This window comes from Gymnodraco acuticeps, unplaced genomic scaffold, assembly GCF_902827175.1.
Source record: "Gymnodraco acuticeps unplaced genomic scaffold, fGymAcu1.1, whole genome shotgun sequence".
Classification (NCBI taxonomy): Eukaryota; Metazoa; Chordata; class Actinopteri; order Perciformes; family Bathydraconidae; genus Gymnodraco; species Gymnodraco acuticeps.
This window is the reverse complement of record NW_022991045.1, coordinates 105,321-170,552: the sequence shown is the minus strand read 5'-3', so window position 1 is coordinate 170,552 and position 65,232 is coordinate 105,321. Positions and strand designations below refer to the sequence as shown.

The 65,232-nt window shown below is 41.3% G+C and overlaps 2 protein-coding genes across 5 annotated transcripts in view; one reads left to right on the top strand and one right to left on the bottom strand.

Moving 5' to 3' along the window:
* Window positions 1-4,535: 4,535 nt before the first annotated feature.
* Window positions 4,536-9,079, top strand: LOC117559829 (methionine synthase reductase-like). Of its 2 annotated transcripts, XM_034236522.1 has the most exons (3): window positions 4,536-4,558; window positions 4,786-4,992; window positions 8,178-9,079. In XM_034236522.1, the coding sequence occupies exons 1-3, from the start codon at window positions 4,551-4,553 to the stop codon at window positions 8,320-8,322; spliced, it is 360 nt and encodes a 119-aa protein (XP_034092413.1). In that variant the 5' UTR covers window positions 4,536-4,550; the 3' UTR covers window positions 8,323-9,079. The 2 variants fall into 2 exon arrangements, with proteins under 2 accessions (XP_034092413.1, XP_034092412.1); XM_034236521.1 differs by lacking the exon at window positions 4,536-4,558 and having other exon boundaries at window positions 4,590-4,992.
* A 44,400-nt stretch (window positions 9,080-53,479) lies between these two features.
* Window positions 53,480-65,232, bottom strand: part of sema5a (sema domain, seven thrombospondin repeats (type 1 and type 1-like), transmembrane domain (TM) and short cytoplasmic domain, (semaphorin) 5A) — a gene marked incomplete at its 5' end in the record, with an annotated part of 116,376 nt that continues 104,623 nt past the window's right edge. The window contains 3 exon segments of one of the 3 annotated variants that reach the window (XM_034236539.1): window positions 53,480-54,740; window positions 55,755-55,971; window positions 64,646-64,857. In XM_034236539.1, coding sequence (XP_034092430.1) covers window positions 55,870-55,971; window positions 64,646-64,857 — 314 coding nt within the window. 3 annotated transcript variants of the gene reach the window in all.

Genomic DNA, 65,232 nt, shown 5'->3' with positions numbered 1-65,232 from the left:
TTAAACATCAGCATATCTGCTCATAGTCCGGTAATTTCCTGCTAACGGAAACTCTGCTACACAACTCTTTTTATTATTATTGAAATATGACCGGTAAGTTTCAAATTTGTCCGATAAAATAAATTCTGCCCGGACATTTGACCGGCGAGAAAAAATCCTAGCGGAAACCCTGTTAAAGATATGGAGACAGGATTGTGACCAGAGGTGGAAGAAGTACTTTAACAAAAGGTAACAGTATTAATTCCACAGTGTAGAAATACTCCGTTACAAGTAAAAGTCTGGCATTTTTTCTTCAGTAAAAGTACGAGAGTATCAGCATCAAAATACATGTGAGTACTATAAAGTACTCACATGTATTTTTTGAAATAACATGCATTATATCACTGTATTTTAGTAAGTGATATATTAATAGGTTTAATTTGCAACTTTTAAAGGTGAAAGCCAATTAATTGTTTTTACTTTCAGGTATATATTAATCAATAAAAGAACATCATAATGTATTAGATCTTTTTAGATTAATAACCCATGGTATTGGAGTAGGAGTATAAAGTAGCATAACATTGCATTTCTAATTAAACTACAAGTATTGTAGCATTGAGTTACTCTGTTGATGACCTGGGACAGGGTGGGTAAGTATTATAAGTAGTTTTTGCTTATGAAGAACTTTGTGTTACCTGAAGTACCTCAAAAAAGTATAAATGGATGTGACCAGCTCTTTTATCGTGTTCCTAATATCCATCCAAAAAGAAACGAGGCTTCTCAATCAGCAGCACTTACTGCCTGCGTGTCACATCAAACTGCTTCCCCCTTTCCCTCCCTCCCAATCTGCCTGCGTGTCACACCAAACTGCTTCCCCCTCTCCCTCCCTCCCAATCTGCCTGCGTGTCACACCAAACTGCTTCCCCCTCTCCCTCCCTCCCAATCTGCCTGGGTGTCACATCAAACTGCTTCCCCCTTTCCCTCCCTCCCAATCTGCCTGCGTGTCACACCAAACTGCTTCCCCCTCTCCCTCCCTCCCAATCTGCCTGGGTGTCACATCAAACTGCTTCCCCCTCTCCCTCCCAATCTGCCTGGGTGTCACATCAAACTGCTTCCCCCTCTCCCTCCCAATCTGCCTGGGTGTCACATCAAACTGCTTCCCCCTCTCCCTTTCTCTCTATTCCTCCCTCCCTCCCAATCTGCCTGGGTGTCACACCAAACTGCTTCCCCCTCTCCCTCCCTCCCAATCTGCCTGGGTGTCACATCAAACTGCTTCCCCCTCTCCCTCCCTCCCAATCTGCCTGGGTGTCACACCAAACTTCTCCCTTTCTCCCCCTCTCCCTCCCGTTCCTCTGCCTCTTCACGGCCAGTGTTTTCTTGCTGTGGAAACATCACTGAAGACCTGCTGGGTTCAAGATAAGGTCTGGGATGTTGCCCCAGGCTGTGTGTGTGTGTGTGTGTGTGTGTGTGTGTGTGTGTGTGTGTGTGTGTGTGTGTGTGTGTGTGTGTGTGTGTGTGTGTGTGTGTGTGTGTGTGTGTGTGTGTGTGTGTGTGTGTGTGTGTGTGTGTGTGTGTGTGTGTGTGTGTGTGTGTGTGTGTGTGTGTGTGTGTGTGTGTGTGTGTGTGTGTGTGTGTGTGTGGACTCACACAGAAGTCAGCAGGTATACACTCTCTGAAACACTGCTGTTTTTATAACGAGTCAACCGTCCTCTCTTCCTCCAGTTTCTCCTCACACCATTATCTATCTGATGGTTATAATGAAACCAAACTGAACCATCTTTCTCTTTTTGTTATTCATGCGACTTCTCTCCAGTTCACACAGACGTTGTAATCACACAGTTGACTACATCATCAGCCAAAGGTTAGACTGCAGTGCGTATATTTGAGATACTGTTAGCATAAAATCGACTGTTAATATGCAATATCCTTCAATTTCCCACAAGTTATTTGCAGAAACAACTCATAGTATATGAACAGACCAGCGTATGTGTAACATCTAAAGAAAAAAGTATATGTTGGTCAAAATAATGATATTTTACACCAACAATCAAAAGTTACACAGTAGCGCTCTGGATTGATTATATTCTGAAACTGTAAGAAAAGTGATATTTGGCCAGTTTTTCCATTTTATTTCAGGAAAACTGTCCGAGTATACAGAACTCACTACCTGCATACAAATATGAGTAAAGAAAGTTGACTTTTCAATACAATCAGAAGAGTGGGATCTACTTTTGTTTCTTTTGGGTCAAAATAATGACTTTTGAAACACCTGTGTGTAAAAAGAGGGAGACACACATATGATGTAAGAGACGCTATTTTCACCTGATATCCATATTTCATTTTCTTTACATCACGGTGATCCTTAAACCTGGTATAAAGCACCATCCTAGTATTCATTTAAAAAACCAGACAGTGTTTTTGAGATCCATGCAGTATCACAAAACATAATATCGTGATATTAAGGTCTATACATTTTTATTACACATTTATAAAATGGAACTTTAGTGCGGAAAGGCGGAGAGAGAAACCTTGACTGTACATGAAAGAAGAAACAGGACTTATTTAAGAGACGCTGGATTAATTGCTAGATGTATATATTTTATATCCGTTAATTAAAAACCAATTCAGTGTTTTTGAGAATCGATATACAGTAACTTAATACCTAATATATGTTTGCTGCCGTTAGATGGTACGCATTTGTGGAGAAGCAACATTTTCTGTCTGCTTCACACAGAACAAAGACAGCAGTACTCATCCCTCCCTTTAGTATTTACTCTGCAGACTGTGTGTGTGTGTGTGTGTGTGTGTGTGTGTGTGTGTGTGTGTGTGTGTGTGTGTGTGTGTGTGTGTGTGTGTGTGTGTGTGTGTGTGTGTGTGTGTGTGTGTGTGTGTGTGTGTGTGTGTGTGTGTGTGTGTGTGTGTGTGCTCTTGTGTGAAAATACCTTATTTCAGACTAGGGGTTGCTGCAAAACACAGACCCCTTAGGCGAGGACCTTCACCCATGATCCTGGAGTTGCCGCTTGTTATGTGTGTGTGTGTGTGTGTGTGTGTGTGTGTGTGTGTGTGTCTGTGTGTGTGTGTGTGTGTGTGTGTGTGTGTTCCTGCCTATTCGGACTGCTTAACTTAAAACAAGCTGCTGTGAGCACACTAAACCTCCTCCCCTCACCTCCTCCGCCTCCTCCTCCTTCCTTTCCTCCCTCGGCTCTGTAGAGACGGCGAAACAGAAGAAGGCGTATTTGGCAGGCGAAACTCCGACAGAGAGCGAGGTTATCCCCGACTGAAGGCTGCACGATTGATTTAAAAAATATGCTTAAAACAGAGGCTCGACCTTGCTGATGAAATCCCTATTTTTGGGGGGATTTGTCTCATTAAACACAACAAATTGGTTCAGACCTTTCGCCCATCTGCTTCATCAAGCGTGACAGTTTAGGAAATGTTCTGGGGTTATGTACGTCTCGTCTTAAACATGTAGCTAAATATAAGCGAGTGTTAGATGTGAAAGGGTGCATATGCTAACTGTTTTGAATACTTGGCTTTAAGGCTGGCGTTTTCTATATTCCTAGGTTACAATACACATTTACATATATGTTTCCAGTAAAAGAAAAGGTCCTGCATTCACAACTTTACTCCAAAAGAAAAAGTTCTAGAAAAAATAAAAGTAGTCAATATGCAGTAAGGCCCATTTCTGTATCAAATACATTCAACTATTGTACTATAAATATTAAGGCATTATTGTTTTAATCGTTCAATGGTGCGCTTTAATTGAGCTTTTCTGCTTGTACATACAGAGATATATCATAATCTATTAGATGATTGATATTTTGTATTCATAATCTAAATCTGTAAGAAGAATATTAAAGCTACTAACTAAAGCTGCAAGTTAATGTAATGAAGTAAACAACAATTGCCTACAAAATGCAATGTATAAAGTGAAGGAATGAGTCCTTACCCCAAGTGAAGGAGTTCAAGTATCTCGGGGTCTTGTTCTCGAGTGAGGGAACAATGGAGCGTGAGATGGGCCGGAGAATCGGAGCAGCGGGAGCGGTACTGCAGTCGCTTTACCGCACCGTTGTGACGAAAAGGGAGCTGAGCCAGAAGGCAAAGCTCTCTGTCTACCGGGCCATTTCCCTTCCTACCCTCACCTATGGTCATGAAGGATGGGTCATGACCCAAAGAACGAGATCGCGGATACAAGCGGCCGAGATGGGTTTTCTCCGCAGGGTGGCTGGCGTCTCCCTTAGGGATAAGGTGAGAAGTTCGGTCATCAGGGAGGGACTCGGAGTTGAGCCGCTCCTCCTTCGCGTCGAAAGGAGCCAGTTGAGGTGGTTCGGGCACCTAGTTAGGATGCCACCTGGGCGCCTCCCTAGGGAGGTGTTCCAGGCACGTCCAGCTGGGAGGAGACCGAGGGGTAGACCTAGGACCAGGTGGAGGGATTATATCTCTTCGCTGGCCTGGGAGCGCCTTGGGATCCTCCAGTCAGAGCTGGTTGATGAGGGAAAGGAACGTTTGGGGCTCTCTGCTGGAACTGATACCCTGAGACCCGACCACGGATAAGCGGAGAAGATGGATGGATGGACAAGTACCTGAAGTTTTACTTAACTATAATACTTGAGTAAATGTACTTATTGGCATTGCACTACTGTATATTCTCCATTAAATCCTCTATCTATCCCTCAAAGCTCTTTTCTCTTCTAGCTTTGGAGAGAAACCTTTCCTCAAATCAGGAAGAAGATTTCCGGAATAACTTGGAATTAAATTGGACTAACAATGAGCTAAAATAATGTGTCTCTGTCATCCTTGTCTCAGAGAGGAGTTGGAGGGCTTTGTTTCCAGCGGAGCACTGAGCCATCTGAAGGTGTGTTTCTCCAGAGATGATCCGGAGGAAGAGGAAGAGGAGGAAGAGGGCTTCACCTCCACAGCACCGCCCAGATACGTGCAGCACAACCTGCTGAGAAACAGAAAACACGTCACTGACATCCTGCTCAAACAGAAGGGCTTCCTCTATGTCTGCGGGTAAGACTGAACATTCACATTTCAATATATTTTATTCTCGATTCATTTGCGGTAAATAAATAAATGGGTCATCACAGTTTGATCTGACGGATTCATATGATAAAGTTTGTTGGTTTTATTGAATTAAATCCACTTTATTTGTTAAGTTTAACTCGCGAATAAGCAAACTTTTAAGCGCAGTAAAAATATTTTAAGGTTAACCGCCAACAACTATGGATCGAAGCCGGATGTTTACTTGGATAAAAACACGTTTTAAAAATGAAAGCAATTTTACTTTTTTAAATAAATGTTGACTTTTGGACTTTACAACACTTGTGTTTGGATCACATGAGCCTGAGACAATCCTACGCATCCACCGCTGGAATATAACTCTCCTTATAATATTAGTGTAGCTACATTTAAATGCAACTGAGCACAAATCCACGCAGAAGTCTTCAAACACAATGAAAAGACAGCTTTCGAATGTCACTCCAATGTCAACAATGTGAATATTAATGAGCTTCAAACAGCCTTACTTTAACAGAGTGTCACAAACTAAAGTAAACACTGCCACTTTGTGAACTCTGAGCTGTATCCGGTGCTAAATAACGACTATATTAATGACTCGTTTTGCTTGGGAGGAAGGCACAACAAATAAGGAAGTGATGTTGTGAATTGTCTGCTCACATCACCTCTCTAACTCCTCAAACTGATGCAACATGTTGGACAGTGTTTTGTATGCGCTGCTATACATACATATTGTTCCTGTCAATACAAGCTAAACAAAAGTCGCGTCATGTCAACACTTGTTTATCTCAGTCTGAGACTTTCTCATCACGCTCGCCTTGCTTTGAGTAAACGATCTTTGAAGCTTCAGTCCTGTGTGAATTCCTCAGAGTAGTAAAAATCACTTGAGGTGCTCTGGATGATGAATCTCTTCAATATGCTGCAGCAGCAAGACTCAGACACAGCAGGAGGATCTCCTGGAAGCTGCTTTTACTAAATATAGGTTTTCACTGTGCACAGAGCAGGGTTTTAACAGATTAGGATTGTGTAAGAGAGACAGTTTCACTAGTTGTTCTGTTTTAGTCTTGATTTCTTGAGTTTATTCTCGTGTTAGCCGGATGTGTTTAGAGTGCGTTTTAGTTTAGCTTCAGTTTTTACAGAAAGGTTCATTGTTCTTAGGACCAGGTATAATATCTCCCAAGTGTCCCAAGTGTAATACTGCTATATATACATATGAACTACAAGGCTGGAAAGCGGAAGTTAAAAGTGTGTTGTGGTTATAAACTTGGATGATCTCCCTCATTTCTGTTTCAATGTCAAAAGATTGGACTGAAATTCACTTTTTTCTGTACCGATATACATTATAGTTTATATGTATTCCATCCATCCATCTTCTCCCGCTTACCCGTGGTCGGGTCTCGGGGTATCAGTTCCAGCAGAGAGCCTCAAACGTTCCTTTCCCCTCATCAACCAGCTCTGACTGGGGGGTCCCAAGGCGCTCCCAGGCCAGCGAAGAGATATAATCCCTCCACCTGGTCCTAGGTCTACCCCTTGGTCTCTTCCCAGCTGGACGTGCCTGGAACACCTCCCTAGGGAGGCGCCCAGGTGGCATCCTTACTAGGTGCCCGAACCACCTCAACTGGCTCCTTTCGATGCGAAGGAGGAGCGGCTCAACTCCGAGTCCCTCCCTGATGACCGAACTTCTCACCTTATCCCTAAGGGAGACGCCAGCCACCCTGCGGAGAAAACCCATCTCGGCCGCTTGTATCCGCGATCTCGTTCTTTGGGTCATGACCCATCCTTCAGGACCATAGGTGAGGGTAGGAAGGGAAATGGCCCGGTAGACAGAGAGCTTTGCCTTCTGGCTCAGCTCCCTTTTCGTCACAACGGTGCGGTAAAGCGACTGCAGTACCGCTCCCGCTGCTCCGATTCTCCGGCCCATCTCACGCTCCATTGTTCCCTCACTCGAGAACAAGACCCCGAGATACTTGAACTCCTTCACTTGGGGTAAGGCCTCATTTCCTACTTGGAGTGGACAGTCCAGTCCAATTATATGTATTGTATACCTAATTATATTGTTGTTATATTGTCTTGATTTTATTCTGCTGGATGTTTTTAGAGTGCATTTTAGTTTAGCTTCAGTTTTTACAGAAAGTTTAATTATTGTTAGGGCCAGGTATAATATCTCCCAAGTGTTTACTTCTATATACACGTGAAACACAAGGTTGGAAAGCGGTGTATGAATGGCCATGAAGTTAAACGTGTGTTGTGGTTATAAACTTGGCTTGTCTCCCTCAGTCCAGCAGCACTTTTTAGCGTTTAATGTCCGTGTTTTGAGGTCAAAGATTTGCCTGAAATTCACTTTGTTCTGTAGCTAAATACAATATAGTTTAGATCAGGGGTTCTCGAAGTTTTGATGAGTGAGGGCCAATTTAGGTACCCAATATTGGATTGAGGGCCGCCCAAGAAAAAACTGAACACCAAATAATTCCAAAACAAATCCTTTCTTTATTGTACTAACCAATTATACATACAGTATACATTAAGAACTTGCAGAGGACACAAAGTTGGATTATCTACAGACAGTGACTAGCTAAAATCGCTAGCTAACTCCCGTTTCTGATTCTGATAACAACAGATTTTCCGCTTAACCGCAACTCGCGAGATGCCTAGTTGCCATGCAACCAGTAGTCTAGCAAACTTTCCACAAGCTGTCATTCATAATTTAGGAATGACAACCCAGGGGGCGCAGTTTTACCATTCTTAAATTCCATTCTAATTCTTACTAGATACGAACCATGGAGGATTAAAATATAACGCATGCATTTCAGCGTGTCACATTAACTATCGCGGGCCGCCAGAAACATTTCCGAGGGCCGCCATTGTCCCGCGGGCCGCACTTTGAGAACCCCTGGTTTAGATGTATTGTTGTACTTAATTATATTGTTGTTATATTGTATTTCTATTATCCATGTGTGAACTATTACCTGTTCTTTCTTATCTTATAGCTAAAAAACTGAATAGATTTTTTGTTGATTTTATTTTATGTTTAGGATATCATTTTGTTGAGTTTATTTTCAGTAAAATGTCATTATTACTTCCAATAACACCGTCTTAGTCACATGTAGGACTGCCCTAAAACCATTTCTATGGATTACACCGCCTTTCCTCTGACTTACTCTCCCTTTCTTCTCCCCCAGAGATGCTAAGAACATGGCTAAAGACGTGAACGACGCGCTGCTGGAGGCGATCAGAGCGGAGCTGCAGGTGGATCAGCTGGACGCCATGAAGACTGTGGCCCTTCTGAGGGAGGAGAAACGCTACCTGCAGGACATCTGGGGCTGAGCACAGATAAGCACATTTAGCTGCAGCCACTGGTCCTTTTAACACCTTTTGGAAGAGAAAAAAAGAAGCATGCTCAGCTGTAACCTTTATAACCGTAAAATCGTGGATGCTGGAGGTAGTTTACACCCCCACGGCCGAGCCTGGGGTTTTGGTTCACTGCATCATCGGGGGCTTTGCTGTTTGAACAGAAAGGATTCTGGGTCACAGCAATACTGCAGCAGATTGGTCCTGCAGTGTGAAAATGCTTTTAGTGCAGACGCCTCTGTTCATCGTGTCTGGGGAAAACATTTCACTTTGTGATGAGACTGGCAGCGCTCCGACCTCGATAAAAAAAAAACACAATACCCTGAAGTCATCCAGCAACACACAGGAAAGCCTTGATAGTCCATCAGGAAGTGGTTTTATTTTTCTGCAACACACTTCCACAGGTTACCTCTGAAGTGATTCATTTTAAAGAACACATAAATCATAATTTGAAAATTGTATCTCAATCCCAAAGTTGGTTGGATTGGTTTTTGAGGTAATTAAGACAGATTTTAATCCTACAAAAAGTCATTTATCATTATACTGTAAATCTCAATGACGCTGCGCTGCTCGGACCAGAGGGATCTATAACACAGACTCTTTCGTCCCCCACTCACCCGGGAGTTTTTCCAACTCCTGCGAAACCCAATTTGCATCCAGAGAACTGTCATCACAACAAACACAGCTGTGCCTTGTGTGATCGGGAATTAAAAAGATTAAATGATTGCGTCTACAGTTTTTCTTCTGTGCACTCAGGTGTGTTTGTACATGACCTTACAATGAGCATGAAGCAGGGGATGTTTTTGTTGTGTATTAATGATGCAAAGGGGAATACTTTAGAAGTTAATACACTCTGATTGATTGGAAGTGATGTTTGGTATTCATTTAGGGAGGATATGAAGGTGACTTTGGTGCTAAGATGAAGCCGTGCTAATTGAAGGGTTTTTGCTTCTTAGTGCAGAAGAGCCCCAGAGAGAAGCTTCTCAGAATGAAATCTTCTAACAGCAGCCTTTTTATTTATCCTCCAGGAGGGGAAACATGTTTACACTCCCAGCTGCTGCTCCGTAGATGACACCCCCATTCGCAAAACAATGTTTGAGCCGTGTAAACAAAACATTCGCAGTGGCAGAAAACAACGTCTGAAAGTGAATAATTGGTTTAATACAGAGCTGTCGGAGGTAGAGCTGCACCTCCGACGCCTCATCTCTCAAGTGTCCTGCTGCCCAGCCACAGGAGGACAAATCAAAATAATGATACACACGTGCGCGCACACATCATGATACATGGAACAATTACAACATCGTGCATGAATGCTGCAACAACAAGGAGTTGTATCACAGTGTCGAGAGAGGGGTCATTGTCAGTGAACAAGATTAAAACCGTGAAATGAATTATTGATATACTTGAGTTTTGCAATACTATATATAAGGATCCTTCACGCAGCATCCACACGGCGGCGTGCGTTGAAGCTTGCCGGTGGGCGTGTCTGAAGCTCGACCAACAACCAATCACATGAATCTCCCGCCCCGGACACACAAGCACGCGGTTCGATTGGCTAGAGCTTGTACTGGCATATGATTTGATTGGCTGATGCTTCCGTCTAAACTTCAAGGCACGCCGCCGTGTGGACGGACCGTTAAAGATGTGTAGGTTTAAAAATATTTGAGGGGGTGTTGCTATTTATTGGTATTTAACATAACTGTAATTTTTAACAAATGAACTATTGTTGACACTTTTAATAATACACATATCATATATTTTAAATAATCCAGAGCCTCCCAATTCATTCGCCAAAAAAGACACTGAAAGCACAATTATATATATTTTTTCCTGTAGATTCTGCGTTAAAGCGGTTATCGTTAAATCTCTATATTTCGCTCAGTTCCCATTTTTATTTTACGCTATTCTTTTACATCAACAATCCTGCAATAACTTTCTTTTTCCCTTTCTGTTCATTCCTTTGATTATTGCCCCAAAATGCCTTCATGGTGGAGGTGATAAATGCAACTGCAGATCCCACATACAAAAGACAACTTGTTTCATTAAACTATGACAATATTAGTCAAGTCTGAGTCCAAAAAGCTACAAGACCTTGCTTACAATGCATTTAATCATAATGCCTGTGCCATTACACCCAGTCCTACACTGAAGTTCACTTTGAGCCGTTCTGCCCTTATTTACTAATAACATGCCCTCATCTCATATTAAAAAATGACCCGGCTGTAAGACGGAGAGGCTGCCGGTGTTACCCTGTCCAGAGACCACGACTGATGAAGGTTTAAATAATGTCCTCATAATTAAAAAAGGGTGACATTGTCGTCCCGCTGCGACGGCGAAAGACAAAGAGATGGTCCAGAATAACTCTGGGGGTCGGTGCGACCGCAGAACAGCCGCACCTAAAAGTTAAAAGGGACTCGCCTTTTTAAGAAAAGAGGCAGAGAGATGTGATCTGCAGATAATGACCGTTATTATGAGAGGAGAGAAGTGTCAATGAGCTCAGAGCTTTTTAGAAAGGCCTGCTTGACACTCGGCTTCTTGGTGCAGAAAGTACAAGCAGTGAAGATGAGGAGAGTAAAGGGAGGTGCTTTAATTGGGAGAGCATGTTCAGCTTCTCAGGATGTGACCAGGGTCGGCTCTAGAACAAATCGAATGGGGGGGCAATTATTTACCAAGGGGGGGCACACACTGCTGTCAACAACCAACACACAAACACCATTGCAGGGGTGTATGTGCTATTTTATAGCGCACCTATGACTTGTGCATACATGCACGGTTGTGGCACAACCACCAAAACAGAAACATATGGACATAGGCCACCATATAAAAAGTGTGCAAATGTATTTAGTATCCTATCCATGTGAACATGTTTTAGGTGGGGGTGGACCTAACCTCCTCTAGGAGGGTCGGGGGGCATGCTCCTCCGGGAAGATTATTTTTAAAATATTGAAGTTAAAAGCATCAATCTGGTGCACTTTGAGAGCAACATGAAGAGATCTATGGATAGCCTACATCTCTCAGCATCCATGTGAAACAGAACTGTAAACAGATTTACTTTTTCTTTATGGATATTTTACTAATCACTTTTAAACTGTATTCTTGTGTTACTGTCCTATAGTATTTCATACCCGTTTTTCATGTATTCTCTTATTCTTTAATAACTATAATGATCATATAAAGGTGTTCCTCGCAAATACTTGTTTACATAAATGGTGACCAAACCGTTTGAGACCCACTGAGATAACTTACACTAAAGTGAACTATCTAAACACTGAGAGAGTCCTTACCTCACTGAGCTGACGTTATACGATCCTCTCTGATGTCTGACAGGAGAGGACTCTCCTCCACCTTGGTGTAGAAACAGCTCTTTATTTCCGTTAGCATAGCTAGCTAACCAGATGCTAACATCAACATTCCACGTTACCGCTCGCGCACTCACAAAATGCGCTCGTGCCACACACACACACACACACACACACACACACACACACACACACACACACACACACACACACACACACACACACACACACACACAGAGCCGAGCTTGAATGAAACACAGAGACCCAGAAGTAGGCTACTTGTACTGTACTGTATATCATATTATTTTCGATGGCTTTACTGTATAATCAGTTTAACAGATGAACAGATCGCCACTGGCTTTCATCTGAACACACAGCCACGTAATGATAACAAAAAAAAAGTCGGGGGTCATAGGTCAAGCAACACACCAATCAGAGAGCAGCAGTGAGCACACCTCAGGCTGTGTTTTATATTTGTATTCTTTATTTCTGACGTATTTCACACAAAAAACATTTAGTGGAAACGTTTTCACTTATATGATTACAACAACAAAAAACGGCAAAGTGGCAAGGCTTGCCCACCCTGCGTTGGGGGGGGGGCACAGTGACTCGTTTGGGGGGGCATGGCCCGTGAATGACCCCCCATGACGCCGACCCTGGATGTGACTGCAGCTCAAAGGTATTTCAGGAGTAAACAGTAGAAACTCCTTTATGGCAAAAGTTGTGAATTCAACAATATATTTACCAGTTAATCTACAAAACTAGTTGTTAGTAAATTAGTAAATACTTTCTGGCGAGTTAGACAGAGCTTGACTATATATGGGACATTCAATTGGGACTATGCATGGTATCTAACGATTACTTGTTCATTGAGAAATCAGCCAATTAATATCAACATTCATCTTTTGTTCGATAAAATGTCAGAAGAGATTGAATAATGTCCACCCCAGTCCCTCAAAGTCCACGGTGATGTCTTAAAATGTCTCGTTTTATCGGTCCAAAATACAAATATATTCACTTTATTATGATTTTAAAAAGAGAAAAGCAGGAAATCTCAATATTTAAGTCAGAAAACAACTTTTTTTCCTGTGATTTTTGCATGAAAAACAGGTATTATTCATTTATAATGAGAGAAGGACCTTCGACACGAGGCTTTAAGGATTCAAATTCGAGGACATTTGATGAAAGTGGAAATCTTCGCCTAAAACAACTCTTTATAATTTCTTCTAAATCTCAAATCTCATTAACAACCCATCTTCTATATCCAAAAATCTAAAAAGATGGATCATACTTCAAACGATCTAGATGGCAAGACGACAACAGGTTTGCACTTGTCTTGCATTTGATGTATTTGTAGCCTACTGCTATGTTTGTAATTTTAATTTTCTTAATGTTGTATGTGAGGGACTGTGGATGGAAAGTAGCTCAAAGCTAAATCCGGCATATTTACACTTGGCATATGTCATGTTTTAAGTGTTCATTAATGTCCAATGTCCCTGCCAAATAAACAAATGCATAAGTTAGATAAAACAACAGACAGTGTCCAAAGAGAGGGGCGTCTCAGTTTCCCCGCTCTCTGACCAATCAACATATTTTCTCCGTCTCCGGCACCATCACTGCTGAGGACTGATTCCCGACTTCACAGTTTGGAAAGATGAAGTTTTGCTTCCTGTGGAGAAGTCCTCTCACATTAGAGCAGTCAGCAGAAAGCTCCATCTTCACCTGTGTTTGATCATTAAAGAGGACGCTAACGCTCCGTCTCCGTCTGCAGGCAACGACCCGGGGATCAACTCAGCTCTTAAGATGTGTGGCTACACCGCACACACGCACACACACACACACACACACACACACACACACACACACATGCACACGCACGCACGCACACACACGCACACACAGACACACAGACAGACAGACATGCACACAAAGACACACACACACACACACACACACGCATACACACACACACACACACACACACACACACACACACACACACACACACACACACACACACACACACACAGAGACAGACAGACAGACATACATGCACACAAAGACACACACACACACAGACACACAGACAGACATACATGCACACAAAGACACACACACACAGACACACAGCCAGACAGACATGCACACAAAGACACACACACACACACACACACACACACACACACAAAGACACACAACACACTCACTCACACACACACACACACACAACACACACACACACACACACACACACACACATACATGCACACAAAGACACACACACACACACACACAAAGACACACACACACACCCACACACCCACACACACAACACACACACACACACACACACACACACACTCACACACAGAACATGCACACAAACACCACCACACCACACACACCACACACACACACCACACAGACATGCACACAATAGACACACACACACACACACACACACACACACACACACACAGACATGCACACAAAGACACACACACAGACAGACATGCACACAAAGACACACACACACACACACACACACACACACACACAGACATGCACACAAAGACACACACACACACACACACACAGACATGCACATGAATGTTAAAAGAAACAATGTTACCAAAGCATCAAAATACAAAATAATTACACAATAATATGATATACAAACAACATTCACATACATTTATAATAGTTACATATTAATGATATATATACAGTAATACAATTACACTTCAACACACACCATCTCTCTCTCACACACACACACACACACACACACACACACACACACACACACACACACACACACACACACACACACACACACACACACACACACACACACACACACAGCCACACACAGCCACAGTCGACCAGAGTCCCAGCTGTGCACAAACACTTTAACTTCAGCATCTGTCAGGAGTGCTGGGGAAAATCTATGTTTTTCTAAAAGAGGCTGCAGCCCTTCCACGGAGCTTCCTGTGTTCAGCGTGAGATAGTGTTGTTCTGCTCTCTGTTTATCGAAGGCACGGAGATATCGCCCTGCTTCCTGTCCCGCAGAACAAACATTTGCTGTAATTGATGCCGGCAGAAGGAGAAAGCATTCAATAAGACAGGATTGTACCCCCTGAGGTGTGGATGAAACACTGGAACTCTTAGATATGATCAAAATAAATATATAATCCCAGATTCTTCAAACCGGTCAGGTACTGTTTGTCTAAATTAAGTACAAACTGCTTGCCTCATCAAATGTATTAATGATGTTTCAGCGATGGATGCTCTCTCTGTCTCCATTTGTCAAATAAATGTTAAAATTGCTCTGGGTTTTTTTAAAACGATGGATGAACACTTAGCAGAATTTATAGCCTCCTCAGTCCTCACTGCCGTAATGACTTATGCAGATTGGAGGTTAAGTGCTGAGTGTGTGTGAGCATGTACAAACTTCAGGATGGATGAAGAATACACTGTGATTCCTCTGTGATGAGTGAGATCTGCTCCAGCTGAGGTACCAGGGTCTCACTGTCTCACTGTGGAGGTGCTTCAACATGCATGTGAAGGTTAATGTGGATCTATTATTCAGATATGCGTCATAGTGCACAAAACTGTGGCGGTTCATTTAGAAAAGATGTGGGTGTGAACGATCACTTGATATTTAGTTTGAACTAAAGAAAAGACTATTTAACCCTTAGATGCCCTTAGAGTGGCTGGACCCTACACTCTCCCACAAGTGGGTCAAAAAGGACCCGTATTAGAATAATATGTGTTTTTATGCCATTTTTGTCATTTTGGTTAAGAACAATCACTTGTATAATATTTAGTATTATATGGTTCATATTTATATTTAATTTTTCACAAAAAAAACGTTTTCCCGTAGGATCCCATAGGAAATGCATGCGGGTCATTTTTGACCCACTTGTGGAAGCTTGGGGTAGAAATACAAAAACTGATTTTAAATGTGAACGGCCTGATATCCAAAACATGTTTTTTGAGGAATAGCTGGAATATGAAATGATCTTCTCGTTCTTCTCCTTACACCATGGAGGTTATTATCTTATTTTTTTCCTCGGCTTGTTTGTTTGTCTGCAGGATTACAGAAAAAACGACTTCTTGATTTGCCTGAAACTCGTTGAAGGTGTCTCCTGGTCCCTGATGGAGGTATGCATTGTGATTGGACAGCTAGTCTCCTCAGTCCTGTGAAAGGTAATGAAATAGTTTTTTTACTCAAAGTATGTTCCTCTTCCTCTTTCTGAAACCTCACATGTCACCAGGGTCTTTTCTAATTCCACCAAAACCCCCGATGCGCATGCCTCAGCGTCAGAGTATGTATTTTATTTAACTGTGCTCCTTCGCCTTCAAATGGAGGCAGGAAGTAGAGAGACTTTGTAAAAAAGAGGCGAAGATGGACAGTCAGTGCCGGGAAATTGGGTAAAATAGGAACAGAGATTGAGAGAGGTATACGAAAACAATTTTCATCAGAGGAGAGCGGGATGAGCAGATAAGAGATTGTGAGGATAACATAGAGACTGACAACAGGTGGGAACGACAGATCGAAAGAGGTCCCTGACTCTGAATTTATTATCGTGCTTTCTGTGCCGTGGGAGGTGACTTACAGCATCGCTCGACCTTATTTCAGGTGGGCCTCACACTCACCCTACAACACACACACACTTTGAAATTAATAACACACACACACACACACATACCATGTATACATCACTTCAGGGGACATTACATTGACTTACATGCATTTCCTGGAGACTTATCCTAACCTTAACCATAACCAACACATGCCTAACCCTAAACCTAACCAAGTCTTCACCCTAAAATGAATGATTCCCCTTATGGGGACCTCCATTTTGTCCCCATAAGGGAGGCGAGTCCCTACACGTGACTGTGTAAACAGATTTAGGTCCCCACAAGTATTGTAATGCTAGACCACACACACACACACACACACACACACACACACACACACACACACACACACACACCACACACACACACACACACACACACACACACCACACCACACACCACACCACAATCTATCCTCTTGCGTGACAAAGGGTCCACGAGCACAGAGTTTGTATACTTTTATCGAACGTGGAAAAGAGGTGAAATACTGTGAAGCGCCTGAGGCAAGGGGGAAACGTTAAGGAAGTATTTAAAAAGCGTCGTGTGATTAATCATCTTCCCTTAACGTGACAACTCGTGTGCACGTAATGGGACGGCTGGGATTTCACTGTGTAATTACTGTTTTATTGAAAAATCTATGTGAACACAGAACAGTTACAGGTTACAGGATAAATGGTGAGCACTGCAGTGCGTCAGGGTTATCGATGCATCAACGCGGGAATGATGTTTTCTGTTCTTCTGAAAGATTGGGTGTTGAATGCGTTTCATATGGAGAGGATGTGATGAAAGTGGAGATTAAAAACTGCACTGGGAAACAAACCAAAAAGAGACTTTAGGTTCACCTCTAATATCAAGTTTTAAACAGCTTGCTAGGTCTCCTGTTCTCGTACAGATACAATACAAAAGTTGTATTAAAGGTGGGGTATGTAATTTATTTCAGAAACGCTTTTTGTTATATTCCATGGAATGCTCTTAACATCCCGATAGCAATGAATATATTAAATGCTTTGACAATAAATACATTAAAAAAATGTCATCAGTGGAAGCCGTGGCGCTGTAAAAAGCACGACCAATCATCTGAGCCGGCTAAAGTAACTGGATGGCCTACCTGCCTGTCAGCCTTCCATCTGGGCACACACTTACCTCGTGCCCTCATTGGTCATGTGCGCGTGTTGGAGGAGGGGCTCTGTGAGGAAGTGGCAGATTTTTCCCGGCTGTGTATTTTCAAATTCTAGCGCACTCAAGCTGGTTTCTCCAAAATGACCTACCCCACCTTTAAGTGAGTTTTAGAGGCGGATTTGCAAAGAGTTTCCCCTGCTTTCAGTCTGTAAGATAAATGTCTCTTAACTCCAGCTATAAACATATGTATCAGTCCTCTCATTGAAATCTTAGCAAGAAAGCAAACATTTGCCATGATATTGAACTTTAAAGGTTATATATTATGCTAGTTTTCATCTTTTTACTTGTATTTTGGCTACTAAAAGTGCTTTTCTATACTGTATCCTGAATGCACACTCGCTCCACTTTAGCACCTGTCTCTTAAGGACTCCTTCCTGGAAAATGCTCTGATTTGCTTCAAAAGAAAAGTGCTTTAGTTTACAAGCTGAGAGTGCAGATACTCAGAGAGCTTTTCTTTCTAATGGTAGCATAACGTGGGTTTATTACAACTGACTACACACAATATTAAGTAATGAACCAAAACACTACATAGTGCACTTAAAGACGCCAACATGGTGTAACAAAAGGGGAACGGCAGAGATTGGTGGGGATTCTCTGTGAGTTCATCCTTCCTATTTTTACAACATACAGTCAGTTGATCACATGATACATATTAATTACATTTAGTCAAAATGCAAGTCAATTGTTAAAATAAACATTAAGAGAAGGACTTTATTTGTAACATGCACAAGAGCTACAGTGTTATTGTTTGCATTACAAATCTGAAATTGGGATCTTTCAACACTTCAGCATATCTAACACCTCACACAACAAGAACAATACATACAATAGTGCAAGTATGTTGCAGGACACAAAAGTGCATTAGAAAGATTAGGACAGTGAAATGACATCCTGTAGAGTAAGAATAAATACTGTTTACTGTAGTAATATATAAATATGTGGATATTAGAATATAAAATTAGACATTTTCTAAACTCACGGTCCAGATTGAGCGCTCTCTCTGTATGGGAAACCATTTGAGCGTCATATCAACTCAAAATCAGATGTTTTGACTCAACAAGATGATGCATTGTCAAAAAACAAGACCCGATATCTCACTGCAGTGTCCCTTCTGAAGTTATTATGTCTTATATCAGATGTGGAGACACATTCTGACTAGATATTAGACAAATATACTTTGCAAGATTTCTAGTTTTTGTAGTGTGCAGATCCCAGTTACAGAGAACTCCTCCGATTGAAAAACATTTCTTCCGCAGACATGTTTTCCACCACGCAGCGCCACGGCTGTTGCTAAGAAACTGCAGCGGTGTTTATATACAGTTTTTAACACTTTTAGATCTTGGTGTGAGGCTATTTCCCGAAATATAACACTTTAAAGTCACATATTGTACATTTTCAGATTTATACTTGTATTTTTGCTTCCTTTTTTATACGGTTACTGTCTTTAAATACCTGTACTCACACTCACTCTGTCTCCCCCTTCTTTCAAAACTCCAGCTCTCTGCACATAAACATCTCAAGAAAAGTAAGTAAGTCAGGCAATTTTATTAATACAGCACCATTCATATCTATCTATTTATCTATCTATCTATCTATCTATCTATCTATCTATCTATCTATCTATCTATCTATCTATCTATCTATCTATCTATCTATCTATCTATCTATCTATCTATCTATCTATCTATCTATCTATCTATCTATCTATCTATCTATCTATCTGTCTGTCTGTCTGTCTGTCCGTCCGTCTGTCTGTCTATTCATCCATCCATCCATCCATCCATCCATCCATCCATCCATCCATCCATCCATCCATCCATCCATCCATCCATCCATCCATCCATCCATCCATCCATCCATCCATCCATCCATCCATCCATCCATCCATCCATCCATCCATCCATCCATCCATCCATCCATCCATCCATCCATCTATCTATCTATCTATCCATCTATCCATCTATCTATCCATCCATCCATCCATCCATCCATCCATCCATCCATCCATCCATCCATCCATCCATCCATCCATCCATCCATCCATCCATCCATCCATCCATCTATCTATCCATCTATCTATCTATCTATCTATCTATCTATCTATCTATCCATCCATCTATCCATCTATCTATCCATCTATCTATCCATCTATCTATCTATCCATCCATCTATCTATCTAGCTATCTATCCATCCATCTATCCATCTATCTATCTATCCATCCATCTATCTATCCATCCATCCATTAGGCATATAATTAAGATGTTAAAACACATTACAATTGCATTTAAAAGATGAAATGTTAAACAAGACCCCATTTGGGGGCAACAGCTCTGCTGATTTTCTTTCCAACCAGCTACTTAATTGCGATCACCTGTGTCTGAAGGTGTAAATCATCCCTTCACTTTATGTAAAACTAATCGAAGGCCTAACATCCTTCTAAAAACAAAGTCCCAACTCAAAAGTCCCAATAATGGAAAGTCGTGTACGATATATTTCCCTTAAGAGATGAAACTGTGCACACACACCTCGAGACCTACATTCAGCCGTTTATCTGCAGACTGGCGCTGGCTCTGTGATAAATCACCGTCTCCACAGATATCTGGAGGTTTCATGCACGCTCATGAACCTCGCCCTGAGAGAAGAGCTCCACGAGACGTTTGAGTGCTGGGAATAATATCCGTAAAAGGATGGTTCAGATAACGTGTCGCTCAAAGATGTGTTTTATGTGATGTTCACTTGTATTGCCTTTTCCTTTTGAACAGGTGTAATTTGACTTTATTGACATGTTTTCTTTAATCCATTGTACTGTTTAATCTTCGAAGATAATTTCTCTTCTTTAGGATCTTTTTGTCCTTTGTCTTCTTGCTTTGTTTGGTTTCTGAAGCTTCATTGTTCTCGTGTTTCCTACTTTCTTTTCTCTTCGTCAGTCAAAGCCTTTTGTAAACTCACTTTCTAAAGCTGCTATAGAAATAATGTTATTATTACATCGTTTAAACGGTTGCTATTTGATGTTTTCTTTATTCTGATTAGATAAGAATCAGAAGCAGTATTGTGCAAATATGCGCGTATTCATTCTGGAGGTAAAGTAGGAATTCAGAGCAGTGCACTTTATATACGAGACAAAAACAAAGAACATCTTCCAGCTCCTGACGTCCCTCAGGTTGTTTGTGTTTCATTATGTCTTTGAGTGGCCGCAACATATCAGTATTTATATCATCGATTAATCTGCACATCATTTTCTAGATATACTTATTGCTAGTTTGATATTTAGAATGTCAGAAAATTGTGAAAATGTGCTTAAATACCTTGCTCTGTTGTTCCAAAACCCAGAGATAATCAATTGAATTCGATATTAAAAGGAAATATCCACATTTGATTGGCTGATTTGTGCATTTTGGCATTTAAAGCGACTTAATTGGCAATTATTCTTCTGTCTATCGCCCATCGATTCGTCTTTGGCAAGCAGACAAGTATACGTTTGTTTCCTCTACAAAATCTCTTCCAGTCACAGTCTTCTTGAGGATTTGACGACTTCTACAGTTCTCCACACACGTATTGGCTCGTTACAGTCTACCTATGTAATATCTACCTACATAAAGCACAGTCATTGATCTTTGAACCACATGCAGTCCAGATTTGTACCATATTTCCATGCTGTGCAAATGATAGCAGCAGCTTGTGAAAGTGTTTTCTTCTCCAACACCAACTTCTCTTAAATAGCAGTTTTGGATCAGGATTATTTTGTCTCATCAAACAAGTCTTTGTAAAAGCCAGCGGGGGGAAATTGCTCCACCTGACTCTGCGTGCATCGAGTCAGCACGACATGTCGTTCTTGATTTGATCACATGCGAACACCTGGATCTGCAAACAAACGGCATGTTTATCAAGAGAGGTTTTCTCGACGAATATCTCGAGTGTCAATAGTGAAGCGATTAAGTTGCAAGCGAACAGATAAGGAGTTTAGGAAGATATGAGGAGAAGCTTCACCAGAACTTAACACGATTAGTGAAGCAGCATCAGGAAGAAGTAACAGCAGATATATGTATCGGTGTTTCTTACCTTGGGCTCAGACCCGTCCAGATAATCTAACCCTGAGTGAGTCTCTGCTGTTAAACCGTGAAGAAGAGGCTCATTACGTATTCCTCCGAGTGTAGACTGAGCGATGGGGAGGCTGATATGCATACATTGCTCCAAAACCCCAAATAATATGCCACTCAAATACCTGAAACTCGAAACACCCCGGTGGCTCGTTTAAAAGTCGAGTTTAAAATTCAGTTTGACTTTTGGTCACGGGAGAAAAGAGGCCAACAGACGGCTGAGGGTAAAATATTCTGCCTTTTTCTTCCAAAGTGACGGTGAAAAGTGTCTTTAATGACACATCACAGATTCAGGAACCACAGGAGAGGGAATCATAAAAAGTCCTATTAATAAGGGGTTTCAATTAGTTTGCAGCGACCCTTTGAGAAATGCTGCTAAATGTGGAATAATATTCTTGTCATGTTCCAGTGTGTGCTATGTATTTTCCTTTAGTAGCATAGATAAACCCTTGTCAACATGCAACATCTGTGAGTTAATTGAGAATATTCTTTATCATTAGCTGAAGATATGCATGTTTCAAAATCCCAGCCTTATTTGTAGAGATGACTTTGAACATGATTTGAAACGCTGAATAAACTGGTGTTGGTGTGTTGCACAGCGCTGACTGTGGCATAGTGCTCGTTTGGATAACACTGGGAATTGATGTGGGTCACTCTTCAGGTTAATGGAGCTCGCTGCCTTTACCCCCACAGGACCTCATCTTAAAATGGTATCACTATTTATAAATGGATTTCTTTCTGTTTCTCTGGCAGGTCCTGGGAGGGAGATACAAAGAAGAGTGTGCCGGTGGGAGTTACCTCAGTCTGTGGAGGGTGGAGAAGCAAAAAGGAGGAGGTCAATTAGGCTGTTATGTGTTTGTTTGTCTGTCAATAGTCATGATAGACCTATAGTGACTCCAAATACATAATGTGTGAAACCTAAAATGAAGATACACACACTTTAAAAAAAGATTATAGTAGTATATTTGCAGCTAAACAAATATTCCGTTGAAAGCAAATGAGAAAGATCTACATGTATCGTAACCTTGACATCCTACCTCCACACACACACACACACACGCACGCACGCACGCACGCACGCACGCACGCACACACACACACACACACACGCACATTCCTGTCGTCACTGTGTGTGAGGTGTGTGTGTGTGCAGAGATGAAGACAGGGGGCTAACCTTGCTGCGGTCCTGAGAGAGATAATTGCCGGGGCCAGAGATGGAGACTCGGCGGCTAATGAGGCGAGTCACTAATTAGCCGCCGGTGTCACTGGCCTTTTACATTCACATGTCATAGCATGTGTGTGTGTGTGTGTGTGTGGCCAACATCCTTTCAGCACGTAGGCATTTTTTACCATCCTTTTGATAAAGAGAAAGTCTAATTTGTGCAACCAAGCATCTCATAATGCAAAAAATGCTGCTTTTAGAGGTAGCATACTGACAAATATACATGTCTTTTTTTCCCTCCATGACACACCATAACAGAACTTAAAAACACTGTCTTATGAAATGTAGTCTTCAGCATTTCCTCCTGGATCTTTCTCTGCTAGAGTTCAGGAGGTTATTGTATTCACACGACTACTTGTGGTCTTCTCTGAGGAGTTTTTCAAACCCATGGACCGAGTCCTCTTCAAGCTGTTCTCTATAAAGACATCTCCACGTTGTTGGTCTTAACAGCAGCCAGGAGGCCGAGCGACCTCTGAGCTGCTCTGTATCCAACCTGCAGGATCTGAGGGGGACCACGAAGGCATCTGGGGCTCTTAAAGTGTCAGGATGAAGGGGTTTTACCCTCCACTAGTATGTCAGGGCATTTTCTAGGTCTTGTACATCCTGCTGCATGAATACGAAGTGTCACACCTACGGTCCGCTGACTCTGTTGACTCTTTGAAAAGTCATTTAAACACATTCCTGTGTTTGGGTAACCTGTGTGCTTTTATTTTATTCTATGTTTTTATTGTGTTTTATTGTGTATTGTGTTTTTAGCACTTCTTAAGGCTTGTGTGGTCATTTATTCTTTTATGATTCCTATGATGTTTTAATGTTTTGTCAAGCACTTTGTGACTATGTCTTTGAAAAGCGCTTTATAAATAAATGTTACTGACTTACATATCTGACGAGGTGTCACTTAGTGTGAGGGACTTCAGTGTCAGTTACAAAGGTCTACTTCCTGTCAGCTGTAATAGGTCTGCTCACTAAAGGATATCAAGCCCAGGTCAAGTATCTCGGTGACGGTCTTCTCCCTGTAGAAACAGCTCGTGTGAAAAGACCTCCAGACATCTTTCTCCTTCAGCTCCGCATCAAGAGGGCGGAGGAGATGATGGGACTTTACTGTAATTGGAGAGAACATTGGAGAGCTGCCAATCGAGTTGCTTCCCACGTCTGCAACGCCATCCTTCATTTGTTGAGACTCTGCATAGCGTTGACTCTGTTGGACATGGCTACAAGGTGTGTTGGTCTAAGTGGAACACATTCAGCTAATACCGGAGCAAAGAGGAAATGGAAGATCCCCAGTGTGAGAAGTGCTTTCAATGCCCGTTTCCCAGCACATTTGAAATGGGACTGCAGCAGGAATTTAACTGCAGACACTGTGCAGCAGAGTTTTATTGCTTTTTTATTCCACTACTTTCATTTCAAGCCATAAAAAGTAACATTTTATTCCAGCATGGATGCACCACGTCCCTGGCACTGCAACCTTTTCAGTACACAAGCTACAACGTGATGTAATTCACTTCATTTCTGATTGTCTGGTGGCATGATGAAGTCGTGTGAAATAATGAGCCTGGCCTTCTCCCTCCGGCCTCTCACTCTGAGGGGCTTTGAAATGCATGTTAAGAGTGTTCTTGATCAAAATGACCTGCCGCCATCCTTTACACTCCAGCGGTGCAGAAACGACCCTTGTTTTACTTTCCATTTACAGCACAGCTCCATCTAATATTGCGTCGTTTCATAAACTTCGCCAAGAAGACTTTGAGATTGTCCCCCAGACTCCTCCACCGCTGATTGATAAGAAATGATCTGCAGAACTTTCACCACGGCTTCTTCTCTGAGTGAGGGACACAGAATACTAAACACTCCGAAAAGGACAGTCAATATCTAATTGCTTTGTCAACTCAGTCTTTATTCATATGTTAAATATTTCATATCGCCATTAAAAATGTAGGAGGCGGGGACAGTTGAGTTCCACATGACGAGGTGTCGGATCTCATTAAGGATTTTCCATAATGAATGACATCTTTTCCTGTCAGTTACAGGCTGCTTAACATGGGAACTCACACCTGCAGGAGAGATCACCTTGTCTCCGAAGTGTAACAATGTGAAACAAAGGAAATGTTTTATTTTATCACGAGGATTATAGATAAGAAACCGCGCAGCTGCTGCAGGCATAGTAATCCCAGCATTGTCTGCTCACATCAGGGGAATGTGATAATGCTTTTATTTGATAAGATTTTAAAAACAATTCACTTGTTAAATCTAGGAGGAGAATTCATCTCAATATTAGCAGCTTTGGGACTACTTCTCTGTTCCCTAAAATGATGAATTCACTTCATTTTCTCAGAGTGAGTTGCCCTCCTCTATATCAGCTGCTCGCGTCCTGGCAGCAGAAGCAAGCGTGCCGATAAAACACCGAGTCACGCACCGAAGAGCAAACTTTGTCAGCCTGGATTAACACGGCTCCGGAGCAGGAAGGCAATTACTTGTGTTAACACTGATATCCACTGCAACGGCCCTCCAAGGCTGATTTCGCGCTGTGTGTGTCTGTTTATGTGAGTAAAAGAGAGGGGGAGATAAGAGCTTCCCTTCCTTCTTATCGCCCCTAGAAGCTTGAATGCAACAGAGACAAACAAACAGTAATGAGGTGACACTGAGGATGTGTGCCTCTGTGAGAGGGAGACGCTAATTTGCACCTCGATGACTTCATTTTAAACTCCAGTGCATTTGAATACGATATGAACCTCCTTTCAATTACAGGAGAGTGTAGAAAAACAATGAAGAGTGCTGCAAAGGAACCGGTAATTGAGGTTTGGAGAGGTCCTGTTGTTAGTTTATACTCAGGCAAGTGCCCAGAAAAAAAGCGGCTTTCAGTCTTTAAAAGAGAGGAGTTTTTAGCTTGAGCATGGATGATCGTTAACTTCCTTTTTACAGGGTTTCTGGTGATAAAACTCCATTGGAAGTTTCCACATGACGGCAACGGTATGTGCGTTTCTGTGCATTTTTAGTGTTGTCTCCTTACACTTTACACATGGGAGCTGCTCGGAAAGTTACCTTTCCCCAAACAGGCTTTCAGCTTCTCTTTTTGTTTCCCAAACTTTTCATTATTTTTCTTTTTTACTTCAGAGCCAGTCAGATGCTGTGCTGCAAAGCAAGGTCACCCCCAACACCTTTATCTATCTTTTAAGGCCTCACACTGGCAGACCCCACCCTCTCACACACACACACACACACACACACACACACACACACACACACACACACACACACACACACACACACACACACACACACACACACACACACACACACACACACACACACACACACACACACACACACACACCTCATCATCCACCTGATTCACTGCATGTATGCCGCCCTGCCCATGCCAGGTTGATTGACAGCTGATTACGTTGTCTGACCTTGGTAGGTTATATTTCACAGACAAAAAGAAAGCAAGTGTGTGTGTGTGTGTGTGTGTGTGTGTGTGTGTGTGTGTGTGTGTGTGTGTGGGTGTGTGTGTGTGTGTGTGTGTGTGTGTGTGTGTGTGTGTGTGTGTAGACTGAACACATCCTATGAAGAAGAAGAGATAGTAGATAAAACAAGAGAGCGATAGAGGAAGAGAAGCAGAGATAATAGAAGCGAGACACAGAGGGTCGAGTGTGCATTGTAACGAGTACATTGGCTGCTGTATGTGTTGAATGTAAAGTGTGTGTGTGTGTGTGTGTGTGTGTGTGGCCTAGCATTACTATACTTGTGGGGACCTAAATCTGTTTACACAGTCACGTGTGGGGACTCGCCTCCCTTATGGGGACACATTGGAGGTCCCCATGAGGGGAGTCATTAATTTTAGGGTGAAGACTTAGTTAGGTTTAGGGTTAGGGTAAGGTTAAGGGTAAGGGTTAGGCATGTGTTGGTTAAGGTTAGGATAAGTCTCCAGGAAATGCATGTAAGTCAATGTAATGTCCCCTGAAGTGATGTATACATGGTATGTGTGTGTGTGTGTGTGTGTGTGTGTGTGTGTGTGTGTGTGTACAGGAGGATAGGCGTCGGTGGTCACTGGTTGAATAGCCGCTCGCCCACAGAGCCATTAAACACTACAAAACATCTTGATCAGCCTGAGTCTCGAGGGGAAGGAACATACAACCTCGACCTTGAGCGCCATCACACACACACACACACACACACACACACACACACACACACACACACACACACACACACACACACACACACACACACACACACACACACACACACACACACACACACACTCCTGCACCCACACATTCACTTTAAAAGCTTTCAAAGTGAACCTGAAGAAAAGCTAGTGAAGGTGAGAGCAGAGTGAGAGGCTTTTTGTCCTCGTGTTGGAACGTCAGTGAAGGACAGGTTCAATAAGTGACCAGCGACAGAAGCATGTTATATAACCGTTTTCAATAAGTGGGAACAAAATAAAGTTAGTAAGGTTAGGTCAAAGATCATGGGTTGGGTTATTATATGTTATGTGAGTGACAAATCCCCCCCTGCTTCTGCACCTTGGCCAATACAATCAATGCGTTCTCTTCTGTTGTAGGACTTTTCAAATTGTACTGCTAAATGAAATGTGAAATACTTCTTAGTCATTATAGAAAAAAGTAAGGCTATTAGTGATCATACGATATTCACTAAAGTCCAAAGTACAGTACTAAAAAGGTCTTTAAAGATATGTATTACAAAAAAATGAGGCAGGCATTTCTGAGTCTCTTCTGTCGGCCCATTGCACTCTTTAACATAGACTTTCAATATTGTAAATACTTTGCATATTTTTACTTTACTGATATCATAAGTAAGTCCTCACAGGTCGTTTATGCACTTGTACATTCTTTGGATGATGACAGACCATCATCTCACTATCTTCACCCAGTTTCAATCTGGACGCACGTTGCAGACACGAAAATGGATCTTTTGTATTTCTTTTCATTTTCCTGAAACTTTTTTCCATGTGTTTTTATTTTCGTTGGCTCCCTTCCTCCCTTGCACTCATCCGTTGAGCTTTATCGTTGTATTTCTTTTACAACAAGATTTTTCTTGGACTAAGACTCATCAAAGAGAGAAGAAAACCCTTCAGTGTGTGTTGTTGCAGCTATCATAAAAGGAAGGAATTCTCAAGGTTTTCAAAAATGAGTTCACAAACTATTTTTGCAGAAAACTTTATCTAACGTGCAATAACATCACTAGACTATAAACACCTCTAAAAGCCTATTGCTTCTAGGAGTCATTTTCTTACAAAAAAACATGAAACTGTCTCCCTAAAAAGTCCCATCTCTGTTCTCCTCAGATAATCTCTGGGCTGCATTGATCGCTCGCTGCTGGAAATCTCCCTGCTCTTATCTGTGCTCCCAGATCTCAATTGACTTTAGCTGCAGACGTGGACATGCCTCAGCTGCAGATCCACGCTGAGCTCCAGCCTCATCTCTGAATGCTGCTCCTGTAATTCTGGTTCTGGTCCAGGCTCTCGTCATCTCACGCCTAGACTACTGCAACTCCCTCCTGGCTGGTCTACCTGCATGTGCCATCCGACCTCTGCAGCTAACCCAGAATGCAGCGGCTCGTCTGGTCTTCAACCTTCCTAAATTTTCCCACACCACTCCGCTCCTCCGCTCCCTTCACTGGCTTCCGGTAACTGCTAGAATCCACTTCAAGATACTGGTACTTGCGTACCATGCTGCGAATGGATCTGGCCCTTCGTACATCCAGGACATGGTTAAACCGTACACCCCAGCGCGTGCACTACGCTCTGCATCAGCCAAACGACTCGCTGCGCCCTCGCTGCGAAGGGGACCCAAGTTCCCATCGGCAAAAACACGTGGGTTTGCTATCCTGGCTCCAAGATGGTGGAATGAGCTCCCCATTGACATCAGTACAGCAGAAAGCTTACACACCTTCCAGACTGAAAACTCATCTCTTTCGACTCCACTTCGAGCGTTAGAACTATTAACAAAGCACTTATATACTAATAAAGGACTGGCTTATCTAAAGCCAGTTGAGTAGCACTTGAAATGTTTGGCTCTATGAAACCTGATGTACTTATATGATTCTGTTTTCTTCAAGGTTGTGTCTTCCTGGTCGAATGTACTTATTGTGTCGCTTTGGATAAAAGCGTCAGCTAAATGCAATGTAATGTAATGTAATTGAGATGTTTTTGGAGGTGAGTCTTGCACATGAAAACTGAATTAAAAGTAGAAAAAGGATGAGATAGAAGCACCTATTCTCTGGAAATAGCCTTCATGTCATGACAGTATTTGTAGCCGTGGACGTGCTCATTGTTCCGGACCCATTATTTCCTAATGATGAATCCTGCTAATGGTTAGTCTCTCCTGTGCTGCTCTGCTCTCACAATGGGCTTCTTGTTAATTGGCCCTTTGACAGTGATGCCCACCCACTGGTGGCCAACTGGGGTTTGATAAATGAGGCGCTCACTTTATTCGCACTCCCTCCATGTTTGTTTTCCAAAGCACTTTAAGAAAGTACGCTTGCACACGACCAATCATGAGAGCCACACGATGGTTGTTTGTGAACCTCCACCTCCACCTCCAAATGCTCTTAAGGCTTCATTCTTAGAAATGCCTTTGCAGTTTTCAATTTTGTGTTCAGATGTAGGTTTGATTGCAGAATGTATTCCGGTTATAAAAGTAAAACGCGGTTGCTTTGTTCAAGGCTCATCATTGTGCGCTTACATTCAGCATTCATACAAGGACAAGTCCAGCACAAAAGAGGCAACGATAACAGCTTCGCCGTCACCTCTTAGCCTTGGTGGACCAGAATGCATCACTGCCTTTATCTCTCAGAGTTCTTCCGCTTCTTACTCAAAAAGTTTCATACCAAGGGTTTATGTTAAGAACATCATAATGGAGTAATGCATGAACTTCCTGCCACATTTATATCAGCTTTGGTTCATAAACATGCAGAATTGTATATACTTTTGTTGTCGTGCACCAATCATATCTAATAATATTAAATCTACTAAATCTAAAATATTGGCAGCAATGTCAACTATATCTTATAAAACCGCACAATCCTCATGAAGCAGCTAAGGCTTTGAAACTTTAATAGGTCATAAGCTTCTTTTTCAAAACGTTGTATTAGATTGTTGAATACTAAATAATATTATCTGAAACCTTGTTGTCAGGGCTTTAACGTTGCAGTAGATGAGGCAGGAAGAGAGACATTTTGTGCACTAAGATTGGGTCAGATGTCAAGATGTATCACAAAAGTGATGAATACTGTGTGATCACCATAGCCATATGAGGCCGGAGAGCTTTCCTTTGCTTTCAGCTGTCAGATTGTGAACAAAGTCACGTGACTGGGGGCAGATGACAGCGCTGACAAGGTGTGTTTTATCATTATCGCAGCGAGACGCTTCAATACTAATTGTGGCCTTGTCATGTTGATTCGGCCACAACAGAACAAATAAATAAAAGCTCTTGCTCTCTCCAGAGGGGCAGGTCAACCAAAAAGGACTAAAGGGCCATTGCCCGGGCAACATTAGCCCGTACCTGTGCACGTCCCTACCCATGAAGCACCTAAAGCTTTGAAACTTTAATAGGCTTCTTTTTCAAAACGTTGTATTAGATTGTTGAATACAAAATAATATTATCTGAAACCTTGTTGTCAGGGCTTTAATGTTGCAGTAGATGAGGCAGGAAGAGAGACATTTTGTGCACTAAGATTGGGTCAAAATGTATCCCCAAAGTGATGAATACTGTGGAAATGCGTGCGTAAAGAGTTATTAAACAGCAATAACCTCGGGCGGGGCGGGGGGGGGGGGGGCACAGAGCTACCAAATTAACCTCAGGTCAACATCATTTTGCAGACAGGGTGCACAGATAATGTAATTTCAACGCTCATCTCTCCAAGGTTGCATTATCGTCTGCCACAATAGAGAATACGTCTGCGTCCTTGCAGAGAATATTAGTTTAAAACGTTTACATCTGGAAATCTTGAGAGTACGAGGAGGTCAATCAACATGCTCGCCAGTTTTGGACAAATCATCTGTTAGCTCCCTGCAGTAGACGTCTTCCCTCCTGTCTCTTTCGGTTGACTTTAATTCTGTCTCGTACTCCACTTTACTCTGCACACCGTTGTTACTTCCTCTCGTGCTGCGTGTCGCCTCTTAATGGATTGATCTAAGTGCTCTCCTGGCTCTGCAGCTGCTTGTTGTTGTTCTTTATTGCGGCAGAAGCTTGGCCTTAAGGCGATGTCGTTTCCTCTGTGATCCGCAGACGACTGATGCCCTTGATGAGAGCTGCAATCGGACTCATTAGCGAGCAGATGCGAGGTGTCGTCGCAGCGCCAGGCACCTGCGGACACCTTTTCCGCCAAGGTGTGAATAATAAATTGGGTTTTGCTTACAGACTCTCTTCAGACATTATGTAGTCGACACCAGACTTCCTCTCTACGATCTCCAGAGCCAACAAGTCGCCCGAGGACAGATAACAGCGGCAGATTGCTTCCTGTATTCTCAGCGCTCCTTCCAGTTTACGGGTGCCTAACTGAGCGTGGTGACACCGCCCTCTGCCACACACATGTCACAGAGTTTGATAATATCTCAGAGGACACTGAACAACAGCGGAGGCGTGCGTCCTCTGGCTTCCCTCCAAATCCTGCTTGTATGGGAAAACTGATTAGAGCGTCCCTGTGTGAAGAGGCCGAATCAGATCATGTTAGTTTGAGGCTCCCAGTTTGATTAGGGATTAATTGAAATAGGAACCATGCCTCCTGGGAAGCGAGCGGAAATAAAAAGGGTCACCAAGCTTCACACTCTCCTCACCTCCTCCTATCTTGCTTTATTGCTGTCTTTGGTTTGGCTAGCCCGCATTAATACTCTCTCATCAGAAGGTGGGAGAACAAAACAGCGTGCACATAGTCGTCCATACTTGATCACACTGAAAAAGCATGCTGCTGGCTTATAAAACACCTGGCTTTAACACTGATAGTAGAACTGCAGGGTCTCTTTACCTCAAAGATGATTTGTTTCGAACTGATGGGAATACTCTCATCAGTATTACTAAAAACCTCGCACTGCAACCCTGAAATGATCTAGACAATATGAATGAACGTCCAAATCTTCCTCATCGAATGGACGAGTGATTAGACATGCTTCATGTATCGTCTCTGGTGCAAAACTGTAACATGTGTTGGCTATAAAGACTCTATCTGAACAACACTTCAACATGTGGAAGTTGCATATGCTCAGCGGGGGGTTCAGTATATTAGCATGGCTTTAATCTTCATGGGTTAATGAAATTAATATGCAGCAGTTCTGGTTCAAAACCTTTTTAAGCATTTTGCCTCTGAGCAGCCTGATTCCATAATCATCATAACAACCAAGAAACAGCTTTATTTTGATTAAGTATACCTTCAAAGTTTTTGAACGCCCGTAGCACACATCCATTACCAACTTGATTTAAGCGGAGATTGGTGTAAGTGCTCTTGAACAAGTGAAAACCTCTCGACCTGCTCTCTTCTCAGCGGGGGTTATATTAGTATTGTATTACGCTGTGAGAACTGCCGGATGCTCAGCCATTGTAAAAGGGCTTGATTGCTGTCGTGCAGTTTACGAGGCTCCATAAATCTCCCTCGTCCTCCCATCCTCTGTTCTCCTTTTGATGGAAACTATTGACCAGAAATATTCATAAGAAGAAGAGCTTTAGTCTCGCTCCATAAAGCTACACTTTGCGGTCGTTAGAGAACAGCGGGAGGAAATCATGTCATGTTTCTGATGTGAACTCTTCCTCAGACATCAGCTGAAACACAAGAGTTCTCAGAGGCCTACATAATATATTTGTTTCTTTGAGAGATTAATCACATTATCTTTCATCATGATTGGGTACAGTTACTGGTTGCATGGTTGGTGATTTTCCATCTGCATATTAGCATAGCCAGCTTGTGTTAGCAGTGACACATTTGCTGTGTTAAGTATGTGTGTCTTAGTCATTGTCGGAGCTTTATTTGCTGCCTGATATCTCTGGATTTGCCTCCTTGATGGAGAGTTGTATTCTGAATGCAGACAGAGTTACTTTATCCACTTGCCTCCAGTTATTTCTCCCCATCTGCACCTTTGTATATAGTACTATGTGTGTGTTTTAAAGTGTGTGTGTGTTTCCCTCTCAGGACCAGCAGCTCCATCCGTCTTCTGTGCTCAGTAATGGGGGCTCATGGTGGCTTACGCTCGGCTCCCTGATCCGTCCTCATTTGGTTGGCATTTCGTTACGGACACCCAGACACCTGCCATCCTCTTCACTTTTTCTCCTCTGCTTTTCTTCCTTTCTATTTGTGTGACAGAAACAAACAGACTTCCCTTGTGTGCATCTCAGGCCACAGGATGAGGCGAAATGAAGACAAATTGACAAATGGTGACGCTGTCTTCAAGGCAACTGTGAGCATAAATCCACTGACGTACTGTTGGAAGTGTGTCCATTCCTCATTATGATGCCCAAGAACCTGCAGGACAACCCAATGTCACCTCGGCATCAGATGCAGAGGATCATCTTTGATTTTGAATTCCCAACGAAATGATCGCCGCAATTTCAGCTCCATGGCTCTGACTGATGTTTCCATAGTGGATTTAAAGCGGGATGCGCAGTCTAAATAAAGGGGAGAGTAGAGTCGTCCTGATAGAAGGATACCGCATGAATACCCAGAGGCTTCAAACAGCAGCCTCATCACGACTAAAGGCAATTCCCCTTCATAGTGGTTCTCTAGCCCTGAGCTGCCGGGTCCAAAACAAAGCCAGTCAATCCAATCATGAGGAAAGGTGAGGGAGAGAGAGAAAGGGAGTGTGTGTGTGTGTTTGTGTGTGGGACCTCGGCTTTGCTACATCAATCCTATGAACTCAGAGGCCCCTGTTTGGCTCTGAGGTGTTTATGTGGCTAAAACCCAGAATCACTCTGTCCACCGTCTGAGAGAAAAACTGCGAGAGCTTCTTCTCAGCCCACTCTCTTAATCCTTTGTCTCAGCAATGAATTGGACCTCTTCATTTTTTTGGCAGCGTATATTAACCCATCTCCAAAATGTATACTCACACAGACTTTTATTCCCATTTATGACATTTTCTGCACACTTTAAAGCCAAAAGCACATCAGCGCATTGCTCACTTGTGACATTTAAGTGTCAAAAGCACAGTTTTGTATGCCATTCATGTTTCAACAATGTCATAGAAAGGTATATCCGATGAAGACAGAGTCAAAAATAATCATAAAAAAGTAAAGTATCACAGTAAAGTTTGTTGAAAATGCAAGTAAAAATCATAGTATATTAGGTCGGAAGTCATTGTTTTCAAAGTGTCATAGTGAAGTATTTCAGATAAATAGTACGTCAGTCCGTTTAGTTAAATGTTGTCAAATGTAATCCTAACTTTAATCTTATCTTTTGTTTCAGGAAGAAAACATCATTCTGCTTAAGGTAAAAAACAACCTCTAATATAAATGTATACACACAGACTTTCCTCCCGTGACATTTCCCTACCCTTTAAAGCCCAGAGCGCGTCAGCTCTGTGGGAATAAGGGTCCGTTGTGTTGGTGTTGAGGTGAGGGCTCAGTCAGCACTACACAGTTTCTGTGCTGAGCGCTGCAAGTACAGAACATCTCAATTTGTTCTGCGGGATCAAATTCTACTGCCTTGCAAATCTTGCCCACGAGCAACCGAAGCACACAATGAACACGGAGAACTGTTGGAAATATAAAAGAGCCGTGTTTGAACCACTACAATCCAATCGGGCCTGGGGTCTCTGTGTGTGGGAGTCTGGCTGTGCTGGATGTGAAATAAATCAATGAGATTCAGGATAATTACAGGCTGGATATTATGCAAAAAAGCGTATTATATTTTCCTCTCGATGTAGATGAAAGTCGTGTAAACATCGCTGTATATCATAAAAAACATCTTCTCCAGGATGACAGTTCATACAAGATTGAAGCCTTATTAATAATCACATCCTCCTGATAGATGTATCTTTTATTCAGACAGAAAAGGATGAAGTCCTTATACTGTAGGTCCAGAGAAGGTTGAGGAGCAAAGGACAACTCCATGCTAATTACCCTCATCACTCACTCTTGCCCTCGATGTATCTGAAACTCTTCAGGAAATTAAAAACCTCATCACTAATAGCCGATATCACCTCGCTGAGGAAGGGTTTTGCAGCATAGCAATTTCGTTCTGATATTTCATCCCTTTTTTCATCATCAAGGTGGTCAGAGGTGAAATTAATCCCCATTTGTTTGCATTAAGGAAAGGGCATGTTGACAAACTAGCGTTTAAATTAGAAGGGTTAATGATTGATTAACATTCATTTAGAAAGGTGAGCTATTAACACTGTGACCTTTGGTTTCACATGGCCAGATCGGTGGTGAATTGTTCTTTGCTAACAAGCTTGCAAAGGGGAATCTTATGAGCCAAATATGTTATTTTGTGGGTTTGAAAGTAAAGTTATAGAAACACTAGAATATCCCCGCATGTGAGCCAAAATGCTTCCATCAGATGTTGGAGTATTGTTAGCAAATTGCTGCTTTGTCCAGGTTTTTTGTAGATTCATGCAAGTCAACGGTAGACACTCAAGTCAAACTCATGTTGGATAAGTTAGCTAAAATAGGTTGTTTATCAAGTCCCTTTCTCGTGTAAAGCATATGGTCTCAAATGTTTAACCATAGAGGATACATCACTTTGTTTACTGTCTGAAGCCAAACCAAAGATAGTAAAGTATGTCGTTTTTTTTCACTTTTTTCGACGTACATTATTGTGTCTTAACATACTATACTATGCCTTATAATAATATGAAAAAACATAGTCTCAGTCTCAGTCTGTAGGGACCGGAGGTTGGAGTCCCGATCGACTGGTAGCAGGAGTTCCTGCCAGGTGCCCTTGAGCAAGGCAACTGCTCCCTGGCAGCCTCTTCGCTCTTGTCCTCTCCAGATGCATGTGTATTCTGTAAAGTGTGTATAACTGTGTGTGTACAGTATTATGTGTGCATGTGTGTGCACCTACTAGGGATGCACGATATTGAAAAAAAATGACATTGCGATATTTTTTTCCCCTGCGATATATATTGCGTTTTTTTTAACTATATTTAACCGGATGAAGGATTTTAGTCACGGACGTCTGGATCTTAACTGGTTGACTCATCATACCTTAAGTCATGATCTAACATGTCATAATAATGCATGTTGCTTACCCTCAAATAAGGGGGTTCATCTGTGAATGAAGAAGAGAAGAACCTTTTTGGATCCAAAATAGTTCCAGATGGCAGATGTTGCTTTTCTTTTTGGAAGTAAATCTTCATTCTCGCCGGTATTGTCCTCCTGTGCCTCGCTCATTTTTTACCAGTGTTTTGATGGTCTGCAAACTAGCGGGGCGGGGCCTGCTGTGATCTGATCAAGAATGATTGTGATTGGTGGTTTGCTGTGAATGCAGAGCCTGCATGTCACTCACTCAAGTACCCCTGACATGAGAGCCGCGCAAGTTTTCCTTTTGTAGCAAGCAGCAAAATAATTGTAACATGACGTGTTTGAGTTAATTCACCTACTTAATATCGCACGTCCTAAAAAAAAGAAAAAAAAGATTATTATAAAAAATTTATAAAATCGCACGTCCCTGCGATGTGAATATCGCGCATATCGCGGTTATCGCCATGACACGATATATCGTTCAGCCCTAGCACCTACCTATAAAATATATTTCTTTGAATAAAGGTCCCCCCTTATATAAAAAATATATTTGTCGTTAAAAATAACCGAAAAGTCATAGTGTAGCACAGTGGTACTCAAACTTTTTTATTAAAGGTCCACTTGTGAATTGTATACAAGGTCACTGGTCCGGATCAATGCCAGTAAAGTCCCCCTATAAATGTGCTATTTATATAGCACATTTATAAACGATTTTTGGTCAAGCCAAAGTGCTGTACTCATATAATAAAAATAGCCTACATTAGAGACACTTTACAGCAAATACAACAGCACAGATTGTTTAGAATATCAGTATGAGAAAAACGACACCCTCTGTCCTTAGACCTTCTGTCCTTAGACCCCTCAAAACTTCCGGAGAAAACCCACAGTTTAAAGGGAAAAAATGGGAGAAACCTCAGGGAGAGCAACAGAGGAGCGATCCCTCTCCCAGGACGGACAGACGTGCAATAGATGCCGTGTGTAAATCGAAGAGATAATACATTTTACAGCATATAGACCGAATGTTAGGAAATGCAGTCGGTAAGCGTGCCGTGCCAAACCCGGCCCGTTTTTTGTTGCGTTTCCACTAGGGCTAGTTCCGGCTCAGGGCTACTTTTTCAGTTTTTCTGGTTCTCCAAAATCGTGGTTCTCTCCGGGCCAACAACCGGGCTGAATATGCTAAACTAGTGACGTGAGTGGCTACAACTACAACAAGATGAACATATTTGACCGTGATTTAATTGTAATACACGTTTCAAAATGATGCCGAAGTAACAACATACTGATATCGGTTAGTAAAAACCATGAATTAATGCTTTGACAAGTCTGCAGACAGACGGCAGGCGAAACACCTTTAAAATGCGTGTTTCCTGAATGGAGATCGGCTAAGCTAATGTTGTATATGCTCCGACCGTCCACACTCACAACAACGGACTATACAGACATAAATAAACCAGCGACTGTATTCTCCATGACACAGACAGTCTGTGGTTTGTACTTGTTTAACTTTTGTCTAGTTTCTTAACAGATATGAGGAGCTGTGAGCTCTGAGGGCTAACAGCTAACGGCTGATGTTGGTTTTGTGGTTCGCATTGAAGATGACGTCACAGCTCCGCCTACACTGCGTTGCTATAGTTACTGCCCCAGTTCCTAAACTGTAATGGAAATACAGCATAAAGTGAGCCTGGCCTAACTATACCGTACTAAGCCGTGCGAGGCCCTGCAGTGGAAATGCGCCATTAGAGTACCCTTATAAAGGGTTTACGAATAGTTTGTAATTCATTTATTAAGACATGAGATAAACAGGGCACCTGTGACCGGTTGTCATTATTAATAGTGAGCCCACATTTATCTGTACTGCTAAGTCCTTATATCGGCTATAGCTTACTTACGTCTTCTCTTCATCAGCCAGCATCCTTGGTATCTGTTGCTCACTGAGTTGATTCTCGCTGAGTAGCCAATATAAGGCTTAGTCATCTTGCCAAATAGTGAGCCTGTGTTGATGTATGAAAACTATGTTAGAACTGGTTTATAAATGCTTCTTAATGATTAATAAAGTGTTTACAACCTAATTATAAAGCCTTTATGAATCCTTTATAAATAAGGGTAGTCTTATTGGAAAGTGGTACCAAAGTATTTGTACACTATGCCTTAGTAGTATGTCAAAAAATACGCCTGGTATGTTGCAAATATTTGAAATAATGACAAAAGTCATGGTATTGTTTGTGAAACATTGTATTAGTCCTAGTGTATGTAAAACATATGTGTAATATATGTTGAAATTCAGTGTCATAAAAGTCAAAGTATATTATGTCGATACATCTCATGGCATTGTATTACAGATATTGGTTTTATGGCACAGTGATGCAGGAATCACACACACTGCCGTTAGCTAAAGTTAGCTTCTGAACTTTCTATGCACGTCCTGGTTAGCCATGAATCATTTGCTGACTCTCTAAATCGGCGGTCAGTCTTTGAAACTTTGAGAACCCCAGGTTTAGTTTTCTCCCTCACTACCTGAGACACCCTGCTGTAGATCAATAGCTCATCACAGGGCTCATTAGCTGAGAGGGTGAACATAATGGGCTGCTGAAAGGAACAGTTGGTTTAATCCTAAACAGTAAAACCTGATTCTAATTGCCACTGGTAAAGAGGAAGGATTTGCTTCTGTCTGTTTTGGGATTAGGGCACAAATGAACACGGATGAATCCCCTGAACAGCTTGTGTGACTGACTTGACATTACCGTATGTTCTTTTCATTTAGATCGCAAGGTCATGTAAGTTTAAAAAAAAAAAAGGGATAATTGTGAGCAAGAAGGGCTCATTTTAATCCCAAAAAGGAGTCTAGTTTTTCATTTGTTCTACAATGCCAGTAATCAGTCTTCAAAAGAGCAAATGAGTGTTTCTTTGATAGTGACGCTTTACTCTTATTTCTGTACAACATCCATTAATACAAGAGTTTTACATAACACGGTGATTGCCCCTGTAATGATCGTGAAATAAAACAGGTGCCCGCTCATTACACTTCCTCATTCTCCATTGTTTTCGAGTTAAAGGTAATCAATTTTCTTATGAGGATGAATCCCTTAAGTGTTTCACTGCCTATGTGGATTGCTCTCATTAATCAAGCAGACACACCATATCTTGGAGGGTGCTCTGCTTTCAATTCTGAATACAGGCGGTAAAACTAAAAAAAGTTGTATAAATGAAAGATGATCCTGTATTGTTTCCTTTACACCTGCATTCATCTCCTCTCTGTCGACTTCTCTCCGCATCTAACTTTCCTTTTCCATCTCCTCCCTCCCTGTGGCGCTTCATCTGTCATCCCTCAGCTTTTCACCCTGACCTCTGCTCCCTCTCTAATGAGATATCAGAGATGCTGCTTCATGCTCCCATAATCAGCGAAGAGACTGAGGTCAAAACATATCCAAACACACTTCTACGGGTGGTTTAAGCCTTCTTGATTGATTTCCCACGTGTGAGCGCTAAACAGTGAATCCTGTCACCTAGAAAACAAAGCACAAATTAGTTAGCATTCAGTAAATGTCACCTGACACAATGAATGATCTTAATGTGTGGTGCCTGAACATGTGAAAATACTAATTAGAGCTAATTATGCAAATGTGGCTTTTACCATGTTTGAAACAGTCACATTAACACTATCATTCACATTTAAGAAGTTGTGAAATATGAATTTAACACGGCATTCAGTCACTAAGTGTTTGACCGGCTACAGCAAAAAGAAACAGCAGGGGTTAAAGACAGAATAGCTGTGCCTTGGTGAGTTTTTTCTGGTATTAGGACACACACACACACACACCACACACACACACACACACACACACACACACACACACACACACACACACACACACACACACACACACACACCACACACACACACACACACCCACACACACACACACACACACACACACACACACACACACACACACACACAGCACACACACACAACACACACACACACACACACACCACACACACACACACACACACACAACACACACACCACACACACACACACACAGTCTGCAGAGTAAATACTATGAGTACTGCTGTCTTTGTTCTGTGTGAAGCAGACAGAAAATGTTGCTTCTCCACAAATGCGTACCATCTAACGGCAGCAAACATATATTAGGTATTAAGTTACTGTATATCGATTCTCAAAAAACACTGAATTGGTTTTAATTAACGGATATAAAATATATACATCTAGCATTAATCCAGCGTCTCTTAAATAATTCCTGTTTCTTCTTTCATGTACAGTCAAGGTTTCTCTCTCTCCGCCTTTCCGCACTAAAGTTCCATTTTATAAATGTGTAATAAAAATGTATAGACCTTAATATCACGATATTATGTTTTGTGATACTGCATGGATCTCAAAAACACTGTCTGGTTTTTAAAATGAATACTAGGATGGTGCTTTATACCAGGTTTAAGGATCACCGTGATGTAAAGAAAATGAAATATGGATATCAGGTGAAAATAGCGTCTCTTACATCATATGTTGTGTCTCCTCTTTTACACACAGGTGTTTCAAAAGTCATTATTTTGACCGAAAAGAAACAAAAGTAGATCCCACTCTTCTGATTGTATTGAAAAGTCAACTTTCTTTACTCCTATTTGTATGCAGGTAGTGAGTTCTGTATACTCGGACAGTTTTCCTGAAATAAAATGGTAAAACTGGCCAAATATCACTTTTCTTACAGTTTCAGAATATAATCAATCCAGAGCGCTACTGTGTAACTTTTGATTGTTGGTGTAAAATCTCATTATTTTGACCAAAATATACTTTTTTCTTTAGATGTTACACATACGCTGGTCTGTTCATATACTATGAGTTGTTTCTACAAATAACTTGTGGGAAATTGAAGGATATTGCATATTAACAGTATTAAGGTATTAATGACCTTAAGTGTGCTTTTAAACCAACAAGGTCCTCTCTCATGTGAAAATACTTTGTTAACCTTGGTCCTAGCGATCGAATGTGGAAAATAAATCTTCCAAAAGATATATAATGCCTGTAGACAAATTAAATCCAACCTCCAAATAGACAGAACAAAGCCCAAGTGTACAGCAGGGCCTTTTTACTTATTTAATATTAAATAAGGGTAGAAATCGAGTCGACAGGAAAGATGTGTTTGTGCCAAAATGAAGTCATGAACATATCTGTCTAATATGTCTGGTGGAAAATGTTACACCTACTTGACTGTAAATACACAAAAACAATAGATTCTTTGTTTGCACTTTTGGGCCACTAGAGGGCGGTGCAGACAAGTTAAAACAACATTGACGTATCATAACTTTTTTAATTGAAACTTTTTAGCTAACAGTTCAATATTGAAATGTCCTGTAAACTTGTGTTACTGTTTCAACAAATGTTATTCCTTTATTCCGCCCCTTTTAGCTCTTTATTTGGCCCCACCAACTCCTTATCTGTCACTCTAGCTGCTAAATTCTCCTCTATGTATTATTTATAGTCTCTAACTGTGTCTGTGTTTGTTGTTGGGAGGAGTTGTTTCGGGTTAAGTGACTCCATGACATCACATTTGCAGGCTCAAATAAGCAAAGAGCATGAAATCAGCTATTTTTCACCACTGGCAATAAGCAGGATTTAGTTACAGCCGAGTGCTGTGAGTGGACAATAAGCTTTGTTTGGACAAGAGCAGGGCGGCAGTACATTTCCCCTGACACAGACTTTAAAGACTTTACTGTCAACTTATGGATTTCTCAAACTGTTTCCTCCACTACTGGAAAGATAAGTTTCCTCATGTCATGCAAAGGAATAGTTTTACATTTTGAGAAAAACGCTTATAGCTTTCTTGTCGGGAGGAAGATGGGAAAACGGTCTTTTTTTCCAACAAAATATCATCTAACTTTTATTAAAGTAGCAACTAATAAGTCAAACTACTATATTAAGAACATTTATAAAGAAAGTGTAATTAGAAAGTATGAAGTTGACTTTTGTGTTCGGGTTTTATGTTTCAGTATTTGTAAGCGACTGAAAGAATATGGGTTTTATTTGACTTTTTTATGGTTATTTCACAAAACAGTATAAGTGTACATGTTTTGTAAAGTGTACATAACTGCCATGTGTGGAATAAACAAATAAATAAACAAATACATACATTCAACAAGGTGTATTATATTTTAAGCCTCTCATATGCTTCTAGTGTATAACTTTTAAAGTGAAGGTACAAAAGAAAGGCTGATAGAAAGCGGGTATATCTCACATCTCTAACATTATAAACAGATGATTCACAACGGCACAGAATAATTGCTTTTCTTCTTCTGAGGATGACAATAAATGGATGTGAGTGTGTGGACGCAGCAGTGATATCTGCGCTGAATAATTCGGACGTGAAGGTTTCCACACCAGGGACGCCAGAAGTCAGTCAGAGTTGGGGGTGCGGTGTGTGTGCGGTGGGAGGGGGTGGGGGGAAGATTTTTCTTTTTGAAATATTGAAGTTAAAAGCATCAATCTGGTGCACTTTGAGAGCAACATTAAGAGATCTATGGATACATCTCTCACCACCCATATGAAACAGAACTGTAAGCAGATTTTCTTTTTCTTATATTTTACAAATCACTGCCCTTTTAAACTCTATTCTTGTTTGGTCATATAGTATTTCATAACTTTTTTTCATTTATTCTCTCTGGCTGTCCATCTCATAATGTTCACATAGAAACTAGCTGTCATTAGGAATATCATTCAGAAGAATTATAATTTCATGCAAAAATCTGTCACAAAAGAGGTTGCACATTTAAATGCAGGTGTTGTTATGGCAACGTCAGTGGCCAGACAGCCACATTTACTGCTGCAAATACGTTCAAACATGCTGTTGACACGTAAAGCAGTGGCATGCCAACATTTCAGCTGACTTTTTCTCAGAAATACTGTCACATAACATTTCAGTGCTAGGTTGATGCTTAGCTAAGTATGAAACACTTTAACTGACAGGACTCCGGATCAACTGTGTACTGTAAGGCTCTTCTAGCTTCATGTTGAACAGTAAGTCAACATTTTCCAGAGAGCTTTCTTTGAAATCACCAGGTAACGCTAAAAAACATTACATTTAGATTGTATAACAAAATGTTTATTTAATATCTCTGGCTAGCTATTTGCTAACGGTTTAGCTTACCCCCGCGATTCAAAGTAACGTCAACGTAGTTGTAATTTATGCTTTGCTTAGATGTTCGCATAACTTGGAAGCATGGGCGTAGGAAGCATCCTGAATGTGGGGGGGACATTTATAACGGGCGGTGCTCCTCCCCCCCCCCCCCCCAAAAATAGATTTCCTGTATTCTGGTGCATTTTAACAGGTGGTTTGATACTTTTATGTGGCTATACTAGCATGAGGAAAATTATGGGTACATTTTGTAATTTCATCCAGTAGTAAAGAAAGGAAACATATTTGATTATTAATTCAGAGCCGTCTTTGAATTAATAAAAAGCAGTTTAAATGCCCATTTTTTGTACATTTATATACAACGATAAATATTTGTGAGTGCATTGAGAGATATTGTTGTGGAGAGTCATTTATATATAAATCGCAAAATACATTTGTGAATCCTTCTGTGAGCATTTATTAATATTGAGACTGATCTGACCATACAGATGTTAAGTTCACCTAGGAATGGCATCATTGACTTAAATGTTCAAATAAATGTTGCTCTTCTGTCTATATTGGTCATATGATGCCCCTTGCCTGAAATGTTTCCTGTTCAATATCCCCACTGATTTCCTTAACATTCTGGGATGAGAGTCCACATCACAATTAACTCTAAACTGTAATTTCCCTTTCATCACTCACCTCAGCAACGGACCTCTCTCCATTGTCCCTGTGTTCTGCCTCTGACTCACTCTCAAGCGCCTAAGTCAAGAGAGGTGGTGAAGTGATAATTATTTATTGAGCAGTAGCCTATACTCTTTCACATTGAATCATAACAAGTCATACTGAATGTAAATACAACTGACTCTAAAGTAAGTCCCAGTCTGTGACATTGGACATTTTGAAGACTCAAAGTCCCAAGCAGTAGGTAGAATATTAGCTATCTATGTAATGTGCACAGAAAATAAATAGTTAACTGCATACTGGGATGGAAATTGCCTATAAGCACTCAGTAAAACATAAACACATACAAAAAGCTTCTGAATGATAAGAAGTATAATTAAAACATAATGCATATTATCATTTTGAGAGAGAGTACCGAAGTTAAAGAACTCAGAAAATAATCTCTTATCGAACTAAGGCTCCAGTAAAACACACTGACTGCGTCTCTACATGGACATCATGGTGTTTACATGAGCACAGAGAGATCGGGTTATTCATGTTCCCTGTTTACATGATAAATACTAGTGACCTGGCATTTCGATGCCTTTTCTCATCTAAACTATTCAGTATTCGTATCTCTCTATCATGACATAAAGACGAAACTCCTCTCCAGAAATGAGACGCCGCGGCCGCCATCACTGTTAACTGAACAGCTGATGACTTACTTTCCTCTTCTTTGAAAAAAATGTTCTTATGTCCATGTTGTCTGGAGGAGAAAACATATCAAACCAAGAGATCGTCAGCTTTGATTTTCGCTGTATTAACCATTTCCTGAACACTTGGTGTGTGTGCCTTACCTCCACTACCGGCATCGCTTCATACAACAGATCTGAGTTGTCCAACTACGACAACACTCCTTGAACATGCGCGCGCTATGTGAGAATCTGCCTTGGTACAAAGTAACAGTGAAAACATGGTACGGAGTTTCATTGATTTGGGCATTCTCTCAATAAGCAAGTGGCATGGATTTGATAGTGAAGTACTGACACAGCGCTCTACAAAGTGCGGCGAGTGGAGAGACCGATTCACGGACTTTCCTCATAGTAAAAGTGGGGGGGTCTAAACTAATCATTTGAAAAAGTGGGGGGGACTTGTCCCACCCTCATATAATGGCTGCGACGCCCATGCTTGGAAGTTTACAGACATTTACATACCTTGTTTACCTGGCGCAAGTAGTGGCTCTGGGGTTGTTGTGTGAGCCACCACTTGAGAATCGTCGTCTTTTTTAAGATTTTTTTTTCTTATGTCCATCTTTAAAAACTCAGAGTCCGACTGACAGTTTAACCATTGTCACAGGATAGGTACCTGCCAGCCAATAAGACAGATGTTTATTTCCATTCAACTCTCTGGTTGGTCTGGTGTCTTGCTGCCTCTGTTGCATTCACTGAACACGGGAAATTACAATTCTGCCGTCCTCTCATGATGAGGTTCAGGTAAAGCACGGTTAATGTATTATATTGAGGAAGAATTGTCCGGGGCTACAGAAAAAACATTCGGGGCTTTGGTCCTGTATAATAACGTCATATTAAATGCAGTCATTTGGTCTTTAGCAACAGCTTTTGAGAGCAGTGCATTCATCAGTGTTCGTTTTAATGCTGCAAGTTTGTTGACGGCCTGTGTGTTGATGGGACTTCTCATGCTCCCTAAATGTTTCCCCTGCTTTTCGCCAGTTCTTAAATCCTCCTTTCACAAAACTCCCATCCCTGTACTTGTCTGCACTGACAAGCTTATTTTCTATAGCAGAGCAACAAAAGAAGCACACCGCATTATCTATATTATTTATAGACTGCTTACACTAAAATGCTAACTCAAAAATAGTAACTCAAAATAAAACTTTTGTATTGATTTGTTTAGTGAACTTTTTGGAATTGCAGTTACAACTCTCCGCCAACAGCCCCCTCAGCACCCCCCCTTCCTGCGTCCCTGTTCCACACTGTCAATATTTTAGTTTATTTGAAGTTTGATTGAAAGAAATCCATTCCTTCGACTCCCTTCTCTGTTTTACTCTTTCAAATATTGTTTTATTTTCAGGGAATAAATACATTTTGCCTCAGGCTATTCTGCATATGTATCCTGTGATTTGTTATGATCTATAATCGTGTGGTTATAATGACGATTTTAAAATATATCAATGGTTGACTCTTCTTGCTTATTTGGAGAGACCAATGGGAGTTTAAAGTCTGAATTATATTACTTTACATAAGTCAGAAAATGATAACCTTGTCCTTATGAACGTAGGATTCACGTCAATGGTTTTCTCTTTTACAAAACATCATATCATTTGTTTCTACTATGCCACCCGAAGTCCCCGGCCGGAAGTCTTCCGAGTAAATCACCAGAACGGCGACACCTCCTCATCTCCACCGCTCCCATGTTTTATTTTGTGTTCTCTCCGTTTGTGCGCTGGGCTAATGCTAATGCTAATAAATGCTAATGCGAGGAAAATAAAATGGCGACTTCACAAAACTTTTTGGGAGGTTTACGGGGCGTGGTTTGCAATCCGCCCAGCCAATTAGAAATGGGAACCATTTTCTCCCATGAAAGTACCCGGGTTGCGTTCCGATAATCCAAAAATCAGCTCCTAAATTCTAACCCTATCTCCTATCCCTTGACCTCTGAGTGAAACGTCACAGGGTTAAGGGATAGTGGAGACTGCGGTGCTTATAGAATCCCAATGCACTTTCACTATCCGATGTGTTTATGATGCGCCAGCGGACGTCCTGAATGTGCGTCTGCTGCTGTGGGGAAACTATGGAAACTACAGTTTTCTATACAGCGGACTACAACATGGATGTTCAATAAGAACGAGGGACTACTGTAAACTCATCTAGAGACTCTGTGCTCTGACGCTGTTGCTTTATGCTTTATGAACGGGGACAACAGAGAAACATATTCTTCATGACCAAAGTTGGAATTGAAGTAAAAAAGGAAAGTGAAACTTCTGCTCGTCACCCTCTCTCTCCGGTCCACATTAATACAAATGATCCCAATACGTATGATTGATGAAAAGATCTTAAATCAATACAGATGTATTTATTATAAACGTTAGTCCTTAACATCTATCTCTGTGTATATCACCATTCAAACATCTTTTAAAAGTTGACTGTGAGATGTTGACTTTATTTGATAATTTCAGTAAAAACTAACGTTCATATTTCTCTTTTTGATTATAATACTGATGAACGTTCAAAACAAAGCACTTTGGCAACTTACCACATACGTTTTAAAATGCTTAATAAGCACCGTAACTTTCATGATATCATTTCTCCGTCATAATCGGTTGTTTCCGTGAACGGCCGACTGTTGAGTGACGGTAAATGCTGCGGCTGCAATGCATTGTGGGGCAGCATTTTCTCCTCTCCTTTCGGTTAGGGAGGTCCAGTGGTTCCTAAGCTAAAGGAGGTTATAAAGGAAGTTTGAAACCTCCTTTCCTTTCATGTAGAGAATTGGAACGGCTCTTATCATGGCTGCCACTGAGGGACTTCCGGGTCATTTCACTCCGTTAGGAAGGTTCCTAAGATAAATGGACTATTGGAATGCAGCCCTGCTCTCTAGGGACTGAAAAGAGGGTGAAAATGTTCTCATGAACTAAATTCTAGTTCCGGATTTTTTTGGTGTGAACGCGACATTTCTGAACTATATCGGAACTATACTGGGAAAAGTACTCCGGTGTGAAAGCGACTTATGTTGTAATATCTATTTTTCTCAGTTTTCTTGTGAACAAGATAAAACATGTCTTTGCTTTTTCTATCTGCACACAAAACAGATTAAATGAAAGAGAAGCAGAACATACAAAAGTGAAAGCAGCTTCTGCAGAAAGAGACTAACGTTAACAGAGATGAAAAGCTTAAAGTTAAATGCTCATAAATCCGTTTTTTGAGTCAGTCGCGTAAGATAACGATGTCTCTAAAGACCATTTAGAGCTGCATACATTGGTTTTCCATTTCACTCAAAGGATACAGAATATCAGATATATCAGGTGTAAGATATGTAAATACATAAGTTTATCATTTAATTAAATCATCCAATACCTTCAGTTAGTCATATCAAGATGCTCCATTGTAGGAGCACTTGATCAAAGATTATACCTACAAAAGGTAAAAAACATATATGCTCAGTATACATAGGACATTCAACATTTAAATATGATATAGTGCTATCTACGCATGCTTAGCAAAAGTAGTAAAAAGGTACGATTTGTATGTACTTTCTCGGTGGTATTTTCACAATGTTACTTCCTGCCACATTTCAGTTTCAGAGATAAATCGTAGAAAACATATTTTGAGTGGAGAAATTAAAGTAAAATCTGAACCCGGGAAACATATACACATTTCGATTAAAGGCACAGAGAAATAAAACACAACAGATCTTTGGTTAAAGCTTCTTCTTTGTTTCATTATTTCAACTTTAAGCTCATGGAAATGCCACATTTGGAAGATATATAGGTTGACAAATGATTAAGACTTTAGAATAAATTATAATGTTTCTCTGATGTAAAACACTTGAAACAACTAACTAACTAATTAACGTAATTAAAAACACACCAGTTTTGGCTCTGACTTTGCACTCTAAAGACACCTTCATAGTGTATAACTTTTAAAGGTACAGGTACATAAGGAGGGCTGATGGAAAGCAGACATCTCACACGTCTAACATTATAAACAGATGATTCCCAACAACACTGAGACTGAGGAGGACAATAAACGGATCTGAGTTTGTGGATGCCAGGTTGGAAGAAATAGGTTGACAAATGATCAAGAATTTAGAATAAATTCGAATTTTTCTCTGTTGTAAAACACTTGAAACAACTAACTAATTAACGTCGTTAAAAACCTCCACGTTTTGGCTCTGACTTTGCACACCTTCCCTCGTAGATAAGAGCTGCAGAACAGACCTGACAGTCATCGATGGCCTCAGGGAGCGGATCCAGCGCTGACAGAGGCCTTCTGTTCGGAAAGGTCTCCCTCCGCTCGGATAGTGAGGACACGGATCAGCGCCAGAGCAGCTGGCCGAGGAGAAGCAGGGTTTGTGGGAAATCTGGCAGGGAGACACGGAGGAGACATAGTGGGTAATTGGAGCACAGCAACATCCGCCATTTTGGCTCGTTACCTAAATAACAGCTTTGATTGAGGTGAATAGGCCCATAAAGGGTTGTGGTGGAGCCGATAAGCCGCAGTGTGGTTTTGGCTGCTGTGTTTCCAGTTGGCATTTGGAGGGCTTCTGGCTTCCTGCAGCTGGTCCTGGATCTGCAGAGCGGCACCTGGGGATCCAGATGTCTCGGGGGTTGAATCTATGGAGGCATCTCTCGACTGGCATTAGCGCCTCGGTGACATTCATCCTTCAGGCTGGCAGCGTGGAGACGGCTTCCTGTCGGCCCACATATCACTCTGCAACTTCCTTCTGTCTGGGAGGGAGAGAAAAGCAGAGTGTGTGCAGAAAACTAGAACTGATGGAGAACTTTATAAAACAGAAAATCCTAACGTAACGACCATAGGTTCTAGATGTGAGCAGCAAAAACACATTTTCCTAGAAGACCAATATTGATCTTAATAAAACACAACAGATCTTTTGTTAAAGCGTGTGGTTCCCTTACTTCAACTTCATGCTCATGAAAACACCACATTTGGAAGAAATAGGTTGACAAATGATCAAGGATTTAGTTTCTCTGTTGTAAAACATTTGAAACAACTAATTAACGTAATTAAAAACTTGTAGAGTTACACAAACAGAAAATCCTAATCTAATGAGCGTAGGTTCTTGATACGAGCAGCAAAACACATTTTCCTAGAAGGAAAATATGTATCTTAAAGCACGGCAGCAAGGGCGTTTTTAGCGAGATTAGAGCAGCTTTGAAAATCCTCTCTCATGTGGTTGCTTTGAATATGAAGTAATTTGAATGTGGACTGAAGCTGCATTAAGGAATGTTTGCTTCAAAACATACACAGAGAAAAATATACTTAAAGGGATGCTCTGATGCATCTGTGGATGAAGGAATCTATTTAAAGTCTGAACGTAACAACAGATAAATCCACAGTGCTTCACCTCGCCCTCAGGTGGGAATCAATGTAAGGTTAGCTTTACCTACGTGATGCTGTGATGCACTAACTTTACCCCCCACTGCCCAAAGGTCTCACTGCATGACAGGCGTTGGTAATCACTGTTATTTTCCTCCTGCAAAAAAAACAAAACACTTCATGACAGCTCATAAATTGTTCAGTAGTCTTCAGTCTTCCCTGAGGTTGTTTAGTCAACATCTCCTTCCATCAATTCTCAGATCTCACACAAACACAACGCAGCAGCATGCATTCATCACCGGGGTTTCTCCCTAAAAGCATTTTTCAGAGCGTGGGGTCTCATCCCAGACTCCATAACTTCTTCTGATTACCCCCACGGAGAATGACAGAGTAGTTTTTGCCTGCGTTAACCACCGGCACTGGATTTTTGAGGCATTTGTGTAGATCAGAGATGGGAAGAAGTGGAGTACAAATACTTTGTTACTGTACTTTACTTTGACTTCTTACATTTTGAACTCAAATACCTGTACTTTCTACTTCTCACATGTTGAACACAAATACCTGTACTTTCTACTTCTTACATGTTGAACTCAAATACCTGTACTTTCTACTTCTTACATGTTGAACACAAATACCTGTACTTTCTACTTCTCACATGTTGAACACAAATACCTGTACTTTCTACTTCTTACATGTTGAACTCAAATACCTGTACTTTCTACTTCTTACATGTTGAACACAAATACCTGTACTTTCTACTTCTTACATGTTGAACTCAAATACCTGTACTTTCTACTTCTTACATGTTGAACACAAATACCTGTACTTTCTACTTCTTACATGTTGAACTCAAATACCTGTACTTTCTACTTCTTACATGTTGAACTCAAATACCTGTACTTTCTACTTCTTACATGTTGAACTCAAATACCTGTACTTTCTACTTCTCTCATTTTCCAAACAGCTGGTTCCTTTAGCTTGAATGTGTGTTTGATGCGTGATCATTATTCTTTAGAGTCATTGCGTGCCTATTGATTTGAACACGATCCGTGTATCCATCATTTCCTGGTCTTCTCTAAAGAAGAGGGACCAATGGAAACGTTGTCATGTTGCCGTTGTTCAGCATGGAAACATTCATTAGCTAACAATGACATTATTGTTCTATTAATATAAAGGGAGGTCAGGCACTCTTTAAAACAGCTGCTAGTTATGGGTACTTTTTACTGAAGTACATTTCAAAGCCTCTTTACTTTCACTTGAGTAAAGAAGTTTAGTCAGTACTTCTACTTTTACCAGAGTATTTTTAAACACGAGTATCTGTACTTCTACTTGAGTAAAGGATGTGTGTACTTTTGCCATCTCTACTGTACTGGTGCTCAGAGAGGCGCCTATAGGCCGGACTAAAGCACGGTGATCCATGAGAGTGAGAGAAGTTGTGGTCTCGAGAGGAAACAGAGGTGTTTAATGGGATGTTCACGCTCTGTTACTTGCCTGACAGCAACTATCTCCCTCACTCACCTTGTTTGCCACTCAATGGCCTCTGTATACAGCCTGCTAATTAGCCGAGCCCCTGAATGCATCATGAGCAGAATGGTCATAGGCACAGAGGAGCCTGGCTCATATTTGGGCAAAACTATTAATAGCAAACACATTTTATATTCAAATCACATCACATGGGTATCAGTCAGACAGGCATTTAGAAAATGGCCGTGGTAGGAGAGCTTTAATACACTAGATTCGTCTGGTTAATTTGTACATTTTTCAGCAAATTGTCATTTACTAAAGATTATATCGAGACTCTATAGCAATACTTTAAGATATGGTTCTCACCTTCTTGTATACAATGTAGACACATACACTAGTGACACTACAGCTTCGTGTTGCTGGCATGAACAGTCAGGGAACACCGAACTCACGAAGATGCATCCTGTACTGAACATGAATGTCTGCATATCAAATTGTTTACAATCCATCCTGATAGTTGCTGAGATTTACAGTCTTCCTTGCTGTTGCCATTTCACTGAAACCTCCCACATACATAAACATAAGCAGACGGTGTCCGTATCATCCCGAGACTCACATCTCAGGACACTTTGACTCAGTGTCTCCGACAGGCACGAGCCCTGCTCTCCTGACCTTTAGCTGTGACCTTTAGCACTCCCTAAATGCCACTTTGGGAAAAGTCATTTATTGTCCTCAGCCTCGCTGTCAAAGAGGAATGTCACATAGTTCATGTTTCTGCAAAGTGCTGAAGGAAGCAGCAGAACTGGAGTGTGTGAGTGTGAGTGTGGGAAATGTACATTATGTACGAGGATGATGCATCCATCAAAGTTTAGTGTTGTGAGGAGAACCAATATTGAGAGAGAAATGCAGCTGCTCACACCACTTATCCTTAAACCAACAATGTACAGACTCACACATAAATAAACCCCCTCAATCATCACCTGTGTGTGAGGCACTGCCTGTGATTTCTATTTCCCTTTTGGCTGTTTTTGTAGAATTTCTGCGAGTCAACCTCAATAAAAACGTAGTGACAAGGTGCCTAATCGTGACCATGCATCTAAGAGTAAAGGAGACACGAAACAAGTGGACATATCTCGTTCACAAAGCGAGTGAATCTGGGGTTGTCTTTGAGCACCATAACCCTAATAGTTAATACTTTACCAACCAAAACAGGAAATACGTACATACACACATGCACATACACCCACTGTCCTCTAGGGTTAGAGGAAAGTACATCATAGCATAAGATCGCAATATGTTGGGTGGCAAGAATCAAACTTTAAAATAGACATTTATAAAGTTGCAAATACAATTTTTGGTAACAATCATTATTTAAGTGATTAGAGGGTGCTTAGATTTTGAAAAACGAGGTCAGCAGGATTGGCAGGAAGTTGGTCAAAAGTTAAATAAATCAGACATTCACTTTCAATAGTTATCCTTATAATCTTTACCATATTAGATAACAGACGATGACAAATGGCGTACTTTGCATTAGAGAAAAAGCTAATAAATCAAAAGACACCGTATCGCAAAAAGTGTAAAATTGCAAGAAGATTGCATCGTGATAACATCATATTAAAGATCGTCTAGCAGTGCTTTTCTTGGATAGTGAGGATGAACTCAAAGAAGAGGGATTGATTTTCTGCACTGGGCTGGATCAGCTTCTCCCCCTCATCACCGCCCACTGACAAAACACCGGGGTGATTAATAATAACACCTCATTTACCCTCCGCACACAGATGGGACGTCAGGTTGAAGGTTGATGGAGAACAGCAGCGTGTTTAGTGCTACAGCCCGTCATACAGATGAGCGTTTGGACTCCAGGCTCCACCTTTACCCCGCCGCCTGACGCGATCTGTACCCTTCAGGTATCCTTCCACTGCTGCTGGAGCCATTTGTCACTGTAGGCCTGAAGACTCCTTTAAACCCCGTGCAAAGGGAGTCTTTAGCTCTGGTTTCGGGTGATTTATGTGCTCACGGTGCGGTGGTTTTTCAGTGCTTTACTCGAGGAACAAAGTCTCCAAAGATGTCAGAGAAAGCAGACAGGAGAGAGGATCTTTTCACTTCCATCACGTCATTCATTAGAGCTGTGCAAATGACAATTAATCCCTATAACTCACACTCTGACAAGTCATTTGTGTACGAAGCAGTCTTTAATTTATGCACAGTAACACAAGCAAACATGTAAAAATAGTTAGTTGCAACTGAACCATTGAATAACCTCATATTCGGTTAAACAGAAACTTGATGAATGAGTTTCATCTTACAGTAAATGGGTAGCACTCTAAGTTGGGAGAGTAGTATTTGCTACGCTCCGTCTGTACAGTAAATGCTATGAACATCCTCTCACACATTACATTTTTAACTCAGAAGCCAAAGGAAAAGCGAACACTATCAAAATTCAAAAACATTGTTTCTTTTTTTTTACAAAAAATATAAAAAAGTACGGTGAGCTTGAGGCTGATATGATAACTCCTGATTTATTTTGTCAGAATGCACATAAGCTTTTTCTTTTAAAAGGACATTTTATTCTTTACTTGAGACATTGAGTAATTGTATTAAAAAAACTACAGACATAGACTTCAAACTTAACATCCTGTACAAAACATATGCACCTTAAAAAGCTTAAAAGGCTAAATAAACGGAATGATCAAATACTGCGAGCCGCTAGAGCCTGAAACAGAAAGCAAAATGGACAAACTCGACGACAGACTTCAAATATCTACATCCTGATTTTAGGACTTTTGGGTTGTTGCAGCAGGACATCGTAAAAGCCATCAGACATCTCCACAGTCTTTGTTGTTATGACTTCCAAAACCAGCTAAGAAACTGCTTGCAAGTCGTTTAACCGAGGAATGCAATCAACCATGCAAAAACAAAACAGAAAAAACACGTCAGATGAAGTCATGCAAAAGCAGTTTGTGGTTATTTCCCATCGTTACAAATACAGGTCTGTTTGAGAGGCGTCACAGGAAAGTTAAAAGGGGATCCCATTCCCCGAAGTCTCTTTGCTCGTATTCTTCCCTTTTTCTTGGAAATCCAGTTTCTCAGCGAGAGTCAAGGCAAGATTTGTCCCAAAAAAATGTAGATTTCCGAGTGTACCTGAGAGGAAGTGGGATTTCCCTCTGTGGCAACACTGTGTGTCTGTTTTCATTATACAGCTGCCGTAGAGTCTGAGAGTGGGAATGTCCCGCACATGGTGTCACAAATCTCAATACAAAGCACAAAAAACTAAAATGGAGGACAGGGGGAGAGTCTGAAGGGCCGAATCCGGCTTAATAATCATCGTAGGTGTTAAGGTCGGTGAAGTATGCGTTGGTATAGGTCTTCCCGGCAAGCTGAGGGTTAAAGTACTTATTTCTTTCCTCCAGAATCAGATTGTTTTTGTTGAAGGCCTGTGGATGGAAAGGAAAAAGGGAGTCAGTCTGGACTAATGCGACACATGCATCAAGTGATTATTCAGCCTAGATGGCAAGGTAAAAGCAAATCCATCTTTCTTAACAAAAAAAGGAGCAACACAAATCAATGGGAGGCCGCTCAGTGAATGAAACATACATTCTCACAGAGCGAGGTCAAAGCATTGGCAAACAGGCTGGATAAATGATAAGCCATCACAAGGCTAAGTTATTTTGATGTGCGTCCGTATGTCCACCTCTGTCATCTCTAATACCTCCGCAGATTCATGGCCCCTCTGCATTGTGGGTCCTCTGGGACTATTTAAGCTATACAAATCGATCAAGAGTCTACTTCCTGTTAAACAATAAGGAAGAGCCATGGAGGCGTCTTCTCTGTCCCTGCGTGGCATAGGAACCATGTAACGAGCTTCTGATGAGTTTCTCAATACAACACCAGCAATTTGGCAAATGGATGTGTTTTCGTCTGCAGTGTGTTGCTGTCCCTCGGGGCAGAGTAATTGAACGCTTGATGATTGCTGCATTTGCCGTTGATGAATGTTTCCGACTGACACTGATAGGGAACGAGATGCTGGACAACAAACTCGTATATTTGCGTTTTTTTCATAATGTGATTTGCACCCAAAGGGGATGCAATGACGTGTCTCTGCAGCACGCCCCACGGCGGCTTTTAAACAGCTGCGCTACGACGCTTGTTAGCATCATCTACGTTTTAATTACCTGAAGAATGATTACATTTGAGTTGTTGTGCGGTGAACAAAATGTGCTTAAGCTGGTAGAGAGGTAACAGAGGAGCATAATCAAACTGCATCACAATGGATTTTCTTTCTCAAGTAAAAACAAGGACGAAACAAGAAGGACAAACATGGAAAAACATGCAAATGGCGGCACTTTTGAGAAATAAGGGAGGGGGATACACTGCCTTCTCACAAGCCGGGAGGGAGGAGGGTGATGGGAAGATGAAGGGGAGCAGAGAAAGAGAGTCTGTACTCCAACCTGCCACACACAGGAAGTGGAAGGGCGGGGCACGGTGGGGAAGAGGAAGTAGTAGTGGTTGGGGTCAAAGAGTTGTTGTGGGGAGGGGGAGTCAAGAGGCGATATGTTGTAGAGGTTAGTAGAACATCTCCAGGCCACGCATGGACACCCCCATGTTAGCAGAGAGAGGCTGGTGCATGGCGGGGTCGTCCAAGGGCAAGAGAACCGACACATCTGGCTGCAGAGGAGAGGAATGGGCAAGAGTCATCCTCAAAGAAACCCTAAAGGCCATATTCTGAGTTACAGGAAGCCTGGACATACAAACTTCAGTTTAAGAGTGTAATCATAAACTAGACTGCTGGAGATACTCCAGTTGGCCCAGAAACCAGCATAATAATTCTGACTCATCAACATCAGGATTTGAGCCAAAAACTCTCCGATATGGCATCAGGTGTTCATCAACCCTCCCTGTGAACGCTCTAGATACTAAATTCACTTCATATCCAAACTGTCAGTGAGCAAAGATTGGAGAATGTGCTTTCAGTGTTCATTTGTCATGCCTTTCCTTTTGTATCTTCACACGGTCCGTCTATATTCATATCCGCCTCTATCTGCAATACGGCTAACTGGATTACGCTTTGTGCGTCTGACTTTAATTGCATGACAGATGAACGCTCCGCGCACCTTTATTCTGACTGAAATGAAATTACATTCGGGACGTTTGCTCCGAGCCAAATGATCTGTTCTCACTCTGTGGCAGTTTCACAACACACGTTCATATCTGAGGAGTAGTTTTTATAAACAGAGATCCAGGTACTTCGTTTGTAATATATGTGATATTAAAGACTTCCTTTGACAGCGTATCAAACACAGGTGAGAGGAAACCCTGCATAAGAAATGTCAGATGTGTCAGCGTTACAGTAAAGTCTAATATTTATAATAATACCAAGCTGTTCATTAAACTCCTGAACAGTGATTGTCCAACAAGAGCCGTAACAATGGCCTGAAGCATGCAGGGTCTGTCAAGCTTTTAATTTCTCTACATTTTGAAGTTGTGCAAATGGCGCTTTAGAAAGAAAGTGATACTCCGATTTGAAAAAGTCATGCCTAGCTTCAACCTGCAGTACAAAGACAAAGCTATTTCTTTAGACTACATGTCGTCCTCTTTGACGTTTGCCTGGGACATGCAGCTTTATCAGTGTACATATGTTTTAAAACCACTTATATGAAAAGTTAGCCGGAGGAAGGACCAACACTTAAAGCTAACAATCATTTGATTAGCTACAAAATTGGCAACCCGGTATCACGGCAAGACGTGAACATGTGACGATTTACCATGCTGGGAGACGTGAAGATGTCACGGTTTCGTCCCCTTCAAACGTGACAGCTACACGGTATTGTTAACCCATGTTAACCAGTGGAGAAATAACCGGAAATACCAAGCAAATGCTACCCCGACGTAATGATTTATTTTGTAATAGTCACACTCCATTACAGCGATTTTCTTGTTGCCCCAGCTGGTCGACACCTCTTTGAGCATAAACAAAGGCTACATTAATGCATTAAATCGATGTTAATCCATGCGTGTGGATGTGGAATTAACGGACGTGACGTTGTGCAATTGAGTTGCCAAGCAACAGCTTCGGTTCATGTTAATTTACAAACTATTCAACTACAACCGTAGTTATATTTAAAAACATGTTAGAAGGCCTCACGAAATACTTTAATGCACATTCAAATGTAAATGTGAAGGAATGTGTGTATAACAAAATACATCGGTCATTAAACGAAACCGGAAACAGACGTAGGCAAGATCCTCAGCTCGATGATTGGATGGTTATCCGCAATGCATGCTGGGATTTGGTGTTTATGTGATGTGAAATCTGAAAACGTTTTTTAAAAATACAATAATACTTTATTCCGAGTGTGCTTGCTTTACTCTTTGAAAGTCATCACATAACGGCATTGTAATACACGGTTCGGCTGCATTAAATATTACATATCTGCCGTAGTTCTCTATTTATAGAGCCCTGCTGAGAAGACTTCTGGACAAACAGGAGAACTGCCGCCAAAACTGAATACGTGACGTGGATCATAAATATATAAGCAATTAAACAACATCTTACATTTCTTTTCACACAATACGTCTCCTTGCAGTATCAACACTAATTCGGCTGACTTCTATATTTGATCCAATTGGTAGATAGGCTGTATTTAAACCATAACCGTGCAGAGCTGATAGAAAGGGACACCTGGTGGTCAAAGCACGTTATTGAATTTCATTATTTTATTATTAGATATTAATAGGAGGATGTGCAAAACAGACAAACTAATAAGGCTTAATTTAAACATTAAAGAGTACTTTAGGTTAAGGTCTTATTTTGAATAAGAAAAAAGCTTTAAGAAGAATATGGAGGGATGAAACCCTCTTGAAACCGCAGGTCCTTCCTTCCTGCAGCGGTCAGACTTTACAACCAGCACTGCCCCTAGTAGACCCTCCTACACACACCACAACACAGACTATAACACCCCTTGCTGCTAAATACAAACCAACTTTGTGCAATATGTGCAATATATATATGCCATTAATAACTGTGTAATTCATACCTGGCCACTAAATCAATATATATGCCGTTTTGTTTTTGATCTGTATTTTTGAAAATTATGTAACTTTTTATCTTTTTTTTAGCATATTGTTTATTATATTATAACTTAGTACTTTTTTAGCATATTGTTTATTTTATTCTAACGTAGTACTTTTTTAACGCATGTAAGATATGCAACACTAAGCTGTCTGTGGCTCTTTCCTGCTGTAACGCTGCACATTTCCCCTCTGTGGAACTAATAAAGGTATTCTGATTCTTTAATGGTCACACATGCAGAGCACACAGCACACACAGTGACATTTGTATCTACAGATAAATATTAAGCCTGACAAAGTACTTAACGTCTAATATATTGCTTTCCTGCAATGTTAACTATGTTTAAGCACTTATTTGTTTATTATATGTTTATTATTAAACTGATATTATACATATGTATTATACTCTTATAAGATGTATGTAGATAGTATAAGAAATGTGCAGAATGACAGTTTCATGGTGGAGTATACACACATATTGATAGATGTCTTGTAATGCACTGTTGAGGAACCTGCGACCCAAGTTTTTCATTCATTGCATAACTACACAGTAGTTGTGTATAATATGATGTCAATAAACCTTAGCTTATAAAATCTTGAAAGGGATGTTCAAACTAGTCATTATATACAGTCTTTAATGAACTATTAGTAGAGAATAACGAGTAATGAATATACTTTATAGAGATCCTATTAATATCTAATAATAAAATAATACAATTCAATAACGTGCTTTGACCACCAGGTGTCCCTTTCTATCAGCTCTGCACGGTTATGGTTTAAATACAGCCTATCTACCAATTGGATCAAATATAAAAGTCAGCCGAATTAGTGTTGATACTGCAAGGAGACGTATTGTGTGAAAAGAAATGTAAGATATAATTGCTTATATATTTATGATCCACGTCACATCTTCAGTTTTGGCGGCAGTTCTCCTGTTTGTCCAGAAGTCTTCTCATCAGGGCTCTATAAATAGAGAACTACGGCAGATATGTAATATTTAATGCAGCCGAACCGTGTATTACAATGCCGTTATGTGATGACTTTCAAAGAGTAAAGCAAGAGCACTCGGAATAAAGTATTATTGTATTTTTAAAAAACGTTTTCAGATTTCACATCACATAAACACCAAATCCCAGCATGCATTGCGGATAACCATCCAATCATCGAGCTGAGGATCTTGCCTACGTCTGTTTCCGGTTTCGTTTAATGACCGATGTATTTTGTTATACACACATTCCTTCACATTTACATTTGAATGTGCATTAAAGTATTTTGTGAGGCCTTCTAACATGTTTTTAAATATAACTACGGTTGTAGTTGAATAGTTTGTAAATTAACATGAACCGAAGCTGTTGCTTGGCAACTCAATCGCACAACGTCACGTCCGTTAATTCCACATCCACACGCATGGATTAACATTGATTTAATGCATTAATGTAGCCTTTGTTTCTGCTCAAAGAGGTGTCGACCAGCTGGGGCAACAAGAAAATCGCTGTAATCGAGTGTGACTATTAAAAAATAAATCATTACGTCGGGGTAGCATTTGCTTGGTATTTCCGGTTATTTCTCCACTGGTTAACATGGGTTAACAATACCGTGTAGCTGTCACGTTTGAAGGGGACGAAACCGTGACATCTTGACGTCTCCCAGCATGGTAAATCGTCACATGTTCACGTCTTGCCGTGATACCGGGTTGAAAATTGGGAGAGTGCTGGTTCATCAGTTACATATTCCGCAAACACAATTGAACCTAGCACTATGTAAGGGCGAAGTCAACTAGTCATACGGTTTTATAGAGCTTGATAACATAGGAAAGACCCCTAGCTAGAAATTAAGAAATTGCTTTTGTCAACATTAAGCAGGTGTTGCAAAAATAACTAAAGCTTATCGAGCTCTTAGCTACTTTTATTTTGTTTCTTTTTCTGCTATTTAAAAACCTAGAAAAGTTGCACATCCAATAGCTTTTAATCAGCAGAGTCTTGAAGTGGCCTGCTAGTGCCAAAACTATCTCACAAATGTGTTTTGAAAGAACATTTTTGAGGCACATATTTGACTGGTTTGAAATCATGCTAGCAGATTCGTTACTTGTGAATTTTCAGATTTCAAGTAAGAAATCCCAGTGTGATTGAATTGCTCTTTAATACAAAGCACTGTATTCCTTGAAAGAAGGCCAGCTGGAGATAGAGAGGCTGTGGGACAAGCACTAATCAGCAGCTCAGTGTGGCACTAAAGCCCGATGCATCTGAGGATGAGAGGCTGTTTGTAGCCTGAGAGGATCTGGATCTCTGCCAACGTGACCGTCTGCAATTACAGATGCAACCCGGACTCAGAGAAGCAAAGGAAATGTGCAGATTCAAGAGATCCGATTACCTACCCACACACCTATCAGTAATTGCATTAGTGTGTTATGAGAAAGCAGTGTATGACCACTGACACAGAACAAAGTCACACACTGAGACACACACGGAGAAAAGCTGCCTATCAGTCGGAGGCATGCAGTCAGGAGTGTGTTAGACGGAAGAAGAGGCTGCTACACCTGAGAGAGAGAGTGTGTGTGTGTGTGTTGTGCCACATGTATTGTTGACATTTATGTTTAGTGTTTGTTTTGTTCTGTTATAACTCCTTGTGCGGAATGCTTTGGCATTTTAAAATGTGGTCCAATAAAGCCCCTTTGTATTGTATTGTATTATTGTGTGTGACATTAAAGGTCCCCTATTATGCAAATTCCACTTCTTCATGTCTCTTCTACATCAACATGTGTCCCCTCTTCTTCATGTCTCTTCTACATCAACATGTGTCCCCTCTTCTCCATGTCTCTTCTACATCAACATGTGTCCCCTCTTCTCCATGTCTCTTCTACATCAACATGTGTCCCCTCTTCTTCATGTCTCTTCTACATCAACATATGTCCCCTCTTCTTCATGTCTCTTCTACATCAACATGTGTCCCCTCTTCTCCATCAACATGTGTCCCCTCTTCTTCAAGTCTCTTCTACATCAACATGTGTCCCCTCTTCTCCATGTCTCTTCTACATCAACATGTGTCCCCTCTTCTTCATGTCTCTTCTACATACACATGTGTCCCCTCTTCTTCATGTCTCTTCTACATCAACATGTGTCCCCTCTTCTTCAAGTCTCTTCTACATCAACATGTGTCCCCTCTTCTCCATGTCTCTTCTACATCAACATGTGTCCCCTCTTCTCCATGTCTCTTCTACATCAACATGTGTCCCCTCTTCTTCATGTCTCTTCCACATCAACATGTGTCCCCTCTTCTTCATGTCTCTTCTACATCAACATGTGTCCCCTCTTCTTCATGTCTCTTCTACATCAACATGTGTCCCCTCTTCTCCATGTCTCTTCTACATCAACATGTGTCCCCTCTTCTTCATGTCTCTTCTACATCAACATGTGTCCCCTCTTCTTCATGTCTCTTCTACATCAACATGTGTCCCCTCTTCTTCATGTCTCTTCTACATCAACATGTGTCCCCTCTTCTTCATGTCTCTTCTACATCAACATGTGTCCCCTCTCCTTCATGTCTCTTCTACATCAACATGTGTCCTCTCTTCTTCATGTCTCTTCTACATCAACATGTGTCCCCTCTTCTTCACGTCTCTTCTACATCAACATGTGTCCCCTCTTCTTCATGTCTCTTCTACATCAACATGTGTCCCCTCTTTTCATGTCTCTTCTACATCAACATGTGTCCCCTCTTCTTCATGTCTCTTCTACATCAACATGTGTCCCCTCTTCTTCATGTCTCTTCTACATCAACATGTGTCCCCTCTTCTTCATGTCTCTTCTACATCAACATGTGTCCCCTCTTCTTCATGTCTCTTCTACATCAACACGTGTCCCCTCTTCTTCATGTCTCTTCTACATCAACACGTGTCCCCTCTTCTTCATGTCTCTTCTACATCAACACGTGTCCCCTCTTCTTCATGTCTCTTCTACATCAACACGTGTCCCCTCTTCTCCATGTCTCTTCTACATCAACACGTGTCCCCTCTTCTTCAAGTCTCTTCTACATCAACACGTGTCCCCTCTTCTTCAAGTCTCTTCTACATCAACATGTGTCCCCTCTTCTTCATGTCTCTTCTACATCAACATGTGTCCCCTCTTCTTCATGTCTCTTCTACATCAACATGTGTCCCCTCTTCTTCATGTCTCTTCTACATCAACATGTGTCCCCTCTTCTTCATGTCTCTTCTACATCAACATGTGTCCCCTCTTCTTCATGTCTCTTCTACATCAACATGTGTCCCCTCTTCTTCATGTCTCTTCTACATCAACATGTGTCCCCTCTTCTTCAAGTCTCTTCTACATCAACATGTGTCCCCTCTTCTTCAAGTCTCTTCTACATCAACATGTGTCCCCTCTTCTTCAAGTCTCTTCTACATCAACATGTGTCCCCTCTTCTCCATGTCTCTTCTACATCAACATGTGTCCCCTCTTCTTCATGTCTCTTCTACATCAACATGTGTCCCCTCTTCTCCATGTCTCTTCTACATCAACATGTGTCCCCTCTTCTTCACGTCTCTTCTACATCAACATGTGTCCCCTCTTCTTCATGTCTCTTCTACATCAACATGTGTCCCCTCTTCTTCATGTCTCTTCTACATCAACATGTGTCCCCTCTTCTTCAAGTCTCTTCTACATCAACATGTGTCCCCTCTTCTTCATGTCTCTTCTACATCAACATGTGTCCCTTCTTCTTCACGTCTCTTCTACATCAACATGTGTCCCGTCTTCTCCATGTCTCTTCTACATCAACATGTGTCCCCTCTTCTTCATGTCTCTTCTACATCAACATGTGTCCCCTCTTCTTCAAGTCTCTTCTACATCAACATGTGTCCCCTCTTCTCCATGTCTCTTCTACATCAACATGTGTCCCCCTCTTCTTCATGTCTCTTCTACATCAACATGTGTCCCCTCTTCTCCATGTCTCTTCTACATCAACATGTGTCCCCTCTTCTCCATGTCTCTTCTACATCAACATGTGTCCCCTCTTCTTCATGTCTCTTCTACATCAACATGTGTCCCCTCTTCCTCATGTCTCTTCTACATCAACATGTGTCCCCTCTTCTTCAAGTCTCTTCTACATCAACATGTGTCCCCTCTTCTCCATGTCTCTTCTACATCAACATGTGTCCCCTCTTCTTCATGTCTCTTCTACATCAACATGTGTCCCCTCTTCTTCATGTCTCTTCTACATCAACATGTGTCCCCTCTTCCTCATGTCTCTTCTACATCAACATGTGTCCCCTCTTCTTCATGTCTCTTCTACATCAACATGTGTCCCCTCTTCTTCATGTCTCTTCTTCATCAACATGTGTCCCCTCTTCCTCATGTCTCTTCTACATCAACATGTGTCCCCTCTTCTTCATGTCTCCTCTACATCAACATGTGTCCCCTCTTCTTCATGTCTCTTCTACATCAACATGTGTCCCCTCTTCCTCATGTCTCTTCTACATCAACATGTGTCCCCTCTTCTTCATGTCTCTTCTACATCAACATGTGTCCCCTCTTCTTCATGTCTCCTCTACATCAACATGTGTCCCCTCTTCTTCAGGTCTCTTCTACATCAACATGTGTCCCCTCTTCTTCATGTCTCTTCTACATCAACATGTGTCCCTTCTTCTTCACGTCTCTTCTACATCAACATGTGTCCCCTCTTCCTCATGTCTCTTCTACATCAACATGTGTCCCCTCTTCTTCATGTCTCTTCTACATCAACATGTGTCCCCTCTTCTTCATGTCTCTTCTACATCAACATGTGTCCCCTCTGTGGAAAGAGACTCTGAAAGTTTCAGGAACAAAGATTCTCTCTCTTTTTGATCCATTTCTATAAAAACCTGTCTGAAAATGAGCTGATCAGATTTTAGCCACTTTATGATGTCATAACGATGTTTTGGCTTGTGTAACCATTAGCCAATCAGCAACCAAGGTAACCCCCCCCCCCCCCCCCCCCCTTATCACCTGAATCTCCTCCTAGAGCACCATTGAGTTCTTTGTAACCAAATGTCTCTCAGAGGGGCGTGGGAAGGGGCTCCTTATTTTCATCTAAAGTAACAGACAGAGAATCAGCACTTTGGAAACAGGGCTGAAACAGAGGGGATTATGGGTAATGCTGCAATGATCTGTTTGGGTGTTTCAGCCAATCAGAGACAGGCTCTGGATATATCTGAGACCTATAATATATTGATGGAAAACAGTATAATAGGGGACCTTTAAGTGATTAAAGGAAGGAAGTGTTGTGGACGTCAGACCTTGATGGCTTCCACCGAGTCGTATTTGTCTAGTTTGTTGATGTGGTTGGTGATGCTGGTGTTGAGCGGAGCCGCTGAGATGGGGTGGATGACGGTGGCGTCGTGCGCCTGCTGGGTGTAGCGCTGACAGTAAGAGTAAACCAGTAAAGTGACCAGACATCCCAGTACGGAGCTGCTCAGCCCCACAGCGATCATGTGGAGGAGGTTGAAGTCTGCCAGGAGATAGGAGAGAAGGAGGAGAGGAGATATGTGTCAATGCACACAAGTGGAAGTGGTAATTGAAGCTGCAAAACATATGGTAATGATAGAATGTTCTGCAATAAAAAGACATGGGCTGAATCTAAATTTGTCCTCTGCTGTCAAATAAAAGTCACATCTTTTTACTCTTCAACAAAATCTAGTGATATTTGAATTCATCTGCATCACTATCATCAAAAGGAAAGTCTCTGGCCAGAGTCTCATCTTTTCCAAAATATTGGTCGTTTTATATAACAATTGATATGATGCATTGTGTTTCCTTACTGAACATCATGTTTCATTGATAAAGAGATAAATATTTCAACCCAAATATGAGTCATTTTACTCAA

Bases quoted from the DNA above. Each gene is read 5' to 3' on its own strand.
- LOC117559829 (XM_034236521.1), top strand. From the start codon at position 4,760: ATGTGTCTCTGTCATCCTTGTCTCAGAGAGGAGTTGGAGGGCTTTGTT. The intron at 4,993-8,177 runs GTAAGACTGAAC...CTTCTCCCCCAG, and splicing joins GGCTTCCTCTATGTCTGCGG to AGATGCTAAGAACATGGCTA.